This window comes from Pleurodeles waltl, chromosome 6, assembly GCF_031143425.1.
Source record: "Pleurodeles waltl isolate 20211129_DDA chromosome 6, aPleWal1.hap1.20221129, whole genome shotgun sequence".
Taxonomy (NCBI): domain Eukaryota; kingdom Metazoa; phylum Chordata; class Amphibia; order Caudata; family Salamandridae; genus Pleurodeles; species Pleurodeles waltl.
The window spans coordinates 99,634,645-99,706,733 of NC_090445.1; the positions used below are offsets into that span (position 1 = coordinate 99,634,645).

The 72,089-nt window shown below is 45.3% G+C and overlaps 3 protein-coding genes across 3 annotated transcripts in view; all 3 read left to right on the forward strand.

Annotated features, from left to right (window-relative positions):
* The window catches only part of LOC138301497 (telethonin-like), a 15,735-nt gene extending 8,238 nt beyond the window's left edge, over nt 1-7,497 (forward strand). Inside the window, exon 3 of the mRNA XM_069242010.1 lies at nt 4,646-7,497. Coding sequence (XP_069098111.1) covers nt 4,646-4,871 — 226 coding nt within the window. The 3' untranslated portion in view covers nt 4,872-7,497. The remainder of the gene's footprint in view (nt 1-4,645) is intronic.
* A 17,675-nt stretch (nt 7,498-25,172) lies between these two features.
* LOC138299283 (telethonin-like) lies at nt 25,173-30,274 on the forward strand. The gene is made up of 2 exons (XM_069237443.1): nt 25,173-25,552; nt 27,348-30,274. The coding sequence occupies exons 1-2, from the start codon at nt 25,404-25,406 to the stop codon at nt 27,751-27,753; spliced, it is 555 nt and encodes a 184-aa protein (XP_069093544.1). The 5' UTR covers nt 25,173-25,403; the 3' UTR covers nt 27,754-30,274.
* Nucleotides 30,275-48,147: 17,873 nt separating this feature from the next.
* Nucleotides 48,148-54,330, forward strand: LOC138299284 (telethonin-like). The gene is made up of 2 exons (XM_069237444.1): nt 48,148-48,508; nt 50,291-54,330. Exons 1-2 carry the CDS (start codon nt 48,360-48,362, stop codon nt 50,703-50,705), a joined length of 564 nt encoding a protein of 187 aa, XP_069093545.1. The 5' UTR covers nt 48,148-48,359; the 3' UTR covers nt 50,706-54,330.
* The last annotated feature ends 17,759 nt before the right edge of the window (nt 54,331-72,089 follow it).

Consider the following 72,089-nt stretch of genomic DNA (forward strand, 5'->3'; position numbering starts at 1 on the left):
ATACCATTCAATCGGTTTCTCTCTCAGTTTGGGAAAATCATCCGTAAAAGACTGAATGTCGCTTCTGTGCCATGGTACATGTATTAATTTCCCCCCTGCTGTCTCCCTCATTGGTAACATAGTTACTGTATCACTGCTCTGTGGTCTTTTCTCATTGTGCTCTGTAGCGCTGTCCCTCCTCTTTTCCTTTCTCTTTACCCACCTGCTTTCCCACTTGTCTAGACACCTCCACACTTGGGCACTCTGCAGCAATTCTCTAAGGTGTGCCTTCATGCCTGCTGACCTCATGTGTTCAAAATCTGTGGTCCCAAAATCCAACCTGTAGCTTCTGCTCAAGTGTTTCATCTTGTCTATGTCAACCCCGTTTCTGTCAGCTGCTTCCTGCAAGCTCTTATGTACCTTGTTCACTTCCTTCGTAATCCTGGGACATAGATACCTCAGCTCTTCTTCCGTGTAGGACTCTAACCTATTCACACCCATAGTCCCTTCCACCAATTCTTGTGCTTCCATGTTCAACCTGACCCTATTCATATAGTCTTCTCCTTTCCCACTGGCTGAACTTTGTGTGGAATTTAAACTGTTGAACCACTGTGTCAGCTGTTGCGCATTCACCCCCATCAGCGTAGCGTTCACATCGACTGCCATTGATGGTTGCGGCAACTTTTCAGTGTTCGATGTTAGAGGTATTATCAGTGGGGGGCTCGACCTCACCAGTGTTGACTGAGCACATATGGGACTAAACGCCATCAAGGACCCAGATCCAGTTGGCTGAGCCGCTATCGGAGTTATCCCTGGAGTGTTCTCTATGCACCTCCTTTCTGTACCATTCTGCAGTATTGATCCTTGACCGCTCATACCTAGGTTAGGCTGACTATACAGAGGTACCGGTGGACCTACAGTAATGGGTAGTGATATCGCATCTGGGTTTTGTCCATTTCCCATGTTCTGAGGCATGTTCATTCCCACTCCATGGGTCATCATTGCCGGCATGCCCATCTGACTCCCCGTCATCTGAGCATGTGCGTTTCCTCCCTGCATCTGCTTTTGAGGCATCAAAAACTGAGTTGATTCAGCTTGTGCCAATGTCTGGTTGTGACCATTCTGTCCTCCCCTTACGGTTGGATCTATAATCATTCCTGCACTGTTGTCACTGCTGTAGTACCCTGGCATCTGCGGCTGATAATTTTCTGCTGGTTTCAGCATGGGCACATCTGGATATATTCTCCTCACCTGCGGTATCTGCGGGGTGAACAATAAACTCGGGTCCTTAGATCCCCATGACGCTCCTGAACTCTGGGTTTCACTGTTCTGTACCGGTGCCGGAGGGGCAGAACTGGTACTTGGACCTTGTCCATTCTCCGCATAAGGTGGTGGACGGTCGTTCAGCAATTGCATTATTAACTCCTCATCCTCTAACTCCTCTTCTCTTCTCAACTTTTCCTCGTCCTCTCTATCCTTGGAATACTTCCTGTCCGTCTTACAGGTAGCTTTCTTACCTGTCTCCTCTTCTTCCTTAGTAATTGCGGGAAACAATTTTATCCCCTGCAATACATCTGACCTCCACACCTTTTGTGCATTATCCCACCTAGCATCCGCTAGTGTCTTTTCTACCTTTCTCATCCTGGTCTCAAACTTCTTCTGCTGTTGCTGTCTGGCCATTAGTTCCCAAATCGCTAGAGCCTCAAACTGGGCTGGCCTTGGAGGCACCTTCATGTCGTACATCGTGAATCTCAAATTCTCTAGGATCCTTACATTGAATGTCCCATGTATCGGGAACGCTACGCTCCCATGTTTCTCTGTCAACTTGTGCCATTGCTTCAGCCAAAGGCACGGAGCTACCCCCTTCTCTTCCATTACAATGTAAGCTGGTGTACCTTCGGGCGGCGTCTCCTCTCCTACGCTCGCTTTAATATAAGACTCCCCCTTCATCGCACTCCTAAATGCTTTAAAGAATTTCATTTTCTCGTCCTTTTATTTCACAAAATTTGTAATCAATAGGTGACTTTAATTCCCGGAATACTCTTCGCTTGCCTTTCCCCTTTCAATCGAGCCCCACGGACTGCGTCCAATCCGTGCGCAACCCTTCTCTGCAACCAACCTATCCCAGCGCGGCTCCTAGTGACGTCACACTCACACACACTGTGGCTGACAAAGCCTCGCGGCTAGTCCTCCTTCACTCACCTCCTCCCGTAACAACTTCTTGCATGTATCGCGAGCTACCAAAAACTAAAACAGATCTGTCGGTTTACTACAGGAAGGGTAACACAGTTGCTTCAGGACCTTAGGGACCTTTCACTAGCCTCGGCCGCTATTCCGTCTTTCTCGGTCCCCACGTTCGCAAGCAAATCTGACCTGCAGACCTACTCTCAACTTGTCAATGATCTATTCTAGTGCACTTAGAATCTTGTCAAAGCCCGAAGTCGAAGTTTCTTTCACTCCCTAACACACGTACCGACTTGTTGACCACGCCCGATCAACCTACTAAACCGCCCAGACCACAACATGGATCAACATACTCCGGAGTCTCTTGACCTCGCAGGGCCCGTCTCAACAACAACAACCACGTGGACCTTTTTATGCACAAAGCGCCACACGCACATGAAGTTCGACGACTTCCCTACTCCCACACTCGGAGCCGCACCTCTGCTATTTCTGTGAAGTTCGACGACTTCTCTACTTCTACACTCGGAGTCGCACCTCCGCTATCCTCTAAAAGAAAAAAAAAAAAAAAATCCCTCGCACCCTTTTCACACACCCTGCGGCAATAAGCTGTGCAAGCGCAAAACCCCAACTTCACTCATACCATCACTAGTACCGCCAACGCTGATTCCACACCTCCGTTCTCTCCATTCGCAAGCTCCGAGATCCCGGGAAAGTCGCAGTGGACCTAGCCCATCATCATTCTGACAATCTGTTTTACCCAGGAAAAATCTAATTCAACTTCTCGAATGGGGTCTCAAAATGCGTAACCGTTAATTCAACACCATGTACTTTAAGAGTACAAGGTCCCAAAAGACGTAACCGTCCTCTGCTACCATCTACTGATAGAGCGGTCCGTACTAGTATTTTACCGGTACTTTGGACGCTCTTTAGGCCGATGAATCTTTTGACTAAGTGGGACTCTATGTACCCTATATCGATCAATTACATCAAATCAATAATCAATAACGAACATAAGCAATACCTTGATCAACATAACACTTAACAATTAATCCAGAATACATTTTCGGCGAACCCTGACCTTTCAGTCAGGAATAACCACAACAGTTTATTCAAAGTTAGTGAATTTATTTCCCTATATTAACAAAGCTAGCATAATATAGATGTGTCTCAACACCAAATGATAAACATAAATGAACATTAATAGCTGTCCATAACGTCGAAACAGGTGCAATCTATGTAGCATTTGAATCACAAGGCATTCGATAATAGCAATACAAATCACTAATACGATAATCTGTAATTAACTAATTGCATACATTTAGTCAGCATAACAAGATCTCAAATTGCATCGTGCGACAAAAGGAATCCTCGTCTAACCTCAAATTAGCATCGGCATGTGGGACTTCATGCAAAAACAATTTAGCAACATTAATTTAGAAAAAACTCCTAACTAGGGCTCTTATCAAAATCAGCAGTTGGTTACCTAAAAGAAACACAATGCAATTTTACAATTTCCTTTCATATTTACCAATTACGATCAGCAATCAAGGAAGTCTTCGTCACACAGGTACCGTTTCTCGATCAGCATGGGACGGGGCAAAAGGGGCAGGGGTGGACGGGGCAATTGCCTCACGGCGGCAAGGTAGAACTACTACTTCATGCAAAGGGACAAATCAAAGTTAAAGTCTCTAGGGCAAGAATCATTTAAAGTCTCTTTCTCTCGATTAGAGAAAGCATCAAAGTCTCTCAAAATGGCGTCGCAGCAAAGTGGGCCATAATAGCTACGAAGTCTGCAAAATGGCGGGTATCGAGCTGGTAATAGCTCTTAATAGCGCAAAATGGCTACCTTCTTCTCGTGCACCTGGTTTTTATAGACAACAGTTCAAATCCAGTAGGGTCTTCCATTGGAGGGTTCATAGGTTAGCTTCAAATTGTCCAATCAAAAACGACAGTTCTCAAGCTTTTACTTAAGCATACATTGTCCTTGGAGATGGGTACGCAAGTTGCAACATTTTATGCCAATTAACTCACTTTCAGAGCTTCCATTGTCCGCACCTGCAGATCGACCTTGGAGTAAAGAGAAAATATGCCAGGCTGGCACGAAACCTTAAGATAAGCATGTGAACGATCTCAGTGGAAAAGTACAGCTTCAAGCAAAAATACACGTTTATTAGCACAGTGGAAAAAATACGAGCATCTAAACCGTGAGACCAGGCCACTAGGCCTAAGCCTGCGCTAAAGTAATGCTAAGCTAAAACATTTCAAACAAGCAAATCGTAGCACACGTTTGTGATTATGTTGGATTAGTGCAATTCTAGTACACCACGTTATATAAAGCACGCGTATAAATGTTGGCAAACTACTCTGAGGGCACATTTTGTCCCCGTACAATCTTTATTAGTTCGGTTAAAGTCACACATGATTATTTCACACTACGTTTACGCTCTAATAAATGTAAAACCTTCATTTTCTGCTTCATCAGTGGCAAGACTGAAAGGGTGCCAATCCCTCAGGAGCTGCGCAGAATGATGGAGTTTGAAAGGGCCTTGAGTCACCCGGGTGATGGTCTGTGCCAGGACAAGAAGATGATCTCTGAAATCACCAAGGATCTTCCCCCGGACATGCATATGCCTCTCACGGAGTTTGGAAAAGTGCCCCTTCCACGTTCCCTCTCAAGAACCTTGTCCCAGGAGGCCAGACAAGGCTAAGGGACAGGCTGGGCAGGCAGCTGGCGCACACGGACATTCAGAAGGTGCCCACCTCCTCACAGTCCCTGTCTAGACTCTTCTCTGCTAGGCCATAAAGGGTGAAAACATCCGAAGGATCCTGTGCAGACTGCCTTCATCCATCCTAACCCTCCTTTCAACCTGTTTTCTTCCTTTACCTTCCACAGCTATTCTTCTGGCTCTTCCTGACGATGCAACCACCTACATCTACGTAAACCAAAAATCCTGCATTCTGTACTGTGTCAGGTCAAACTGGAGGATGGGAAACTGCAGGGTTCATGAAACTCAACTGAGAGGGACTGATGAAAGAAACCCACTCAAACCAGGAAGGTTTCCCAAGGATTCTATTGTAAAGACATTGATGAGCTTTAGCTAGGCTCCACGCCCTCCTGGTCACATCTGTTAGTTTTTTACTGCTGTGTTTTATTGCAAAATATTGTGTCTATAGAGCTTCACAGTGTTAAAAATCAATCAAGGAAGCTGATAAAAAGTGAATCAAGGCAAAATTCCCTGGTCAGAAAAAAATAGAGGTGACTGAAGGAATGTCCAGAAAAGCAAATAAGAGAATATACAAGTGAGTGAAAGAGAGCGGAGGACAAGAAGGTGCAAACAATTACATTAATGAGAAGCACCAAGTGAGAACGAAAAGATATGAAAGGAAGCAACAAAGAGAGGAGGAATGTCCAAGACTGAGGTAGAGCAGGGAGGAACTTACAGCAACAACAAATGGTAGGAGGAGCCGCCCACCAGGTAGCTGAAGATGGAGTAAGGAAAGTGCTGCCTGGGATGGAAGGGGTCCAAGCTGAGGGAAGACTACAAGCTGGAGAGAGCCATGGAAGGATAGAGTATTACAGGGGGAGCAGGTGGGTGTATTAAAAATAAACAGAAGAGGTGCATCACAGTAGAGTAGAACAGTCAGAAGAGGAGAAGACGGTGCCACCTAGTGATACGTGAAAGTATTACACCTTGTCAGAAAATGGGTCATTGCTAAGGAAGACAGACCAATCAGAAGTGAGAAAACTAGAGATACCTGAGGAGGCTGGAAGCATAGAACATAGTTAATACAGGTGCTGTAGCACAGTAGGGCAAATTAGTGCAAAATGGAATCGCAGTGACATCTGGAGTAAAGTTAAAGCAGATAACCTGCAGCATAAACAAAACTGAGGAGACAGATGAATGGACTTTGTAGCGATTGAAAGGACCTGTGCATAAAAGGTACATAAAATAGAAGAAATGTGGAATAAAAAGACTAGGCGTAGGAGAAAGCTCCTCGAAGGTCCGGATGGTGGATGGGATAAACTGACCTGTGAGGGAGATGGGAAAACTGGGTGGGATGATACATGGAACCGTGGACGTGATTAGGTGGAACCCAACTATTCAGGGCCATAGATGGGGTGGCGGATTCTGTGCTCTACCGCGGGAGGACAGTGGGCTGGAGGGAGGTGCCAGTGTAAACAATGTTTTCCAGATGTGGAAGTGCACGCGCAGCTTGTTCTGCCTCTGGGCCTCTGATTGCTAAGTGTTGTCTTTACTCATCTCTTACTAAGCTTATCGCGCAGCACCTCAGTCCTCATCGCTGTGCATCGGTTACCCACGGGGTCTCAAATGTGCAAATTCTATGAAGTGTTGAATCTCAACAACAGCCTGCCCTACCCTGAGTTATATCTTAGAATTCGCACAATAACGAAAAACAGATCAATTACTGACACCAACACCGGTAGGTTGTTTCTAAAAATCAGCGCTTCCAACCCCAAAGTAGATTTAATAAACAGAGCAATGCTCAATAAGTTGCTGTCACATTATTATGTATTTTCTCTTATTTTGGCAAGAACTGAAGGGCAAGAAGTAATTAAAATTACTGTTTATCTGAACCGGCATTTCACCTTTAACGATGAAGAATTGAAGATATTTGTCCAATATGTTACCCCTCAGCAATCGGATGTCTGTATTGTACCTAACATGTACCCCACTAATGTAGAATAACAGAACTGTGACCAACCTGTGGTCCCCCACTAATGTAGACTATCAGAATTGTATCCATCATCTTGTACCCTAATAAAACTCTAGCTGTGGGAGCTGCTGTCTTGGCATTCTTGTCTAAAAAAGTCCCAGACGCTCCTTGAGGCAGAGTTGGTGAGATATGAAACTCTGGAAACTGGGAGTTTGTCAGCACTTTACACGAAACTGGAAGCTCATTTGTTGCATTTGCCTCTTCTGAAAAGTGGTTTTAGCTCTTAGACTTTTGCTTTTGTTTTAAAAGATGCTTTATTCAAATCTGTATATGTAGTGGCCTGTACATACTTGTTATTGGTTTAAACTGTATGGAGATGGTATATTTTGGGTATGTTTTTAATTCTCTACAGCCCTCTGCAGACAGGGCTGGGCTGCATGGATGTATAAAGTCTCTGCTGTCCAGCATCTGTAGGGATGAGGGCTCGGTCATTTGTAAAATGAATGATTAAATAAATTCGATATCTTTGTACCCAGACTCGGCTTTAGAGACAAGTTTGTAAAGACAGAGGTAGGGGAGGAAGATAAGTAAGGAATGGGGAAGTAGTTTAGGGGTTGGGGTGAGGAGAAGAGACATGGGAGGCAGAGGTGAGATAAGAAAACCCCTGTCAAGAGATTTTAGGACAAAGCGTAAGAGCAGAAGCCATAAAACACTGTAAACTACTGAGGTTGGAGAGAGTGAGTATTTTGGGCTGAAAAAGAGTGAGTCCTTGGAGCTGAAGAGAGTCAGTCTTTGGGGCTCGAGTGTGTGTCCTTGAGGCCAGAGAGTGAGTCTTTAAGGGTTGATAGCGAGTCCTTTTGGGGGATGAGATTGAGTCCTTTTGGCTGAAGAGAGTGAGTCCTTGAAGCTGCAGAAAGTGTTCACGATGCGGAAGAGAGCGAGTCCTTTGGAGCTGAATAGAGTGAGTCCTTGAGGCTGATCAGAGTGATTACTTGGGCCAGAGAGAATCTGTCTGTTGGTCATGATAAACTCAGCACTTAGAGCTGGGGAGCTGGGGAGCTGGAGGGAGAGAGTGAGTCCTCGGGGTTGAAGAGAGTGATGAGAGTGAGTCTTTGAGGCTGGAGAGAGCACGTCATTGGGGCCATAGAGAGTTAGTCATTTTAGGCTGAAGGAAATTAGTTTTTTGGGGCATGAAGAGAGTTAGTACTTGATGCTGAAAAGTGTGCCTTTGAAGTCTGAAAGTGAAGCCCATATTTATACTTTTTTGGCGTCGCATTTGCGTCATTTTTTGACGCAAAATCGGCACAAACTTACAAAATACAAATGTATTTTGTAAGTTTGCGACGATTTTGCATCAAAAAGCGGCGCAAATGCAGCGCTAAAAAAGTATAAATATGGGCCTCAGTCTTTAAGGGTGAAGAGTGAATGCTTATGGCGGATGGAAGTGAGTCCTTTGGGCTGGAGAGAGTGTGTTCTTAGGGCTGCAGAGAGAGAGAGAGTTCTTGAAGCAGAATAGATTAAGGCCCAGATTTAGGAAGGGCCTATTTCCATTCTAACAACACATTAGCGTCATGGGCAAAAATGCTGCACCAGATTTACAAAGTGGTGCAATCCATGCATTGTGCCACTTTGTAGCCCTGTGCAACCCTTTGCGCAATTTTGTTACGCTAATCCTAGGGGGGACACTAAGGGGCACAAGAAAAGTGACACTGCACTAGGGTCAGCGCTACTTTTCATAAATATGACCCCAAGTCCTTTGGGGCTGGAGAGAGTGGGTCCTTAAACCTGAATAGCTAGTCCTTAGGGTGAATTGCTTGAGTCCTTTGGGCTTCAAAGTCAGAGTTTTTGGGGTTGCAGAGAGATATTTTTTCAGGCTGAAAACAGTAGATCCTTTTGGGATGTAAGAATGTGTACTGGAAAATGATTTTCCATCGCATGCATGACCAAGATGGCCACAGTGTTGTGAGCTGTCTTTCCTTAGCCTTACTGATGATCTCGCCGAAGGTCACAAGAACACACAGTGGCGGTCATTCTGACCCTGGCGGTCAAAGACCGCCAGGGCGGAGGACCGCGGGAGCACCGCCGACAGGCCGGCGGTGCTCCAATGGGGATTCCGACCGCGGCGGTAAAGCCGCGGTCGGACCGGCAACACTGGCGGGCTCCCGCCAGTGTACCGCCGCCCCATTGAATCCTCCAAGGCGGCGCAGCTTGCTGTGCTGCCGAGGGGATTCCGACCCCCCCTACCGCCATCCAGATCCCGGCGGTCCGACTGCCGGGATCCGGATGGCGGTAGGGGGGGTCGCGGGGCCCCTGGGGGCCCCTGCAGTGCCCATGCCACTGGCATGGGCATTGCAGGGGCCCCCGTAAGAGGGCCCCTAAATGTATTTCACTGTCTGCTGCGCAGACAGTGAAATACGCGACGGGTGCAACTGCACCCGTCGCACAGCTTCCACTCCGCCGGCTCGATTCCGAGCCGGCTTCATCGTGGAAGCCTCTTTCCCGCTGGGCTGGCGGGCGGCCTGAAGGCGACCGCCCGCCAGCCCAGCGGGAAAGTCAGAATTACCGCCGCGGTCTTTCGACCGCGGAACGGTAACCTGACGGCGGGACTTTGGCGGGCGGCCTCCGCCGCCCGCCAAGGTCAGAATGAGGGCCAGTGTGTCTCTTACCTGAAATACACTGAGAAATAGGGGAGCAGACCAAAAACCACTGACTATCTTGTCAGTGGGTGTGGAAAAGGCTGCTTTATTGAGACAGATGCACAATAACAACTCATTCCTGGGCAAACTGCCTTACAAAACTACTTCCTCACCAACAACCAGTTAACTAACCAATGCCCCACCCCTCCCCTAATGTTTCACTCGCAATAACCCACCCCATCAGTATCGCATTGTATTTGAAACTCATTTCAACCTTTCCAACTTTAACTTACCCCTCCATCCTAAGACCGCAAGTATTAACTCTAGGCAACAAAACTTCTTAACCTTGAACTTCTTGCCTACCCTCCATTTCCCCGTGTTTCCCAATGGCAATGCCACTGTAACTTCTGTAACCTCCTAGAACAGTGGTTCCCAACCTGTGATCTGGAGACCCCTTGGGGTCCACAAAGACAACTCAGGGGGTCCGTGACTGCTTAGAACGTTAAATAATATTAACAGATTAGGTCCCCAGCTTTCAGTAATGAATCAGTGGGGAGTCCCATGATTCCAATTATGATGCAGTGGGGGTTCCTGGGTTCCAGTAATAATAGAGTCGGGGTCCACAGAAGTCAAAAGGTTGGGAACCACTGTCCTAAAACATTTTCCAGGACACCACCACCCAAAAAAAGGCTGACTTTTTCTGCCCCTCACCCACTCCAGGACTTCCAGCTTATGTCCTGATATTCAGTGCCCGTGCCACTACCGCCTTCAAATTAAAAACCAGCTGACAGGGCATAGCCCCACAACAATTTGCACATAAATCCAATGCCTGCCAGCTTCCCGCTACTGTAACTTGCGAGCGCCCTTTCTCCGTCAAATCCAGTATAAACTGCACCACAGCCTCTGTTCTATGCCTCCTTGATGGCCTGCACGGCGCCCCTGATGCCAAGACTTCCAGCCAAGCCTGACTATAAGCCCTTCTAGTTGATTCAGCTAGGGAGCCTAAAACCAGTTGTACCATCCTTTGTTGCATACTGACCACAGCTCCACTGGAATGGGCATCTGCATCTGTCTGGTCCTTGAGCAGCCCACGGAATCTGTCCCACTGAAAATGAGAGAGATTATCCGTGATGTCATTTTCCACCCCAAAACATGCTGCACTTTGAATGACATGCCATGTCGCAGGCAACGGCTTTAAAACCTGCGCATCTCTTGCCGACTGTTTGTTCACTACCTGTACTTCAGCCATATTGTTAATCCAGAACAACACTCTTCGGTGCACCAACTGTGCTGCCGACAGGGCAATTGCCACTACCAAAGGGAAGAGATCAAGGAATGCAATGCTTCTTCCATCTACCTTCCAATGCTCCAGACATTTCTTCCCACAACAACAACCTTGCCAGAAAAGGAACCCATAACTCCAGCCGCATCAAAAAATTACAAACCCCATTCTAAATCATCCTGCCAGGCCAGTGGAATACCATTAAAAGAGATAATGAAACCCCCCCACATCCTGAGACCCTCTTTGACCCCAGGAGATACGTGGATGTGATGGTGTGATAGTTTACACCCTGTAAGAGCCAGGCCTAGTCTCCTACAGAATGTCCTCCCTGACCTGACCACTCTACAGTCACAATTGAGGTGACCCAACAGTACCCGCACCTCTCTCGCCTTTACCTTCTCTTTGGCCAACATGTTTACCAACAATATTTGCATGCACTCCTATTTGTCCTGAAGCAACCTCTCCTCCATCTTTTCAGCATCCAGTTCAATCCCCAAGAAAGACAACTCTGTGCCTGGGCCCACTGTTTCCTCTGTGGCAAGCAGAACCCCTAAGTCACTCATGAGCTCCTGGAATCTTACCATTGCCTGCTGGCAGTCTGCCGAGCCGGGTGCCCCCACAAACAGAAAGTCATCAAAATAATGGATCACCAGACTATGGGCATTTACCATGTAAAGAGCTATTGCAGAAAGGAACTGAAACACTCAAAGGTCGCACAAGATATAGAGCATTCAATTGGTAGGGCCTTGTCCACATACCATCAAATTCCATGCCCAAAAGCTGAAAATCATCAGGATGCACCGGAAGCAGTCGAAAAGCTGAGTTCATGTCACACTTTGCCATCAGTGCTCCTTGCCCCACTGCCACCACCAAAGGCGTGGTCACATCCACTGAGGAATAAGACACTGTAAACACTTCCTCCAGGATGAAGTCATTCACTGTCCCCTCTTCAGGCCATGACAAATGCTGAATTATTCAAAACTGCCCACTCTTTTTAGAATACCACACCAGCAGTGGAAACAATCAAGTTCTCCATTGGCCAATCCTGAAAGGGGTCTGCCATTGTCCTCTCCGCAATTTCTTTATTGAGTTTCTTTTGTACTGCCTTTTTGTGTAGCTTTGCAGAGCACAGGTTATCTACTCACCACCTCACCCGGAGGTCCTCATAACCCAATCAAAATGCCTGTCTGAAAAACTCCCTCAATATCCCTGCTTCCTCAGGCTGATCATAGAACCCCAACCAGTATTCCAGTCCGTCCAATCAAACTGCTGCACAAGCCTTTTGCCCGAAGTCCCTGTGCCCCTCTACCTCCCCGTCCCACCATTGATGAACTGGTGCTGTTTCTGCTGTGATTATGCTTCAGTATCAAGTCCTGCTTGACAGGTCTGATGATGTTTTACATTTAACTTTTGGGGTGCACTTCAAAGTGTGGAAACAGGATGCCAAAACAGTTCTTGTTTATCCATTATCTGGCTGCTTGAAAACCCTGCTTTGTCCTAGCAGACTGATGTCCAATGATTTTTTGGGGGTAACGTGGCTTCTTCAAACTGGACCATGGTGTTAGATGTGGGAGGAGACTAGTATAACCACAGTATCCTCCACAAATACACTCTTAGACCTTAGAGCCCATGTTTAATGTGACTGAAGACTTCCACCATCTTGAAAGTGCCCAACATAGGTAGGATTGGCTCCCGGAACTTTGAACCCATTAGTTAGGTCATGTCCAGGTTTCATTCCCACTCACTAGCTCATATCCTGCATAAATGTGACATCTCCAGGCAATACTTCAGAACACACATGGACCCGAGGAAGAACAAAAAATAACTGAACCTGCTGTCTGCGGATGGAGAAGAGCCCTGAAACAACTAGATCTAATCTCGCTCTCTGCCTCTTGTACCTAGGACAAAGACGTGGACTCCAAGATCATAAAGCTAACCGTCTGCTAAAGCCACAGGGACATAACAAGCTACAGGAGACCTTTTTCTGCAGCTACCCAGTTGACTAGAGGCAACTACATCTGGACTAGACCCTGCTATTTGCCCTCTGCATTACACCATGTGAGCTTTCAGTGCCTCCCCTGAGGTAAGGGAGGGCTTTAGAAGTGTACTCCTGTAGTGGATTGTTACTTAGAGGACTATTTCAGAAAGCATAATCTTTACCAGGAAGAACCTGGTTGGTGTAACCATTGCAACTAGTTTGTCACTTTCCGGTTTTTAGCATTATTCCCACTTAAAACATTAAAAATTCATGTCTCCGATTCCTCTTATTGGATTTTTTCATTTTGTGTCATTTTGTTGATAAACGTTTACTCAATTTTTCTAATTTGGTTTGGAATCCTTATTGTGATGTATTTTTACTTTACTGTTTTGGTACTGCATAAATACTTTACATGTTGCCCTAATTTAAGCCTGTCTTCTCTGTGCCACAGCAGTCAGGGGATACATTCAGGACATTAGTCCTTGAGGTGTATAATCACCCCCCCAATTAACTATCTGATATTTCTGCTCTATTACATGTGGACGAAGCACTCTTGCTGGGACATACTTGATTAGTTTAGGTATTTTGATGGCTGCATTTGATATCTTTATGGCTAATCTCCACCTAGACATCCACTGTACCTAGTCCTAGACAATGGCTTTTAGGGAAAAGAATCTTAATATGCATACCTTATCAATTAATGTAAGTTAAAAAGGTTACCAGCTTCCATTATCTAAGTGTAACTTTTGATGCCAGCCAAAGTTGGCACATTAATACTTTCCTAACGGGACATAAGTTATCACAATCAGTTGGGGTCTTATTTAATCTGATTCCATCATTAGAGAGTAAACAGATAGAACATTTTCTTAACCCAATACCCAATATCTCCCCATCACCAGCTATTGGACTGGAATATGGAGGTGCACCAAGGGTACATGGTTAAACTGAAGAGAATCGTTTCTGCAATGACTTCTCTCTACCTCCCCCAGTAGTTCCAATTATCTGTGCCACAAGGAGCTGGGTCTACCATATCTTGAGGATCTAATTAAGGTGGCCCCATAATTGCTTTGGACCTTTTTCTGGTCTAATGACCATGCCACTTTCAACTGTGACACCATTAATGATTGCTTACAATGTACTTAGCGGCACAATATACCATGGATGTCCTATGCTAAGTAGTCTTCCATCTCAACAGAGAAAAACAAACTCTTTGACAATCCCACCTCTGTACGTCAGGAGGATAAACTCCAGGTTAAGAGAACCTTTTTAGATCTGAGACAGATAGAGAGCACGCAAGACTAAACAAGCAAGGGACTGATTTAGATATTGGCGGAGAGGTTACTCTGTCACAGCGATGACGATATCCCGTCTGCGGAAATCTAAATCCCATTGAATATAATGATATTTAGATTTCGGCAGATGGGATATCCGTCACCGTTATGACAGAGTAACCCCTTCGCCAATATCATGATGTTTCAAAAGACGTTGTTGTACTTTTTGTTTTTCTGTGAGTTTTATGAGCTGTAAACTAACAGATTTTTATTACCACTCTTAAAACAAAGAAATCTTAGAAGGTGTGTACCAGCTGTTCACTTTTTACTGTGACTTAGAGACTGACTTAAATGTTGGTGGAGCGGGAACTCCCTCACCGTTACGATGGCATTCACTCCACTGCCATATTATGGTCTGCCCTTCCGATTTAGAATCAAGCAGACCATAGTTTTGACAACGGTGGAGACTATTCCATCTCCACCATTGTCAAACCTCTCTGATGGTCTGATAGAGTAAAAGCCACCTGAGTTTTGGCTGTATATCTGTCCACCTCATTTAGATGGGTGCACCTATGATTTTGAATGCCCATCATCGCCAGGAAAAACTCTTGCTCAATGCCCTCACTGTGGGAAAAAACACCTATGGTGAGGGAAGCATTGCTTTTTTGGCTCTTTGAAAAGAAATTCCAACTAAGGCATTTTCTTCAGAAAATAAAAAAACATTGCCATCATGTTGATGGAGACATCTGTCAAACCTGCAGTGCATTGATAGGAACTGATGTGACAGCTGTCCCAGTGGAAATTTCTAAATTTGGCTTGTGGCACATCTGTCATGACAATTGAGTAATTTACTCTGTTGCTCTGGTAGGGAAAGGGGCTGCTGCAACTTCATGTGAGATTAATTTATGGAACAAAGAATTCTTAATGTATTTTTAGGTATTTTAGTGTATCATTGTTTGTACTTTTAGGATCATCAAGTTAATCATCGGATTACTTTTTTGATCGATTTATTGCTTGATAATACAAAGTCATTGTCAGAAAAGAGTAAAGTACATCTCAACTGTCTAGAAGTCAATGTCTCAGACTGTAAAAACTGTAAATTTCTGTGTGTGGTATATAGCTCTAATGTTTGTCTCCCTTTCTTCAACCAATCTCTTGATTGCAAAAACTTTTTGGCTGCAATGCTGTAATTTTACTCTCCCGAGGAAAATTCTTAGTACAAATTAGGCCACTGGTGCACCAGTCCAGTCACTGAATTTCTTCAGGACAAATGCATGATGTGAGGCTTCTGTCTCTCTAACATTTTGATGTTGCAAAATAAGAAAATGTAGGGAATTAGCTTACTGATTGAGGGAGTGAAACCCTATTCAAGCTGCAACTACAATTCTTGCCATGATGAAACATAAGCAACTCCCAAATAAACCTGTGCTTAACCCTCTGGTATCCTGGCACAAAAACGGTAAGGTTTAACATAGAGGTAATGAATAGATTTTTGCAGTACCTCAAACAGTAATGAAGTAGACAATAGAAGAAACATTCCATTACAATTTAGAAAAATAAACATTAATTAAGTAAATATTTAACACCAAAACTACAAAAATCCAATCAGTAGAACCAGAGATATGAAATTTTAAAGATTATAGTAAAAACAGTGCCTAAAAACAAAAAGCACTAACTGTGGTTATCTGGTTGACCCGTACCTGGACAAAGTCACAAGTTCAGCCCAACCGTGGTGGAGCATGGGCTGGAAACAGGAACCAAGTTAGCCCCCCTGAAGAATGTACCTTAAGACCTGGCTACAGAGAGTTTCAAGATCCCACGTTGATGGTGCAGCACGCAGTGAGGTTCCAGAGAGCCATGGGCGACAATGTGAGGTCCTGTGTCAAGGATGCATTGCTCAGTGGTGGGTCTGATAGAGTCATCAATGAAGGTTGCTACATGATGTCATGCCTCATCGTTGTTGAGGGTGCCGTCGACAGAGGTTTGCAGTGTGAAGCTCTATGTCAGGGATGCATTGCTCAGTGGGGTTGCGAGGAGCTGCATGCTGTGATGACAGGTCCTGAGTTGGAGATGCGTCATGCAGATGCAGTTCCAATGCGGGGATAGGTCATGCTGCATCAGTCCTTCCCAAGAGACCGGAGCTGGCAAAGCATCTTTAGGCCTACATCCAGGGGTCCAGGACTAGGGTGGCACCACTAAGTGGGCAAGACTCACAGCAGACAGAGTCTGGGTGCTGGGTTTAAGTTGGTTGGAGCCTTTTTTTTTCCTGAGGCTCTGAGCAGAAGGCCAGCCAACCAGCCCTTGGAGTCACCCTGGAGGTCCTGGGCTCAAGATGCAGGTCCAGTCCTTGGTACTCAGACAGCAGGGCAACAGAGTAGCAGGGCGGCAGAAAAGCAGACCTTCATTCAGCACAGCAGTTCTTCTGAGTTTTCCACAGGTCCAGAGGTGTACTGAAGAATTGTGTTTGAGGGTCCATTATTTATACCTGGTGACAGCTTTGAAGTAGAAGGTTCTGGGAGGTTTCCACCCTCAGACGTGTTTGAAATATTCTATCTGGGAGCACAAAAGACTACTGTGAAACCTTTTGTGAGTGTGCAGAGGCCGAGCCTTTGTGATGTACAAGTGTGGTAGGCAACAGCTCCTCCCACTGTCAAGTCAGACATGGCCCATCCTGCCAACAGCTCTATCCCCTTTGTCTGGGAGCAATACACAAAGACCAATTGACAGCTACACCTAGTCATGTGATTCAGGACACAGGCTGCAGACACCTAATGGTTGGGACAACAAAATGTCAACTTTCTAAAAGTGGCATTTTCAGAATTGTGACTTAAAATCTGACTTTATCATTAAGGAAGTCTTTAAATTACAACTCTTTAGACACCAAACTCGATGTTCCTCAAGCTCCTAATTAAAATGTATCCCTTATTAAATGTAATAAAAAAAACAATGTTCACCTATGGTAGAGCTAGGCCTTGCAGTAGTAAAAACGTATTTTTCACTACCAGGACATCTAAAACTTAAAAGTACATGCCCTGCTGAATAAATGCACTGCACCCTTCTCTCTGGACTGTGTAGGGACTACCCTATGAGTGACTTGCAGGTACTAAAAAGGAAGGTTTAGGCCTGGCATAAGGTTTATTTTGCCACAGTGAAATGGCAGGCCTGAAACACGTTTAGAGGGTTACTTAAGTGGGTGGCACAATCAGTGCTGCAGGCACAATAATAACATTTAATTTACAGGCCATGGGTACTGGTAGTACAACTTTTCTAAGGACTTACAATTAGATTAAATGTGCCAAATGGGTGTAATCCAATTCAACCATGTTTAAAGGAAAGAGCACAAGCAAATTGGCACTGGTAGCAGTGATAAAGTGTGAAGAGTCCTGAAAGTCAACAAAAGTGGGATCAGAAAACCGGAGGGTGACGTCAAAAGGTTTGGGGATGACCCTGCAGAACACAAAAAATAATTTCTTCATTAATTAAAAGCTTGATTAGATTCCTTGGCCCAAATGGCAGTAGCTTCTTTGTGAAGTAGATTGGCAGTGGGTCTGAATGTTACAGAAAACTGATGAATGAATCTTCTGTAAAAATGCCAAAGCCTAGAGAGCTCTGCACATCTTTAACAGGGGTAGGTGTAGGTCAGTGAATTATTGCCTACATTTCCATGTAACCCATTTAATTCCATGCAGGCTAAATATATTCCCCAAACGTTTGGCAAAGAGATGGTTGTCTCTTAACCTTTGTAACAAATTTGTTTCTTGGCAATGTGCCATTTATCACTCACTTGTGTCTCTTGTTATGCCCTCTTTGGTCCTTGCTGTGTCTCCTCATAGCCTTGGTATTACTCTAGTTGTGGCTCAGTGTAGGCTTCTTGTTGTGTCTATTCGTAGGTCCTGCATTGCTCTGGTTGCCCAATTTTTGTCTCTCGGTAGAGCCTGTGTTATGCTTGCTGTGTCTCCCCATAAGCCCTGTAGTGCTCTGGCTGTATCTCCCTGTAGACCCTCTGCTATCCTTGTTGTGTGGCCCCATAGGTGCTGTAATGCCCTAGTTGTGTCTCCCTGTAGGCGCTGAGTTATCCGTATTGTGTCACGCCATAGGTCCCGTATGGCTCTACTGGTGTCTCCCTGTAGATTCTGTGTTATTCTTGCTTTGTCTCCCCATAGGCCCTGTATTGTTTTAATTGTATCTCTTGTAGGCCCTCTATTATTATAGTTGTGTCTCCCCGTACAGTCTGTAATACTCTTCTTGTGTCTGCCTATAGGCCCTGTGTTATCTTTGTTGTGTCTCCCCATAGTCCTTGTAATGCTCCAATTATGTCTCCTTGAAGGCACTTGGGCTACTCTATTTGTATTTTCCCAAAGGCTCTGTATTGCAGTAGTTGTGTCTTCCTATAGGACCTATATCGCTCTGGTGATGTCCCCCTGCAGACCCTGTGTTATCCTTGTTGTGTCGTCCCATAGGCCCCGTAATTCTCTGGTTGTTTTTCCCTGTAGGCCCTGTGTTATTATTGATGTGTTGCCCAATAAGCCCTTGTAATGCTCTCCTTAAGTCTCCTTGTGTAGGCCATATGTTATCTTTGTTATGCCTCCCCATAGCCCTTGTAATGCTCTAGTTATTTCTTCTTGTGTAGGCCATGTGTTATCTTTGTTGTGTCTTCCCATTCGGCCTGTAATACTCTTCATGTGTCTCCCTTTAGGTACTGTGTTATCTTTGCGGTGTCTCCCCATATACCTTGTAATGCTCTAGTTATGTCTCCTTGTAGGCCCCTGTGTTACTCTATTTCTGTCTCCCTGAAGGCTCTGTATTGCTCGAGTTGTGGCTCCCTGTAGGCCCTGTGATATTATTGTTGTTTCTCCCAATAAGCCCTGTAATGCTCTGGTTGTGTCTCCCTGTGTAGGCCCCGGTATTGCTCTAGTTGTGTCTCCCTGTGTAGGCCCCGGTATTACTCGATTTGTGCCTCCCTGAAGGCTTTGTATTGCTCTAGCTGTGTCTCCCAGTAGGCACCGTGGTATCCTTGCTGTGTCTCACCATAGGCCCTGTAACGCTGTAGCTGTGTCTTCCTATAGGCCTGGTGGTGTCTCCCTGTAGGCCCTGTATTATCCTTGTTGTGTCATCCCGTAGGCACTGTAATGCTCTAGTTGTGTTTCCTTGTAGACCCTGTATATATATATAGATGTCTCTACCTGCACTTTCAAGTACAACACTTCACTTTAAACCACAGCATGGCCCTGTCAACCATGACCTCCAAGATTTGAGAACTGCAGAGGAAGCAAAAGTATAGTGAGGCGTCCAACATGACACATGCGGCATTTATTTTATGTATCGATCGGTAAAGAAAAAAGGAAAAAAATATTTTGCAGTCCTTTTTCGCTTTTTTATTTTCTAATCCCACTTGAATCAGTAAATTTTAAAAAGTGCCTGCTCCATTTTGCAGAATCATTCATACAAATGATGCAGACATGCGTGTCATATAGCCTTTTTAGGTCGAGCTTAGCAGCACGCAAGCGCTGCTCTTCGACATGTTGCCATCTACTCTGTGGGATTTAACCACACCCATTTCACGCATATCACTTTCATTCATTCCTGGGCCTGCCTTTCATAATTCCTTTGATTTTGTAGGTAAATGCTTTACGTTTGTCCCGCCTTGAGGCTGCTTTATTACGCCTTGGAGACTGAACCCGCTACATGGATTATTGCACGATTGCCAGATAACTTAGTGTGGCACACTATTTTTTTCTTTTGCCTCGCTGCTTCGTGCTGCATGGCCGTACGTTGTTTGATCCTCCTCCTTGTGTTGGGCATGCCGCTGATTCTTTGTGGTGTCTGTGCACAAAGGCTGCAAGCTGGAGGGGGGGTTCTTTTTAATTTATTTAAAAGGTTCATATAGCACAAACTCAATCAGAGAAGCGCTGAAGTTTCATGTAGCGTGAACTTGATCGGAGGAGCGTTTTACATGAGGACCACTTTACAAGATTAGCAGTTGAAAAGTATAAAAACGGGAGCATTTAAAACAGAAATCCTCAAAGCGGCTCTCCAGGCACAGCGGGAGAACCAATACTAAAATATTCACTGCATTCTGGAAACTCGCACCATAATGCTTTGCGGGACATTTCTTTTTAAAAACATTTTTGCCCATAACTCAGCTTCTGGTGGCCCTACGACAATGGTTCCACTGATAAACCATTCAGCACAATGCGCTCTTTCTGTCTAGGTCATCTCTGGGTCCCCACCCTAGGTTGGAGGGACTCCATAATAGTAACCTCTTCCACAGTTCAATGTTTTTGTAAGCTCTCTTATGGCTGGAACTTTTGTTTTATTGCCGAGAATAGTTTGTGTTTTAAGGGCCTTGTTTGTAATAGTATTGCAGTATGCTTGCTAGGCCTGAATATATGTAAGGCATCATGCTTTCTAGTGGTTAAATACAGGGTTACACTGCATTGTATTCTACCATTCTGTTTTTATGTTGTGATGTTTTCTAGGGGCTGACTATATGGTCTAGAGATTTCCACAAGTAAACACGTGACTATAAAACTGGTCTTGTAATCCATCTGGTTGAAATTAACATGTGGTGATACATGACATTTATTTGATCCAAGGATAAAAGGCTTCAGAGTTAAAAACTTGAGGTGAACTGTATGAATTTGGTGTGTTACATGGGTATAAGGTGGCACTTATTTTTGTTGTCTTGTTATGTGCACTATATTAAAGGGTCTTTAATGCATGTTAGTGCATTTTGTATTTTTCTTCTTTTTTTGTTAGCTGACATTATAATATGTTTGTGTTGATTTTTTTGTGTATGGGTAGCATATATACTCTATATTTGTAACAGCTTGGATATTGGACTCCACGAATTCAAGGTTGTTTTCTTATGTGTTTTATATATAAGATATCATCCTTTATTGTGGCTTATATAAAAAAATTCAGCATTTCGTTGAACCTAAATGTCCTTCCGATGGCGGTTGTACCTATTTTGTGAATACAAGTCTGGGAACGGCCCTGATGAAGGTGGCCTCCATTTGAGGGGATCTCCGAAACGCGTGTAGGCCCTTGGTTCCTACTATGCTTATGAAGTACTGTATAGGAGTATTGTTACATTGGATTTTATAATTTTTTGTATATATGCATGTACATTTATAATTTATTATATTATAAGTATTTTGTTAAAAATTATTCCTTCTGTATATAATATTGTTGTGTGCATGTGGTATGAGTGATGTTATATATTGTTTGTTTCATAATGTATTTGAGAAGATTTAATAAAATATGGATGAAATGATTGTATTTTTTTATGTAATGAAATGTATTATTATAAAGGTTGTGCTATTATTATAGCTTTTGATTGGACATATAGCCATTAAATAATTGTTGACATTCATTATAAGGTAAATATTGTTGAAATTGTGATTCTTTGTAGTATATTTATATACCAAGTGCAATTTTAGGGTAGCTCTCATTTCTATTTCAGCTGCAGCTTTCATTTCCCTGGGTGAGCTACCATATTAGCTTCAGGGACCCTTTCTTTGTTTAGACAGTATATGGTTACATGACCATGGGGGTCATTCTGACCCCGGCGGTCTTAGACCGCCGGGGCCAGGGTCGGCGGGAGCACCGCCGACAGGCCGGCGGTGCCCCGCAGGGCATTCTGACCGCGGCGGTAAAGCCGCGGTCAGACCGGCAACACTGGCGGTCTCCCGCCAGTGTACCGCCGCCCTATTGAATCCTCCAAGGCGGCGCAGCTAGCTGCGCCGCCGAGGGGATTCCGACCCCCCCTACCGCCATCCAGTTCCCGGCGGTCCGCCCGCCGGGAACCGGATGGCGGTAGGGGGGGGTCGCGGGGCCCCTGGGGGCCCCTGCAGTGCCCATGCCACTGGCATGGGCACTGCAGGGGCCCCCGTAAGAGGGCCCCTACAAGTATTTCACTGTCTGCTTGGCAGACAGTGAAATACGCGACGGGTGCAACAGCACCCGTCGCACCTTCCCACTCCGCCGGCTCGATTACGAGCCGGCATCCTCGTGGGAAGGGAGTTTTTCCCTGGGCTGGCGGGCGGTCTTTTGGCGACCGCCCGCCAGCCCAGGGAAAAACTTAGAATACCCTCCGCGGTCTTTCGACCGCGGAGCGGTATTTCGGAGGGGGAAGTCTGGCGGGCGGCCTCCGCCGCCCGCCAGACTTAGAATGACCCCCTAAGTAACTTGGCACCTAACCTTCACCAAGTGAGGGTTAGACATATAGGTGACTTATAAGTTACTTATGTGCAGTGTAAAATTGCTGTGAAATAATGTGGACGTTATTTCACTCAGGCAGCAGTGGCAGGCCTGTGTAAGAATTGTCTGAGCTCCCTATGGGTGGCAAAATAAATGCTGCAGCCCATAGGGATCTCCTGGAACCCCAATACCCTGGGTACCTCAGTACCATATACAAGGGAATTAAATGGGTGTACCAGTGTGCCAATGAGAATTGGTAAATTTAGTCACTAGCCTGCAGTGACAAATTTGGAAAGCAGAGAGAGCATAACCACTGAGGTTCTGGTTAGCAGAGCCTCAGTGATACAGTTAGGCATCACACAGGGAACACATATAGGGCACATACTATGAGCACTGGGGTCCTGCCTAGCAGGATCCCAGTTACACAAGGGCTAAAACATACATACATACAGTAAAAATGGGGGTAACATGCCAGGCAAGATGGCACTTTCCTACACCGTCCGCCTCCAGAGGGTCCGGAGCTGCCTTCTAATGTAGCAACCATCTTTTCCGAATACCTGGAGTTACTCAGTTCTAACCTGCCTGATTGTTAGTAATCCTGTAGCCTGAGACTGCAATTATGGATACTGTTTGTTAGATCCACGAGGGAGGGGACAGACCAGCAGTGCTGCCATTCCTCTGCCTCTCAGCACCTTTCGGCACTGTTGACCACAGTGCCTTGATAGACCGGATGGACAGTGCAGTGGACGCTCAGGGGATGGCACTGGATTGGGTCAGTGGATCACTGCCACGTAGTCCTGCCGGGGTCATCTCTCTTGCCCCTCTTTTCCGTCTATACTTGCTCTCTCTGGCCGGGCTCTTTGGGGCTGTGGTCTGTGGTGTGAACTGTACTTCACTGACGCCCAGGTTGTCTTAGAACCTGATGACGATTCAAATGGCATCCATGTTGGTGTTGGTCTGCAGCTGGAGGTAGGACAAGACTTTTAGGGGGTCATTCTGACCCTGGCGGCCGGTGGCCGCCAGGGCCACCGACCACGGGAGCACCGCCAACAGGCTGGCGGTGCTCCCGAGGGCAATCTGACCGCGGCGGTTCAGCCGCGGTCAGAAATGGTAAACCGGCGGTCTCCCGCCGGTTTACCACTGCCCGTTGGAATCCTCCAAGGCGGCGCAGCTTGCTGCGCCGCCGAGGGGATTCTGACACCCCATACCGCCATCCTGTTCCTGGCGGTTCGCCCGCCAGGAACAGGATGGCGGTAGAGGGTGTCGAGGGGCCCCTGGGGGCCCCTGCAGTGCCCATGCCAATGGCATGGGCACTGCAGGGGCCCCTGTAAGAGGGCCCCGCTTGTATTTCACTGTCTGCTTAGCAGACAGTGAAATATGCGACGGGTGCAGTAGCACCCGTCGCACCTTCCCACTCCGCCGGCTCGATTACGAGCCGGCTTCATCGTGGGAAGGACGTTTTCCCCTGGGCTGGCGGGCGGCCTTTTGGAGGCCGCCCGCCAGCCCAGGGGAAACCTCAAAATACCCACTGCGGTCTTCCGACCGCGGTACGGTATTTTGGCGGCTCCCGCCGGGCGCGCGGTGACCGCGCCCGGCGGGAGTCAGAATGACCCCCCATGTTTCTTACAATGAAATTTTTATCATCGTGTCCTCTATGGGCTGTTCTGAGCATTACAATCAAGATACTACACTATTCGCTTCACCCGGAAAATCACCCTGCAATGCTTTTTGGCCATTCCTTTTACAAAACATTTTTGCTTATAACTCACCATGTGGTGTTCTAGGTCAAAAGGACCACCATAAAAATGTTCAGAGCGATGCACTCTTTCTGTCTATGTCATCTCTGGGTCCCCACACTAGGTTAGGGGACCCCAAAATGGTAACCTCTTCCACCATTCAATGTCTTATTAAGCTCTCTCATGGCTGAAACTTTTGTTTAACTGCTGGGAGTAGTTTGAGTTTTCATAGAATTACAATAGGTCTGCTAGGCCTGAAAATGTGTAAGGCACTACGTTCTCTAGAGACAATATATCTGGTTACACAGCATTATTTTCTGCCATTCTGTTTTCACGTCATTATGCCCTCTGGGGGGTGAATGTATGGTTACATGACCATGTTTCTTACAAATGTTATTTTTATAGTGGTGCCCTCTAGGGGATGTTCTGAGCATTACAGTCAAGATACTACAATATTCTCTGCATTCGGAAACTCGCCTCATAGTGCTTTGCAGGGCATTCCTTTTCCAAAACATTTTTGCCCATAACTCACTGCACGACCTGCTCTTTCTGTCTAGATCATCTCTGAATCCCCACACTAGGTTGGGAGACCCCAAAATCATAATATCAAAAAATACAATAAAGACAATATTTTCATTTTTTTTCTGTAGATAGAGGAAGGAGGTAAATGGAAGTGTTTTAGTTATATGCAGGGCCACTGGAATTATGTGGCAAAAAGGACTCAATTATGCAGCAGGTTTGACCAATTTATGTGTCAAGAAAAGTCTACTTATGCATTTCCAACAACAATAGCTCTAACTCAAGCAAATGTGAGACCTATTGCATTGCAAATGTCTGCTGTATTTGTTCTCTTTACCCATTCTGCGCAACATAACTAAAAGCCATGGGCAAAGGAAATAGGTCCCAAAAGTGATACATGCGGGCTTTGCCAATGCTTGTTTTTTTCGTAAGTTTCTCTCCAGGGCCCATATCTGGCACTATTAATACAAATGTCTACAATTTGTGTGGTGGCTGGAGTGTGGGAAGTAATGTTGGTGGTGGGTGGTGCTGGTATAAGGATTGTGCCAGTAAGGAGTGTGTTATGTCTGAATGCCTCTGTGACGTCAGCAGGGGGCTCGGTGACTCAGTGAGTGAGACTGTTGCAGTCAGAGCCTGTCATGTATCCGGGCTTCCCAGCACATGGGTGTCAGATATAGCACATTACAGGCCTGGAATAGCAGCGGCCGCCTGTATAAGAGACCGGAGGGAGGGCAGAGCAGAGACAGACAGGGCCGGTCACAGCTGAGGAGTGCTCCAAGCAGACAAACTGAGAGAGACGTACGGGACATCAGGACACAGAAAGCGACAGACTGACTGCAGTGAGACATACACGCAAGAAAAATAATAGAAACTGAGACAGACAGACACAGGTCAGATACCAGGAGCCGAAGAACAGACAGACAGACGGACTCTACAGCGATGTCGGGGCGCACTGTGGTCCTGCGGGGTGCAGGGATGCTGAGTACAGCAGAGCTGAGCTGCCAGGTGCGGGAAGAGAATAAGGCCCGGAGGGAGTGCTACACGGCGGAGTGGAGGGACCTCAGTCTGTCCAGCAGAGCTGAGAAGAGGTGAGTGAGTGTCTGAGTGAAAATGTAGCAAGAGATGGCGGAGGGTGAGCGAGGGAAGGGATGGAGTGTGATCTAGGGGGTATGAAGGGTGACTGAGGAAGGATTAGTGTGTGTTTGTCTGAATACGGGGAGTGTGGGAGGAGGTGAGTGAATTCGGAGACAGGCAGAGCAACTGAATGGGCGAGTGAGTGTCGTTCTGGGGCACAGGCAGGGCAAGTTACTGGGCGAGAGGGAGTGAGTTCAGGCTTAGTGGAAGCGTGAGTGGGAGAGTTAGTATGAGGCAGCTGTGAGTATAGACTTATGGATGAGTTAACTTATAAGGCTGCGTATGTTTGTGGGCGCGTGAGGCAGATAGACTGAGCCAAGAAGATTGAGTGAGAACAGGTCCTTGAGGGCAATGAGTGAATCAGTGAGAGAGAATGAGCAGTGTTGGACAGAACAGGATTGTACGTGAGGGTGAGTGATTGCAGATCCTAGGGATGGACATAATAATATAAATAAATAATGAGTGAGGCAGCTCCGACTGAAGGCCAGAAGGAGTGAGTGAGCTGGAGTGAGCATGGGCCGAAGGGCTGGGCCAGATGAGTGCGTGCAGATGCCTGAGTTGAGGTCTAAGGAAAGATGGGAGTGAGTGAGTGAGGGGGAAGGGAGAGCAGATCATGGGTCTGAGTGCTGTCCTAGCGATGGGCAGGATACGTGAGGGGGAGTGTTTGTATGGGTGTGGGGTGTGCGAGGGAAGTGAGAGACGTGAGTGTATGAATGATGATTGGGCCTGAATGAATAGGTTATAGAGTCAGGCAGCATGTGGACATGTGAGTACTTGTTCTTGGCATGGGCAATGGTAGGTGCAGACCTCAGATGGGCAGTGTGAGTTATAACGAGTGAGTTATTGATAGAACAGTGAGTGAGTTCATCTCCATGGTCAGCAGGGTTAATAAGTGGTGCGGAGGAAGGGTAGAGGAGTGAGAGTGACTGGCTGGAGTGTAAGTGAGTGTAAGTGTGAGTGGTCTTGTGGGTTTGCCAGAGTGATGGTGAGTACAGCTCAGGAACCGGTCAGCGTGAGTTATAGCAGCTCTGCGGTTCGTCTGGTTGAGTCACTGAAGTACTTCATGAGTGACACTGAATGAATGTGGCTTCAGACGACTGAAAGTGAGTGTTTGAGTTATTTTGACTGATGACCAGAGAGAGGATGAGCTCCCTTCCCCTGTCCCTACCCACCTGGCTGTCTTCCTAGATCTCAAGAAAGTCAGTTAATTTCCACTGGCATCTCTGTGGGGGCAAGGAGGCAGAAAGGGGTCCATGCCCTGGTACCATTCGTCCTGACCTCCCCTTGGGCCCCACCACCACAGCTGTTGGTGCCACTCCATGCCAGGTGGCAACACAGAAAAACACCAGAGACCACATCTTAGCTCACCCCTTAATATGTCCAAGTACCTTTCACTGCAGAGAAGCGTTTGATGAAATGCAGTAACCTACATATTAGCAGAAAATGTTTAAATATGATTTTCAAGAGTGCATGCATTTATATCTGCATACACATACACAAAGGCGAACGCACGCTAATTGTCGAGAGCTCATTTCTGAAAAAACATACCCCTGCAACCCAACAATATCTAATCTCATCTATGACATGCAGCATCCTTGGGCGCAGCTAGGTACCAGTTCTCTTGCAGGAGGTCCTCGACTGTTGGTTTTAATATTGGGCTATTCTTGGTCTGTGGCACGCTTCCCGCTCTTGGTGCACATAGAGATTCAGTTGTTAAGGGTCTCTGACACTTTTGCTCTCTTCCCTCAGCTGTTCCATGAGAGAATCTGATGACCATCGGAAGGAGACCTACACCAAGTATAACGAGGTCCAGTTCCTGGTGCAGAGGTCTCCCTGGAACATCATGAAGCTTGGTCGTCTCGGTGAGGTGCAGACAGAGTACCACCTACCCTACCAGCGGGCCCTGCCCTTGCCGATCCTCAAGCCTGTGGACCTGAGTGGCAAGACTGAAAGGGTGCCAACCCCTCAGGAGCTGCGCAGAATGATGGAGTTTGAAAGGGCCTTGAGTCACCCGGGTGATGGTCTGTGCCAGGACAAGAAGATGATCTCTGAAATCACCAAGGATCTTCCCTTGGTGCCTCTCATGGAGTTTGGAAAAGTGCCCCTACCACGTTCCCTCTCAAGAACCCTGTCCCAGGAGGCCAGACGAGGGTAAGGGACAGGCTGGGCAGGCAGCTGGCACACATGGACATTGAGAAGGTGCCCACCTCCCCACAGTCCCTGTCTAGACTCTTCTCTGCTAGGCCATAAAGGGTGAAAACATCTGAGGGATCCTGTGCAAACCGCCTTCATCCATCCTACTCCTTCTTTCAACCTGTTTTCTTCCTTTACCTTCCACAGCTATTCTTCTGGCTCTTCCTGGAGATGCAACCACCTACATCTACGTAAACCTAAAATCCTGCATTCTGTACTGCGTCAGGTCAAACTGGAGGATGGGAAACTGCAGGGTTCATGAAACTCAACTGAGAGGGGCTGATGAAAGAAACCCACTCAAACTAGGAAGGTCTACCAAGGCTTCTATTGTAAAGACATTGATGAGCTTTAGCTAGGCTCCACGCCCTCCTGGTCACATCTGTTAGTTTTTTACTGCTGTGTTTTATTGCAAAATATTGTGTCTATAGAGCTTCACAGTGTTAAAAAGCAATCAAGGAAACAGATTAAGCTGATAAAAAGGGAATCAAGGCAACATTCACTGGTCAGAAAAAAATAGAGGTGACTGAAGGAATGTCCATAAAAGCAAATAAGAGAATATACAACTGAGTGAAAGAGAGCGGAGGACAAGAAGGTGCAAACAATTACATTAATGAGAAGCACTAAGTGAGAACGAAAAGATATGAAAGGAAGCAACAAAGAGAAGAGGAATGTCCAAGACTGAGGTAGAGCAGGTAGGAACTTACAGCAGCAACAAATGGTAGGAGGAGCCGCCCACCAGGTAGCTGAAGACGGAGTAAGGAAAGTGCTGCCTGGGATGGAAGGGGTCGAAGCTGAGGGAAGACTACAAGCTGGAGAGAGCCATGGAAGGATAGAGTATTACAAGGGGAGCAGGTGGGTGTATTAAAAATAAACAGAAGAGGTGCATCGCACAGGAGAGTAGAATAGTCAGAAGAGGAGAAGACAGTGCCACCTGGGGGTACGTGAAAGTATTACACTTTGTGATAAAATGGGGCATTGCTAAAGAGGGTAGAACAATCAGAAGTGAGAAAACTAGTGATACCTGAGGAGGCTGGAAGCATAGAACATTGTTAATGCAGATGCTGTAGCACAGTAGGGCAAATTAGTGCAAAATGGAATCGCAGTGACATCTGGAGTAAAGTTAAAGCAGATAACCTGCAGAATAAACAAAAGTGAGGAGACAGATGAATGGGCTTTGTAGAGATTGAAAGGGCCTGTGCATAAAAGGTAAATAAATAGAAGAAATGTGGAATAAAAAGACTTGGCGTAGGAGAAAGTTCCACAAAGGTGCGGATGGTGGGTGGGATAAACTGACCTGTGAGGGAGATGGGAAAACTGGGTGGGATGATACATGGAACTGTGGTCGTGATTAGGTGGAACCCAACTATTCAGGGCCATAGATGGGGTGGCGGATTCTGTGCTCTACCGCAGGAGGACAGTGGGCTGGAGGGAGGGGCCAGTGTCAACAATGTTTTCCAGATGTGGAAGTGCACGCGCAGGTTGTTCTGCCAATGGGCCCCTGATTGCTAAGTGTTGTCTTTACTCATCTCTTACTGAGCTTATCTCGCAGCACCTCGGTCCTCATCGCTGTGCATCGGTTACCCACGGGGTCTCAGATGTGCAAATTCTATGAAGTGTTGAATCTCAACAACGGCCTACCCTACCCTGAGTTATATCTTAGAATTCGCTCAATAACGAAAAACAGATCAATTACTGACACCAACACCGGTAGGTTGTTTCTAAAAATCAGCGCTTCCAACCCCAAAGTAGATTTAATAAACTCAACAGAGCAATACTCAATAAGTTGCTCTCCCATTATTATGTATTTTCTCCTATTTTGGCAAGAACTGAAGGGCAAGAAGTAATTAAAATGACTGTTTATCTGAACAGGCGTTTGACCTTTAACGATGAAGAATTAAAGATATTTGCCCAATATGTTACCCCACAGCGATCTGTATGTATGTCTGTATTGTGCCCAATATGTACCCCACTAATGTAGAATAACAGAACTGTGCCCAACCTGTGGTACCCCACTAATGTAGACTATCAGAATTGTATCCATCATCTTGTACCCTAATAAAACTCTAGCTGTGGGAGCTGCTGTCTTGGCATTCCTTGTCTAAAGAAGTCCCAGACCCTCCTTGCGGCAGAGTTGGTGGGATATGAAACTCTGGAAACTGGGAGTTTGTCAGCACTTTACACGAAACTGGAAGCTCATTTGTTGCATTTGCCTCTTCTGAAATGTGTGTTTAGCTCTTAGACTCATGGTTTTGTTTTAAAAGATGCTTTATTCAAATCTGTATATGTGGTGGTCTGTACTTACTTGTTATTGGTTTAAACTGTATTGAGATGGTATATTTTGGGTATGTTTTTAATTCTCTACAGCCCTCTGCAGACAGGGCTGGGCTGCATGGATGTATAAAGTCTCTGCTGTCCAGCATCTGTAGGGATGAGGGCTCAGTCATTTGTAAAATGAATGATTAAATAAATTCAATCTCTTTGTACCCAGACTCTTTAGAGACAAGTTTGTAAAGACAGAGGCAGGGGAGGAAGATAAGTAAGGAATGGGGAAGTAGTTTAGGGATTTGGGGTCAGGAGAAGAGACATGGGAGGCAGAGGTGAGATGAGAAAACCCCTGTCAAGAGATTTTAGGACAAAGCGTAAGAGCAGAAGCCATAAAACACTGTAAACTACTGAGGTTGGAGAGAGTGAGTATTTTGGGCTGGAAAAGAGTGAGTCCTTGGAGCTGGAGTGTGCGTCCTTGAAGGCAGAGAGTGAGTCTTTAAGACTTGATAATGAGTCCTTGTGGGGGATGAGATTGAGTCCTTTTGGCTGAAGAGATTGAGGCGGTCATTCTGACCGCGGCGGTCGGCGGTCATTCTGACCGCGGCGGTCGGCGGTCGGCGCCCGCCAAGCGGTTCCCGCTGAAAGACCGCTCCGCGGCGGCCATTCCGGCTTTCCCGCGGTGCCAGGGGGGGGAACGGCAGAAGACCGCCGGCCGGCCCAGCGGAACAGCCCCTTCAACAATGAAGCCGGCTCGGAATGGAGCCGGCGGAGTTGAAGGGGTGCGACGGGTGCAGTGGCACCCGTCGCGATTTTCACTGTCTGCTAAGCAGACAGTGAAAATCTCTGTGGGGCCCTGTAGGGGGCCCCTGCACTGCCCATGCCAGTGGCATGGGCAGTGCAGGGGCCCCCAGGGGCCCCACGGCACCCGTTCCCGCCATCCTTCCACCGCCAGAAACAGGCTGGCGGGAAGGGGGTCGGAATCCCCATGGCAGTGCTGCAAGCAGCGCCGCCATGGCGGGTTCCCTGGGCCAGCGGGAAGCCGGCGGGAAACCGCCGGCTCCCCTTTTCCGACCGCGGCTTTACCGCCGCGGTCAGAATCACCCAGGAAGCACCGCCAGCTTGTTGGAGGTGCTTCCGCCGCACTCCGCCATGGCGGTCATGGACCGCCAAGGTCAGAATGACCCCCTGAGTCCTTGAAGCTGCAGAAAGTGTTCACGATGCGGAAAAGAGCGAGTCCTTTGGAGCTGAATAGAGTGAGTCCTTGAGGCTGATAAGAGTGATTACTTGGGCCAGAGAGAATCTGTCTGTTGGTCATGATAAACTCAGCACTTAGAGCTGGGGAGCTGGGGAGTTGGAGGGAGAGAGTGAGTCCTCGGGGTTGAAGAGAGTGATGAGAGTGAGTCTTTGAGGCTGGAGAGAGCACGTCATTGGGGCCATAGAGAGTTAGTCAATTTAGGCTGAAGGAAATTCGTTTTTTGGGGCATGAAGAGAGTTAGTACTTGGGGCTGAAAAGTGTGCCTTTGAGGTCTGAAAGTGAGGCCCATATTTATACTTTTTTAGCGCTGCATTTGCGTAATTGTTTTACGCAAAATCGGTGCAAACTTACAAAATACAAATGTATTTTGTAAGTTTGCGCCGCTTTTGCGTCAAAAAGCGGCACAAATGCGGCGCTAAAAAGTATATATATGGGCCTCAGTCTTTAAATGTGAAGAGTGAATGCTTATGGCGGATGGAAGTGAGTCCTTTGGGCTGGAGAGAGTGTGTCCTTAGGGCTGCAGAGAGAGAGAGAGTTCTTGAAGCAGAATAGATTAAGGCCCAGATTTAGGAGGGCCTAGCTCCATTCTAACAACACATTAGCGTCATGGGCAAAAATGCTGCACCAGATTTACAAAGTGGTGCAATGCATGCATTGTGCCACTTTGTAGCCCTGTGCAACCCTTTGCGCAATTTTGTTACGCTAATCCTAGGGGGGACACTAAGGGGCACAAGAAAAGTGACACTGCACTAGGGTCAGCGCTACTTTTCATAAATATGACCCCAAGTCCTTTGGGGCTGGAGAGAGTGGGTCCTTAAACCTGGATAGCTAATCCTTAGGGTGAATTGCTTGAGTCCTTTGGGCTTCAAAGTCAGAGTTTTTGGGGTTGGAGAGAGATATTTCTTCAGGCTGAAAACAGTAGATCCTTTTGGGATGTAAGAATGTGTACTGGAAAATGATTTTCCATCGCATGCATGACCAAGATGGCCACAGTGTTGTGAGCTGTCTTTCCTTAGCCTTACTGATGATCTCGCCGAAGGTCACAAGAACACACGGTGTGTCTCTTACCTAAAATACACTGAGAAATAGGAGAGCAGACCAAAAACCACTGACTATCTTGTCAGTGAGTGTGGAAAAGGCTGCTTTATTGAGACAGATGCACAATAACAACTAATTCCTGTGCAAACTGCCTTACAAAACTACTACCTCACTAACAACCAGTTAACTAACCAATGCCCCACCCCTCCCCTAATGTTTCACTCACAATAACCCACCCCATCAGTATCTCATTGTATTTGAAACTCATTTCAACCTTTCCAACTTTAACTTACCCCTCCATCCTAAGACTGCAAGTATTAACTCTAGGCAACAAGACTTCTTAACCTTGAACTTCTTGCCTACCCTCCATTTCCCTGTGTTTCCCAATGGCAATGCCACTGTAACTTCTGTAACCTCCTAGAACAGTGGTTCCCAACCTGTGATCTGGGGACCCCCGGGGGTCCACAGAGACACCTCAGGGGGTCCGTGACTGCTTAGAACATTAAATAATATTAACAGATTAAGGGCCAGATGTAGCAAACACTTTGCGAGTCGCAAACGGCGAAAATCGCCGTTTGCGAGTCGCAAATGCGTGTTTGTTATGTAGAAATGCATTTTGCGAGTCGGAACCGACTCGCAAAATGCATTTCCGAGTCGCAAATAGGAAGGGGTGTTCCCTTCCTATTTGCGAGTCGCAGTGGTATGCAATTCCATTTGCGACCGCGAATGGAGTCGCAGTTACCATCCACTTGAAGTGGATGGTAACCCACTCGCAAACGGGAAGGGGTCCCCATGGGACCCCTTCCCCTTTGTGACTGGACCCAAAAATATTTTTTCAGAGCAGGCAGTGGTCCCATGGACCACTGCCTGCCCTGAAAAAATCCGAAACAAACGGTTTCGTTTTTTTTTTTCTAAGTGCAGGTCGTTTTCCTTTAAGGAAAACGGGCTACACTTGGGAAAAAAAAACTGCTTTATTTAAAAGCAGAAACGGACATGGAGGTCTGCTGTTCCCAGCAGGCCTCCATCCCTGTGAGTGCCCAGAGTCGCTATGGGGGCGCAAATTGCGACCCACCTCATGAATATTAATGAGGTGGGTCTTTGCGACCCCATAGCGACTCGCAGAAGGTGTCTGAGACACCTTTCTGCATACCAAATTGCGACTTGCAATTTGCGAGTCGCAGGGACTCGCAAATTGCAAGTCGCAATTTGGTATATTGCTACATCTAGCCCTAGGTCCCCAGCTTTAAGTAATGAATCAGTGAGGAGTCCCATGATTCCAATTTTGATGCAGTGGGGGTTCCAGTAATAATAAAGTTGGGGTCCACAGAAGTCAAAAGGTTGGGAACCACTGTCCTAAAACATTTTCCAGGACACCGCCACCCAAAAAAAGGCTGACTTTTTCTGCCCCTCACCCACTCCAGGACTTCCAGCTTATGTCCTGATATTCAGTGCCCGTGCCACTACCGCCTTCAAATTAAAAACCGGCTGACAGGGCATAGCCCCACAACAATTTGCACATAAATCCAATGCCTGCCAGCTTCCCGCTACTGTAACTTGCGAGCGCCCTTTCTCCGTCAAATCCAGTATAAACTGCACCACAGCCTCTGTTCTATGCCTCCTTGATGGCCTGCACTGCGCCCCTGATGCCAAGACTTCCAGCCAAGCCTGACTATAAGCCCTTCTAGTTGATTCAGCTAGAGAGCCTAAAACCAGTTGTACCATCCTTTGTTGCATACTGACCACAGCTCCACTTGAATGGGCATCTGCATCTGTCTGGTTCTTGAGCAGCCCACGGAATCTCTCCCACTGAAAATGAGAGAGATTATCCGTGATGTCATTTTCCACCTCAAAACATGCTGCACTTTGAATGACATGCCATGTCGCAGGCAACGGCTTTAAAACCTGCGCATCTCTTGCCGACTGTTTGTTCACTACCTGTACTTCAGCCATATTGTTAATCCAGAACAACACTCTTCGGTGCACCAACTGTGCTGCCGACAGGGCAATTGCCACTACCAAAGGGAAGAGGTCAAGGAACGCAATGCTTCTTCCATCTACCTTCCAATGCTCCAGCCATTTCTTCCCACAACAACAACCTTGCCAGAAAAGGAACTCATAACTCCAGCTGCATCAAAAAATTGCAAACCCCATTCTAAATCATCCTCCCAGGCCAGTGGAATACCATTAAAAGAGTTAATGAAAACTCCCCCACATCCTGAGGCCCTCTTTGACCTCAGGAGATATGTGGATGTGATGGTGTGGTAGTTTACACCCTGTAAGAGGCAGGCCTAGTCTCCTACAGAATGTCCTCCCTGCCCTGACCACTCTACAGTCACAATTGAGGTGACCCAACAGTACGCGCACCTCTCTCGCCTTTACCTTCTCTTTGGCCAACATGTTTACCAACAATATTTGCATGGACTCCTATTTGTCCTGAAGAAACCTCTACTCCATCTTTTCATCATCCAGTTCAATCCCCAAGAAAGACAACTCTGTGCTTGGGCCCACTGTTTCCTCTGTGGTAAGCAGAACCCCCAAGTCACTCATGAAGTCACTCATGAGCTCCTGGAATCTTACCAATGCCTGCTGGCAGTCTGCCGAGCCGGGTGCCCCCACAAACAGAAAGTCATAAAGATTATGGGTCACCAGACTATGGGCATTTACCATGTAAAGAGCTATTGCAGAAAGGAACTGAAACACTCAAAGGTCGCACAAGATATAAAGCATCCAATTGGTAGGGCCTTGTCCACATACCATTTACCATCAAATTCCATGCCCAAAAGCTGAAAATCATCAGGATGCACCGGAAGCAGTCGAAAAGCTGAGTTCATGTCACACTTTGCCATCAGTGCTCCTTGCCCCACTGCCACCACCACAGACGTGGCCACATCCACTGAGGATTAAGACACTGTAAACACTTCCTCCAGGATGAAGTCATTCACTGTCCCCTCTTCAGGCCATGACAAATGCTGAATTATTCAAAACTGCCCGCTCTTTTTAGAATACCACACCAGCAGTGTAAACAATCAAGTTCTCCATTGGCCAATCGTGAAAGGGGTCTGCCATTGTCCTCTCCGCAATTTCTTTATTGAGTTTCTTTTGTACTGCCTTTTTGTGTAGCTTTGCAGAGCACAGGTTATCTACTCTCCTCCTCACCCGGAGGTCCTTATAACCCAATCAAAATGCCTGTCTGAAAAACTCCCTCAATATCCCTGCTTCCTCAGACTGATCATAGAACCCCAACCAGTATTCCAGTCTGTCCAATCAAACTGCTGCACAAGCCTTTTGCCCGAAGTCCCTGTGCCCCTCTACCCCCCACCCCACCATTGATGAACTGGTGCTGTTTCTGCTGTGATTCTGCTTGAATATCAAGTCCTGCTTGACAGGTCTGATGATGTTTTACATTTAACTTTTGGGGTGCACTTCAAAGTGTGGAAACAGGATGCCAAAACAGTTCTTGTGTATCCATTATCTGGCTGCTTGAAAACCCTGCTTTGTCCTACCACACAGATGTCTAATGATTTATTGGGGGTACCGTGGCTGCTTCAAACTGGACCATGGTGTTAGATGTGGGAGGAGACTAGTATAACCACAGAATCCTCCACAAATACACCCTTAGACCTTAGAGCCCACATTTAATGTGACTGAAGACTTCCACCATCTTGAAAGTGTCCAACATAGGTAGGATTGGCTCCCGGAACTTTGAACCCATTAGTTAGGTCATGTCCAGGTTTAATTCCCACTCACTAGCTCATATCAGGCATAAATGAGACATCTCCAGGCAATACTTCAGAACACACATGGACCCGAGGAAGAACAAAAAAGAACTGAACCTGCTGTCTGCAGATGGAGAAGAGCCCTGAAACAACTAGATCTAATCTCGCTCTCTGCCTCTTGTACCTAGGCCAAAGACGTGGACTCCAAGATCATAAAGCTAACTATATGCTAAAGCCACAGGGACATAACAAGCTACAGGAGACCTTTTTCTGCAGCTACCCAGTTGACTAGAGGCAACTAGATCTGGACTAGACCCTGCTATTTGCCCTCTGCCTTACACCATGTGAGCTTTCAGTGCCTCCCCTGAGGTAAGGGAGGGATTTAGAATTGTACTCCTGTAGTGGATTGTTACTTAGAGGACTATTTCAGAAAGTATAATCTTTACCAGGAAGAACCTGGTTGGTGTAACCATTGCAACTAGTTTGTCACTTTCTGTTTTTTAGCATTATTCCCACTTAAAACATAAAAAATTAATATCTCCGATTCCTCTTATTGGATTTTTTCATTTTTGTGTCATTTTGTTGATGAAAGTTTACTCTATTTTTCTAATTTGGTTTGGAATCCTTATTGTGATGTATTTTGACTTTACCATTTTGGTACTGCATAAATACTTTACATATTGCCCTAAGTTAAGTCTGTCTACTCCGTGCCGCAGCAGTCAAGGGGATAAATTCAGGACATTAGAACTTTAGCAAACTTAACCTTGTAAGACATAATGCAGCAACCCACTAAGGGTAGCTGTGTACACATCTATTAAGCTATATAACATACACTTTTAGGTAAGCATTGAATCACGGAAAATAACAACAACTTTAGTTCGAATTTTGCGTAGCCAAAGAACAGAAATAAATTATGGCAACCATTTTTTAAAGCCACCTGTTTTCACATGTTAATTCACTATATGGTTAATACATTAAATTATTATTAAAACATATTAAAAAATTCACACCCTCACAGTTATGGGCTAGACCTGTCCCAGCAATTTTGAAAGTTTACTCCGCTAAATGCCTAGCGATACCATTGTATGGTTGTGGCCTTTGCAGGTTTAAAAACTGTGGGGAAATACAAAGGGTAGAGAATGCCTTTGTAAGAAGGTTGCTTGGTCTCCCACAGTCAGTGTCCACCTTTGCTGCCCTTGAAGAACGAGGTCTGGATTACATTTCTGATAAATTGACCCTTGCCCCGGTAGTGAGTTAATTAAATCAGGCTATCATTAGTCCTTGAGGTGTATAATCACCCCGCCAATTAACTATCTGATATTTCTGCTCTATTACATGTGGACGAAGCACTCTTGCTGGGACATACTTGATTAGTTTAGGTAGTTTGATGGCTGCATTTGATATCTTTATGGCTAATGGCTAATCTCCACCTAGACATCCACTGTACCTAGTCCTAGACAATGGCTTTTAGGGAAAATAATCTTAATATGCATACCATATCAATTAATGTAAGATAAAAAGGTTACCAGCTTCCATTATTTAAGTGTAACTTTTGATGCCAGCCAAAGTTGGCACACTAATACTTCCCTAACGGGACATAAGTTATCACAATCAGTTGGGGTCTTATTTAATCTGATTCCATCATTACAGAGTAAACAGATAGAACATTTTCTTAACCCAATACCCAATATCTCCCCATCACCAGCTATTGGACTGGAATATGGGGTTGCACCAAGGTCACATGGTTAAACTGAAGAGAATCGTTTCTGCAATGACTTCTCTCTATCTCCCCCAGTAGTTCCAATTATATGTGCCACAAGGATCTTGGTCTACCTTATCTTGAGGATCTAATTAAGGTGGCCCCATAATTGCTTTGGACCTTTTTCTGGTCTAATGACCATGCCACTTTCAACTGTGACACCATTAATGATTGCTTACAATGTACTTAGCGGCACAATATACCATGGATGTCCTATGCTAAGCAGTCTTGCATCTCAACAGAGAAAAACAAACTCTTTGACAATCCCACCTCTGTATGTCAGGAGGATAAACTCCAGGTTAAGAGAACCTTTTTAGATCTGAGACAGATAGAGAGCACGCAAGACTAAACAAGCAAGGGACTGATTTAGATATTGGCGGAGAGGTTACTCTGTCACAGCGATGACGATATCCCGTCTGCGGAAATCTAAATCCCGTTGAATATAATGATATTTAGATTTCGGCAGATGGGATATCTGTCACCATTGTGACAGAGCAACCCCTTCGCCAATATCATGATGTTTCAAAAGACGTTGTTGTACTTTTTGTTTTTCTGTGAGTTTTATGAGCTGTAAACTAACAGATTTTTATTACCACTCTTAAAACAAAGAAATCTTAGAAGGTGTGTACCAGCTGTTCACTTTTTACTGTGACTTAGAGACTGAGTTAAATGTTGGTGGAGCGGGAACTTCCTCACCGTTACGATGGCATTCACTCCACTGCCATATTATGGTCTGGCCTTCCGATTTAGAATCAAGCAGACCATAGTTTTGACAACGGTGGAGACTATTCCATCTCCACCATTGTCAAACCTCTCTGATGGTCTGATAGAGTAAAAGCCACCTGAGTTTTGGCTGTATATCTGTCCACCTCATTTAGATGGGTGCACCTATGATTTTGAATGCCCATCACCGCCAGGAAAAACTCTTGCTCAATGCCCTCACTGTGGGAAAAAACACCTATGGTGAGGGAAGCATTGCTTTTTTGGCTCTTTGAAAAGAAATTCCAACTAAGGCATTTTCTTCAGAAAATAAAAAAACATTGCCATCATGTTGATGGAGTCATCTGTCAAACCTGCAGTGCATTGATAGGAACTGATGTGACAGCTGTCCCAGTGGAAATTTCTTAATTTGGCTTGTGGCACATCTGTCATGGCAATTGAGTAATTTACTCTGTTGCTCTGGTAGGGAAAGGGGCTGCTGCAACTTCATGTGAGATTCATTTATGGAACAAAGAATTCTTAATGTATTTTTAGGTATTTTAGTGTATCATTGTTTGTACTTTTAGGATCATCAAGTTAATCATCAGATTACTTTTTTGATCGATTTATTGCTTGATAATACAAAGTAATTGTCAGAAAAGAGTAAAGTACATCTCAACTGTCTAGAAGTCAATGTCTCAGACTGTAAAAACTGTAAATTTATGTGTGTGGTATATAGCTCTCATGTTTGTCTCTCTTTCTTCAACCAATCTCTTGATTGCAAAAACTTTTTTGCTGCAATGCTGTAATTTTACTCTCCTGAGGAAAATTCTTAGTACAAATTAGGCCACTGGTGCACCAGTCCAGTCACTGAATTTCTTCAGGACAAATGCATGATGTGAGGCTTCTGTCTCTCTACCATTTTGATGTTGCAAAATAAGAACATGTAGGGAATTAGCTTACTGATTGAGGGAGTGAAACCCTATTCAAGCTGCAACTACAATTCTTGCCATGATGAAACATAAGCAACTCCCAAATAAACCTGTGCTTAACCCTCTGGTATCCTGGCACAAAAATGGTCAGGTTTAACATAGAGGTAATGAATAGATTTTTGCAGTACCTCAAACAGTAATGAAGTAGACAATAAAAGAAACATTCCATTACAATTTAGAAAAATAAACATTAATTAAGTAAATATTTAACACCAAAACTACAAAAATCCAATCAGTAGAACCAGAGATATGAAATGTTAAAGATTATAGTAAAAACAGTGCCTAAAAACAAAAAGCACTAACTGTGGTTATCTGGTTGACCCGTACCTGGACAAAGTCACAAGTTCAGCCCAACCGTGGTGGAGCATGGGCTGGAAACAGGAACCAAGTTAGCCCCCCTGAAGAATGTACCTTAAGACCTGGCTACAGAGAGTTTCAAGATCCCACGTTGATGGTGCAGCACGCAGTGAGGTTCCAGAGAGCCATGGGTGACTATGTGAGGTCCTGTGTCAAGGATGCATTGCTCACTGGTGGGTCTGATAGAGTCATCGATGAAGGTTGCTACATGATGTCATGCCTCATCGTTGTTGAGGGTGCCGTCGACAGAGGTTTGCAGTGTGAAGCTCTATGTCAGGGATGCATTGCTCAGTGGGGTTGCGAGGAGCTGCATGCTGTGATGACAGGCCCTGAGTTGGAGATGCGTCATGCAGATGCAGTTCCAATGCGGGGATAGGTCATGCTGCATCAGTCCTTCCCAAGATACCGCAGCTGGCAAAGCATCTTTAGGCCTACATCCAGGGGTCCAGGACTAGGGTGGCACCACTAAGTGGGCAAGACTCACAGCAGACAGAGTCTGGGTGCTGGCTTTAAGTTGGTTGGAGCCTTTTCTTTCCCTGAGGCTCTGAGCAGAAGGCCAGCCAACCAGCCCTTGGAGTCACTCTGGAGGTCCTGGGCTCAAGATGCAGGTCCAGTCCTTGGTACAGCAGGGAAACAGAGTAGCAGGGCGGCAGAAAAGCAGACCTTCATTCAGCACAGCAGTTCTTCTGAGTTTTCCACAGGTCCAGGGGTGTACTGAAGAATTGTGTCTGAGGGTCCATTATTTATACCTGGTGACAGCTTTGAAGTAGAAGGTTCTGGGAGGTTTCCACCCTCAGACGTGTTTGAAATATTCTATCTGGGAGCACAAAAGACTACTGTGAAACCTTTTGTGACTGTGCAGAGGCCGAGCCTTTGTGATGTACAAGTGTGGTAGGTAACAGCTCCTCCCCCTGTCAAGTCAGACATGGCCCATCCTGCCAACAGCTCTATCCCCTTTGTCTGGGAGCAATACACAAAGACCAATTGACAGCTACACCTAGTCATGTGACTCAGGACACAGGCTGCAGACACCTAATGGTTGGGACAACAAAATGTCAACTTTCTAAAAGTGGCATTTTCAGAATTGTGACTTAAAATCTGACTTTATCATTAAGGAAGTCTTTAAATTACAACTCTTTAGACACCAATCTCGATGTTCCTCAAGCTCCTAATTAAAATGTATCCCTTATTAAATGTAATAAAAAAAACAATGTTCACCTATGGTAGAGCTAGGCCTTGCAGTAGTAAAAACGTATTTTTCACTACCAGGACATGTAAAACTTAAAAGTACATGCCCTGCTGAATAAATGCACTGCACCCTTCTCTCTGGACTGTGTAGGGACTACCCTATGAGTGACTTTCAGGTACTAAAAAGGAAGGTTTTGGCCTGGCATAAGGTTTATCTTGCCACAGTGAAATGGCAGGTCTGAAACACGTTTAGAGGGTTACTTAAGTGGGTGGCACAACCAGTGCTGCAGGCACAATAGTAACATTTAATTTACAGGCCATGGGTACAGGTAGTACAACTTTTCTAAGGACTTACAATTAGATTAAATGTGCCAAATGGGTGTAATCCAATTCAACCATGTTTAAAGGAAAGAGCACAAGCAAATTGGCACTGGTAGCAGTGATAAAGTGTGAAGAGTCCTGAAAGTCAACAAAAGTGGGATCAGAAAACCAGAGGGTGATGTCAAAAGGTTTGGGGATGACCCTGCAGAACACAAAAAATAATTTCTTCATTAATTAAAAGCTTGATTAGATTCCTTGGCCCAAATGGCAGTAGCTTCTTTGTGAAGTAGATTGGCAGTGGGTCTGAATGTTACAGAAAACTGATGAATGAATCTTCTGTAAAAATGCCAAAGCCTAGAAAGCTCTGCACATCTTTAACAGAGGTAGGTGTAGGTCAGTGAATTATTGCCTACATTTCCATGTAACCCATTTAATTCCATGCAGGCTAAATATATTCCCCAAACATTTGGCAAAGAGATGGTTGTCTCTTAACCTTTGTAACAAATTTGTTTCTTGGCAATGTGCCATTTATCACTCACTTGTGTCTCTTGTTATGCCCTCTTTGGTCCTTGCTGTGTCTCCTCATAACCTGGGTATTACTCTAGTTGTGGCTCAGTGTAGGCTTCTTGTTGTGTCTATCCGTAGGTCCTGCATTGCTCTGGTTGCCCAATTTTTGTCTCTCAGTAGAGCCTGTGTTATGCTTGCTGTGTCTCCCCATAAGCCCTGTAGTGCTCTGGCTGTGTCTCCCTGTGGACCCTCTGTTATCCTTGTTGTGTGGCCCCATAGGCGCTGTAATGCCTTAGTTGTGTCTCCCTGTAGGCGCTGAGTTATCCGTATTGTGTCACGCCATAGGTCCCATATGGCTCTACTGGTGTCTCCCTGTAGATTCTGTGTTATTCTTGCTTTGTCTCCCCATAGGCCCTGTATTGTTTTAATTGTATCTCCTGTAGGCCCTCTATTATTATAGTTGTGTCTCCCCGTACAGTCTGTAATACTCTTCGTGTGTCTGCCTATAGGCCCTGTGTTATCTTTGTTGTGTCTCCCCATAGTCCTTGTAATGCTCCAATTATGTCTCCTTGAAGGCACTTGGGCTACTCTATTTGTATTTTCCCAAAGGCTCTGTATTGCAGTAGTTGTGTCTTCCTATAGGACCTATATTGCTCTGGTGATGTCCCCCTGCAGACCCTGTGTTATCCTTGTTGTGTCGTCCCATAGGTCCCGTAATTCTCTGTTTTTTTTTCCCTGTAGGCCCTGTGTTATTATTGATGTGTTGCCCAATAAGCCCTTGTAATGCTCTACTTAAGTCTCCTTGTGTAGGCCATATGTTATCTTTGTTATGCCTCCCCATAGCCCTTGTAATGCTCTAGTTATTTCTTCTTGTGTAGGCCATGTGTTATCTGTGTTGTGTCTTCCCATTCGGCCTGTAATACTCTTCATGTGTCTCCCTGTGGGTACTGTGTTATCTTTGTGCTGTCTCCCCATATACCTTGTAATGCTCTAGTTATGTCTCCTTGTAGGCCCCTGTGTTACTCTATTTCTGTCTCCCTGAAAGCTCTGTATTGCTCGAGTTGTGTCTCCCTGTAGGCCCTGTGATATTATTGTTGTTTCTCCCAATAAGCCCTGTAATGCTCTGGTTGTGTCTCCCTGTGTAGGCCCCGGTATTGCTCTAGTTGTGTCTCCCTGTGTAGGCCCCGGTATTACTCGATTTGTGCCTCCCTGAAGGCTTTGTATTGCTCTAGCTGTGTCTCCCAGTAGGCACAGCGGTATCCTTGCTGTGTCTCACCATAGGCCCTGTAACTCTGTAGCTGTGTCTTCCTATAGGCCCTACATCGCTCTGGTGGTGTCTCCCTGTAGGCCCTGTATTATCCTTGTTTTGTCATCCTGTAGGCACTGTAATGCTCTAGTTGTGTTTCCTTGTAGACCCTGTAAATATATATAGATGTCTCTACCTGCACTTTCTAGTACAGCACTTCACTTTAAACCACATCATGGCCCTGTCAACCATGACCTCCAAGATTTGAGAACTGCAGAGGAAGCAAAAGTATAGTGAGGCGTCCAACATGACACATGCGGCATTTATTTTATGTATCGATCGGTAAAGAAAAAAGGAAAAAAATATTTTGCAGTCCTTTTTCGCTTTTTTATTTTCTAATCCCACTTGAATCAGTAAATTTTCAAAAGCGCCTGCTCCATTTTGCAGAATCATTCATACAAATGATGCAGACATGCGTGTCATATAGCCTTTTTAGGTCGAGCTTAGCAGCACACAAGCGCTGCTCTTCGACATGTTGCCATCTACTCTGTGGGATTTAACCACACCCCTTTCACGCATATCACTTTAATTCATTCCTGGGCCTGCCTTTCATAATTCCTTTGATTTTGTAGGTAAATGCTTTACGTTTGTCCCGCCTTGAGGCTGCTTTATTACGCCTTGGAGAGTGAACCCGCTACATGGATTATTGCACGATTGCCAGATACCTTAGTGTGGCACACTATTTTTTTCTTTTGCCTCGCTGCTTCGTGCTGCATGGCCGTACGTTGTTTGTTCCTCCTCCTTGTGTTGGGCATGCTGCTGATTCTTTGTGGTGTCTGTGAACAAAGACTGCAAGCTGGAGGGGGGTTCTTTTTCATTTATTTAAAAGGTTCATATAGCACAAACTCAATCAGAGAAGCGCTGAAGTATCATGTAGCGTGAACTTGATCGGAGGAGCGTTTTACATGAGGACCACTTTACAAGATTAATAGTTGAAAAGTATAAAAACGGGAGCATTTAAAACAGAAATCCTCAAAGCGGCTCTCCAGGCACAGCGGGAGAACCGATACTAAAATATTCACTGCATTCTGGAAACTCGCACCATAATGCTTTGCGGGACATTTCTTTTTAAAAACATTTTTGCCCATAACTCAGCTTCTGGTGGCCCTACGACAATGGTTCCACTGATAAACCATTCAGCACACTGCGCTCTTTCTGTCTAGGTCATCTCTGGGTCCCCACCCTAGGTTGGAGGGACTCCAAAATAGTAACCTCTTCCACTGTTCAATGTTTTTGTAAGCTCTCTCATGGCTGGAACTTTTGTTTTACTGCCGAGAGTAGTTTGTGTTTTAAGGGCCTTGTTTGTAATATTATTGCAGTAGGCTTGCTAGGCCTGAATATATGTAAGGCATCATGCTTTGGCTTCGGAGTTAAAAACTTGAGGTGCACTGTATGAATTTGGTGTGTTGCATGGTTATAAGGTGGCACTTATTTTTGTTGTCTTGTTATGTGCACTATATCAATGGGTCTTTAATGCATGTTAGTGCATTTTGTATTTTTCTTCTTTTTTTGTTAGCTGAAATTATAATATGTTTGTGCTGGTTTTTTTGTGTATGGGTAGCATATATACTCTATATTTGTAACAGCTTGGATATTGGACTCCACAAATTCAAGGTTGTTTTCTTATGTGTTTTATATATAAGATATCATCCTTTATTGTGGCTTATATCAAAAAATTCAGCATTTCGTTGAACCTAAATGCCCTTCCGATGTCGGTTGTACCTATTTTGTGAAAACAAGTCTGGGAACGGCCCTGATGAAGGTGGCTTCAATTTGAGGGGACCTCCGAAACGCGCGTAGGCCCTTGGTTCATACTATGCTTATGAAGTACTGTATAGGAGTATTGTTACATTGGATTTTATAATTTTTTGTATATATGCATGTACATTTATAATTTATTAGAACATTGGAAGTTGGCAGCTCCATTGAAAACAATGGAGTGCTGCGGGCTTTTACTGGCCGGTAAAAGCCCGCAGCGCCAACATTCCAATGGGCTTTGTTCACAGCAGCAGCTGTGAACAAAGCCTCACGGAGCCCGAGGGGATTCTAATCCCCCCAGGCTCCGTGAGCAATTTGTTTTTTTTAAGAGAACATTCTGTCCTGAGTGGCAGAATGTTCTAATAGCCTTAGAACCCGCCGTAGCGGGCTCTACCGGTTATTAAAGGCCCTTTCCCTTGTAAAATGCCCTCACCTTCGGCTCGGGCATTTAACTCGGGAGCGGGCCTTTAATAGCCGGTAGAGCCCGCTACGGCGGGTTCTAAGGCTATATTATATTATATGTATTTTGTTAAAAATTATTCCTTCTGTATATAATATTGTTGTGTGCATGTGGTATGAGTGATGTTATATATTGTTTGTTTCAAAATGTATTTGAGAAGATTTAATAAAATATGGATGAAATTATTGTATTTTTTTATGTAATTAAATTTAGTATTATAAAGGTTGTGCTATTATTATAGCTTTTGATTGGACATATAGCCATTAAATAATTGTTGACATTCATTATAAGGTAAATATTGTTGAAATTGTGATTCTTTGTAATATATTTATATACAAAGTGTAATTTTAGGGTAGCTCTCATTTCTATTTCAGCTGCAGCTTTCATTTCCCTGGGTGAGCTACCATATTAGCTTCAGGGACCCTTTCTTTGCTTAGACAGTATATGGTTACATGACCATGTTTCTTACAATGCTATTTTTATTATCGTGTCCTCTATAGGCTGTTCTGAGCATTACAATCAAGATACTACACTATTCGCTGCACTCAGAAAATCACCCTGCAATGCTTTTTGGCCATTCCTTTTACAAAACATTTTTGCTCATAACTCACCATGTGGTGTTCTAGGTCAAAAGGACCACCATCAAAATGTTCAGGGCGATTCACTCTTTCTGTCTATGTCATCTCTGGGTCCCCACACTAGGTTAGGGGACCCCAAAATAGTAACCTCTTCCACCATTCAATGTCTTATTAAGCTCTCTCATGGCTGAAACTTTTGTTTTACAGCTGGGAGTAGTTTGAGTTTTCATAGAATTACAATAGGTCTGCTAGGCCTGAAAATGTGTAAGGCACTACGGGCCATATTTATACTTTTTGACGCAAAACTGCGCTAACGCAGTTTTGCGTCAAAAAAATTAGCGCCGGCTAACGCCATTCTGAAGCGCCATGCGGGCGCCGTATTTATTCAATGACGTTAGCCGGCGTTAGCCGCCGGCGCTGCCTGGTGTGCGTGAAAAAAAATGACGTACACCAGGCAGCGCCAGAGTAGGGGAATATGGAGCTTGGGCGCCAAAAAATGGGGCAAGTCAGGCTGAGGCAAATTTTTCGCCTCAACCCGATTTGCGCCATTTTTTCCGACTCCCAACCCCCATTGAAATGACTCCTGTCTTAGCAAAGACAGGAGTCAAGCCCCCTTGCCCAATGGCCATGCCCAGGGGACTTCTGTCCCCTGGGCATGGTCATTGGGCATAGTGCATGTAGGGGGGCACAAATCAGGCCCCCCCTATGCCACAAAAAAATAAAATAAAAATACTTACCTGAACTTACCTTAATGTCCCTGGGATGGGTCTCTCCATCCTTGGGTGTCCTCCTGGGGTGGGCAAGGGTGGCAGGGGGTGTCCCTGGGGGCATGGGAGGGCACCTCTGGGCTCCTTCCGAGCCCACAGGTCCCTTAACGCCTGCCTTGTCCAGGCGCTAAAAAACGGCGCAAAAGCGGCTGGACGTCATTTTTTTTTACCCGCCCACTCCCGGGCGTGAATTTTGCCCGGGAGTGTATATACGGCGCACATGCCTCGGAGTCAATTTTTTAGACGGGAACGCCTACCTTGCATATCATTAACGCAAAGTAGGTGTCCACGCAAAAAAATGACGCAAACTCCATGGACTTTGGCGCCAGACGCGTCTAACGCCAAAGTATAAATATGGAGTTAGTTTTGCGTAAAAAAAAAACGACGCAATTCCGGAGCAAACAGAGTATAAATATGCCCCTACGTTCTCTAGAGACAATATATCTGGTTACACAGCATTATTTTCTGCCATTCTGTTTTCACGTCATTATGCCCTCTGGGGGGTGAATGTATGGTTACATGACCATGTTTCTTACAAATGTTATTTTTATAGTGGTGCCCTCTAGGGGATGTTCTGAGCATTACAGTCAAGATACTACAATATTCTCTGCATTCGGAAACTCGCCTCATAGTGCTTTGCAGGGCATTCCTTTTCCACAACATTTTTGCCCATAACTCACTGCACGACCTGCTCTTTCTGTCTAGATCATCTCTGAATCCCCACACTAGGTTGGGAGACCCCAAAATCATAATATCAAAAAATATAATAAAGACAAGATTTTCATTTTTTTGCTGTAGATAGAGGAAGGAGGTAAATGGAAGTGTTTTAGTTATATGCAGGGCCACTGGAATTATGTGGCAAAAAGGACTAAATTATGCGGCAGGTTTGACCAATTTATGTGTCAAGAAAAGTCCACTTATGCATTTACAACACCAATAGCTCTAACTCAAGCAAATGTGAGACCTACTGCATTGCAAATGTCTGTTTTATTTGTTCTCTTTACCCATTCTGCGCAACATAACTAAAAGCCATGGGCAAAGGAAATAGGTCCCAAAAGTGATACATGCCAATGCTTGTTTTATTCGTAAGTTTCTCTCCAGGGCTCATATGTGGCACTATTAATACAAATGTCTACAATTTGTGTGGTGGCTGGAGTGTGGGAAGTAATGTTGGTGGTGGGTGGTGCTGGTATAAGGATTGTGCCAGTAAGGAGTGTGTTATATGTGAATGCCTCTGTGACGTCAGCAGGGGGCTCGGTGACTCAGTGAGTGAGACTGTTGCGGTCAGAGGCTGTCATGTATCCGGGCTTCCCAGCACATGGGTGTCAGATATAGCACATTACAGCCCAGGCCTGGAATAGCAGCGGCCGCCTGTATAAGAGACCGGAGGGAGGGCAGAGCAGAGACAGAGAGGGCCGGTCACAGCTGAGGAGTGCTCAAAGCAGACAAACTGAGAGAGACGTACGGGACATCAGGACACAGAAAGCGACAGACCGACTGCAGTGAGACAGACACGCAAGAAAAATAATAGAAACTGAGACAGACAGACACAGGTCAGATACCAGGAGCCGAAGAACAGACAGACAGACGGACTCTACAGCGATGTCGGGGCGCACTGTGGTCCTGCGGGGTGCAGGGATGCTGAGTACAGCAGACCTGAGCTGCCAGGTGCAGGAAGAGAACAAGGCCCAGAGGGAGTGCTACACGGCGGAGTGGAGGGACCTCAGTCTGTCCAGCAGAGCTGAGAAGAGGTGAGTGAGTGCCTGAGTGAAAATGTAGCAAGAGATGGCGGAAGGTGAGCGAGGGAAGGGATGGAGTGTGATCTAGGGGGTATGAAGGGTGACTGAGGAAGGATTAGTGTGTGTTTGTCTGAATAAGAGGGAGTGTGGGGGAGGTGAGTGAATTCGGAGACAGGCAGAGCAACTGAACGGGCGAGTGAGTGTCGTTCTGGGAGACAGGCAGGGCAAGTTATTGAGTGAGAGGGAGTGAGTTCAGGCTTAGTGGAAGCGTGAGTGGGAGAGTTAGTATGAGGCAGATGTGAGTATAGACTTATGGATGAGTTAACGTGTGAGGCTGGGTATGTTTGTGGGCGCGTGAGGCAGATAGACTGAGCCAAGAAGGTTGAGTGAGAACAGGTCCTTGAGGGCAATGAGTGAATCAGTGAGAGAGAATGAGCAGTTTTGGACAGAACAGTATTGTACGTGAGGGTGAGTGATTGCAGATCCTAGGGATGGACATTATAATATAAATAAATAATGAGTGAGGCAGCTCCGACTGAAGGCCAGAAGGAGTGAGTGAGCTGGAGAGAGCATGGGCCGAAGGGCTGGGCCAGATGAGTGCGTGCAGATGCCTGAGTTGAGGTCTAAGGAAAGATGGGAGTGAGTGAGGGAGGGGGAAGGGAGAGCAAATCATGGGTCTGAGTGTTGTCCTAGCGATGGACAGGATACGTGAGGGTGAGTGTTTGTATGGGTGTGGGGTGTGCGTGGGAAGTGAGAGACGTGAGTGTATGAATGATGATTGGACCTGAATGAATAGGTTATAGAGTCAGGCAGCATGTGGACATGTGAGTACTTGTTCTTGGCATGGGCAATGGTAGGTGCAGACCTTAGATGGGCAGTGTGAGTTATAACGAGTGAGTTATTGATAGAACAGTGAGTGAGTTCATCTCCATGGTCAGCAGGGTTAGTAAGTGGTGCGGAAGACGGGTAGAGGAGTGAGAATGACTGGCTGGAGTGTAAGTGATTGTAAGTGTGAGTGGCCTTCTGGGTTCGCCAGAGTGATGGTGAGTACAGCTCAGGAACCTGTCAGCGTGAGTTAGTGCAGCTCTGCGGTTCGTCTGGTTGAGTCACTGTGGTACTTAATGAGTGACACTGAATGAATGTGGCTTCAGAAGACTGAAAGTGAGTGTTTGAGTGAACATGACTGATGACCACCTGGCTGTCTTCCTAGATCTCAAGAAAGTCAGTTAATTTCCACTGGCATCTCTGTGGGGGCAAGGAGGCAGAAAGGGGTCCATGCCCTGGTACCATTCGTCCTGTCCTACCCTTGGGCCCCACCACCACAGCTGTTGATGCCCCTCCATGCCAGGTGGCAACACAAAAAAACACCAGAGACCACATCTTAGCTCACCCCTTAATATGTCTAAGTACCTTTCACTGCAGAGAAGCGTTTGAGGAAATTCAGTAACCTACATATTAGCAGAAAATGTTTAAATATGATTTTCAACAGTGCGTGTATTTATATCTGCATACACATACACAAAGGCGAATGCACGCTAATTGTCGAGAGCTCATTTCAAAGATCGCAACCTCTCCTCTTCTGAAAAAACATACCCCTGCAACCCAACAATATCTAATCTCATCTATGACATGCAGCATCCTTGGGCGCAGCTAGGTACCAGTTCTCTTGCAGGAGGTCCTCGACTGTTGGTTTTAATATTGGGCTATTCTTGGTCTGTGGCACGCTTCCCGCTCTTGGTGCACATAGAGATTCAGTTGTTAAGGGTTTCTGACACTTTTGCTCTCTTCCCTCAGCTGTTCCATGAGAGAAGCTGATGACCATCGGAAGGAGACCTACACCAAGTGTCGCGAGGTCCAATTCCTTGTGCAGAGGTCTCCCTGGAACATCATGAAGCTTGGTCGTCTCGGTGAGGTGCAAACAGAGTACCACCTTCCATACCAGCGGGCCCTGCCCTTGCCGATCTTCAAGCCTGTGGACCTGAGTGGCAAGACTGAAAGGGTGCCAACCCCTCAGGAACTGCGCAGAATGATGGAGTTTGAAAGGGCCTTGAGTCACCCGGGTGATGGTCTGTGCCAGGACAAGAAGATGATCTCTGAAATCACCAAGGATCTTCCCCCGGTCATGCATATGCCTCTCACAGAGTTTGGAAAAGTGCCCCTACCACGTTCCCTCTCAAGAACCTTGTCCCAGGAGGCCAGACGAGGGTAAGGGACACATTGGGCAGACAAGAAGTGCTCACCTCCCCACAGTCCCTGTCTAGAGCCTTCTCCATTAGGCCATTAATGGTGAAAGCATCTGAAGTATCCTGTGCAGACTGCCTCATCCATCCTAACCCTTCTAGCAACCTGGTTTCTTCCTTTACCTTCCACAGCTACTATTCTGGAAATTCCTGGAGATGCAACCACCTACATCTACGTAAACCTAAAATTCCGCATTCTGTACTGTGTCAGGTCAAACTAAGTGGACTGGGGAACTGCAGGGTTCATGAAACTCAACTGAGAGGGTCTGATCAAGGAAGGAAACTCAAACCAGGAAGGTTTCCCAAGGCTTGTATTGTATGTCCGGGATAACTAAAGACATTGATGTGCTTTAGCTAGGCCCCCAGCCCTCCTGGTCACATCTGTTAGTTTTTTACTGCTGTGTTTTATTTAAAAATATTCTGTCCATAGAGCTTCACAGTGTTAAAATTCAATCAACCAATCAATAGATTAAGTTGATAAAAAGAGAATCAAGGCAAAATTCCCGGGTCATATAAAAATAGAGGTGACTGAAGGAATGTCCATAAGAGCAAATAAGAGAATATACAAGTGAGTGAAAGAGAGCGGAGGACAAGGAAGGTGCAAACAATTACATTAATGAGAAGCACTAAGTGAGAACGAAAAGATATGAAAGAAAGCAACAAAGAGAAGAGGAATGTTCAAGACTGAGGTAGAGCAGGTAGGAACTTACAGCAACAACAAATGGTAGGAGGAGCCGCCCACCAGGTAGCTGAAGACGGAGTAAAGAAAGTGCTGCCTGGGATGGAAGGGGTCGAAGCTGAGGGAAGACTACAGGATGGAGAGAGCCATGGAAGGATAGAGTATTACAGGGGGAGCAGGTGGGCGTGTTAAAAATAAACAGAAGCGGTGCATCGCACAGGAGAAGACCAGTCAGAGGAAGAGAAGACAGTGCCACCTGGGGGTACGTGAAAGCATTACACCTTGTCAGAAAATGGGTCATTGCTAAGGAAGGCCGACCAATCAGAAGTGAGAAAACTAGTGATACCTGAGGAGGCTGGAAGCATAGAACATAGTTAATACAGGTGCTGTAGCACAGTAGGGCAAATTAGTGCAAAATGGAATCGCAGTGACATCTGGAGTAAAGTGAAAGCAGATAACCTGCAGCATAAACAAACCTGAGGAGACAGATGAATGGGCTTTGTAGAGATTGAAAGGGCCTGTGCATAAAAGGTACATAAAATAGAAGAAATGTGGAATAAAAAATACTATATGGAGAAGAAAGCTCCACAGAGGTCCGGATGGTGAGTGGGATAAAATGACCTTGAGCGGGATGGGAGAACAGGGTGGGATGATACACAGAACTGTGGTCGTGATTAGGTGGAACCCAACTATTCAGGGCCATAGATATGGTGGCGGATTCTGTTCTTTACCGCGGGAGGAGAGTGGGCTGGCGGAAGGTGCCAGAGTAAACAATGTTTTCCTGATGTGGAAGTGCACGCGCAGGTTGTTCTGTCTCTGGGCCTCTGATTGCTAAGTGTTATCATTACTCAACTCAGTGGTACCTGTTTTTACTAAGCATATCGCGCAGCACCTCAGACCTCATCGCTGTGCATATTTATCCACTGGGTCTCAAATGTGCATATTCTATGAAGTGTTGAATCTCAACAATAGCTTGCCCTACCCTGAATTATATCTTAGAATTCGTCAAATAACGAAAAACAGGTCCATTACTGAGCCCAACATTGTTAGGTTGTTTCTAAAATTCAGCGTTTCCAACCCCAAAATAGATCTAATAAAGGCTACAGTGCAATACTCAATAATTTGTTGTCCCATGATTATGTATTGTCTCTTATTTTGATAAGAGCTGAATGGTAAAAAGTAATTTCATATAATCAGCAAGAAATTGTTTGTTTCAGTTGGTAAAATGGGCATTTTTTAACTAAACTAAAATTACTATTTATCCGAACCGGCATGTATTTACATTTTAACGATGAAGAATAAAAGATAGTTGCCCAATATTTTACCCCACAGCCATCGGATGTCTGAATTGTGGCCAACGTGTACCCCACTAATGTAGAATGCCAAGCCTGCGTCCAACTTGTGGTACCCCACTATAGTAGACTATCAGAATTGTATCCATCATCTTGTACCCTAATAAAACTCAAACTGTGAGAGCTGCTGCGTTGGCACTCCTTTCTTAAAAGGTCCCAGATCCTCCTTGAGGCAGTGTCCATGGGTCTGAGACTGGAACTCTGGACAATGGGGGTCTGTCAGCACTTTCTATACACCTGAAAGCTCATCTGTTGGATTTGTATCATTTGGAACGTGCTAAACTCTTTTGAAAATTATGGCCCATATTTATGCTTTTTTAGCTCCGCATTTGCATAATTTTTTGACGCAAAAGCGGTGCAAACTTACAAAATACAGGCCCAAATTTATACTTTTTGACGCAAATCAGCTCTAGCGCAGATTTGCGTCAAAACGTTTACCGCCGGCTAACACCATTCCAACGCGCCAGCCGGGTGCCTTATTTATGGAATGACGTTAGCCGGCGCTGCGGCCTGGTTAGCGTCAAAATAAATGACGATAACCGGGCAACGGAGGCGAAGGGAAGACTGGGGGTTGTGCGCCAAAGAATGGTGCAAGTCAGGTTACAGTCAAAAATATTGGCTCTAACCTGACTAGCGCCACTTTTTGACGCACAACCCCCATGGAAATGACTCCTGAACTTAGCAAAGACAGGAGTCATGCCCCCCTGCCCAATGGCCATGCGCTGGGGATCTCTGTCCTGTTGGCATGGCCATTGGGCAAAGTGGCATGTAGGGGGGCCCAAGTTAGATCCCCCTATGCCACTTAATAAAATAAAATATATATACTTACCTGCACTTACCTGCATTCACCATGGATGGGTCCCCCCATCCATGGGTGACCTCCAGGGGTGGGCGAGGATGGCAGGTGGTGTCCCTGGGTGCAAGGAAGGCCACCTGTGGACTGCTTCCATGGTCTCCCACCATGAAAATGAGCCCACAGGTCCCATAATGCCTGTCCTGACCCAGGCGTTAAAAAACGGCACAAATCCGGCTGGGCACCATGTTTTAAGTACCACTCCTGTGCATAATTTTGACGCCGGAGAATAAATAAGGCGCACATGCCGTAGAGTCATTTTTTGCAGGGGAACGCCTACCTTGCATGTCATTAGCGCAAGGTAGGTTTTCACGTACAAAAAATGGCACACACTATGGAGTTAAGTTTGCGCGGAATTTGTGCCAAAATAAATGACGCAAATTCAGCGCAAACAGAGTATAAATATGGGCCACAATTGTATTCTGTAAGTTTGCGCCGCTTTTGCGCCAAAAAGTGGCGCAAATGCGGCACTAAAAAGTATAAATATGGGCCTATGTTTTTGTTCACATCTGTATATGTGATGCTCCTTGCATACTTGTTATGTGTCTAAACTGTACTGAGGTGTTATGTTTTGTGTATACTTTTAAATCTGTAGTCTTCTGCAGACAGGTGATATGTAATATCCCTGTGGTCCCAGCATCTGTAGAGATGAGGCCTCAGCCATTTGTAAAATGAAAGATTAAATAAACTCTATCTCTTTGCACCCAGAATTGGCTTTAGAGACACGTTTGTATGATAAAAGCTAAGGAGAATGATAATTAAGGACTGGGAAAGTAGTTTAGGGGTGGGGGCCAGGAGAAGAGACATGGGAGGCAGAGGTGAAATGAGAAAAACCCTGTCAAGAGATTTTAGGGCAAAGAGTAGGAGCAAAAGCCATAAAACATTGTAAACTACTGAGGTCGGAGAGAGTGAGTACTTTGGGCTGGAAAACAGTGAGCCATTGGGGCTGAAGGGAAGTAGTCTTTAGGACCGGAGAGTGCGTCATTTAGGCCAGAGAGTGAGTCCTTGAGGAGAATGAGAATTAGTCCTCTTGGCTGACGAGAGAGAGTCATTGACGCTGCAGAAAAAAGTTCATAATACTAAAGAGTTGGAGCTGAAGAGAGTAAGTCCTTGAGGCTGAAGACAGTGAGTCCTTGAGACTGATGAGAGTGATTTCTTGGGGCTGGAGAGAGTGTGTCCATCAGGCTGGAGAGAGTGAGTCATATGTTCTTGAGACGATGAGTCTGTGGGTCATAATACATTGAAAACTTGGGGCTGGAGGGAATAAATCATCGAATCTGAAGAGAGTGAGACCTTGGGTCTGGAGAGAGTGAGTCACTGGGGTTGAAGAGAATAAGTCCTCAGGACTGATGAAAGTGAGTCTTTGAGGCTGGGGAGCGCACGTCATTGGAGCTGGAGAGTTAGTCTTTTTAGGCTGAAGGAAATGAGGGTCTTTTGGAATGGTAGCGCTGCTCTGTGCCACACGGAAAGAGCAGGAATGCACCATATTTATGAAAGACTGTGAATTCCTTTCCCCTGCGCTGGTGCTTTTTTGGTAGCCTAGCACCAATGCAGGCACCTTTTGATGCCTCCATTGCATGCAGGACAATCCTGAGAGAAGTTTTCCTCTTCCTTTGTGTGCTGCAGACGGCACCACACATAGAAAGAGGAAAAAACAAGGAAAAATAAAGATATTTCTCCTTGTTACAGATTTTGACACATTCCCATGTTTACAAGTCCTTGTAAATCTGGGAATGCGTCAAAACCCATGGGAGTTGTGTGGGAAAACTCACTGCAACGCCCATAAACGCCCCCTCGAAGCAGAAGACATTGATGGGTCGATTATGACTTCGGCGGACGGAAAAGACCATCCTCCAAAGTCCCGATGGTCAGGTTGCCGCCAGTGTGGCTGCCTTCCTGCGGACCCTTTAAGAGTTTCCAGCTGGATAGGCGGGAGGAAATGGTGTTTCCGCCTTCTGGCCCAGCGTGAAATGGCCTACAACACTGACGCCGGCTCATTATAGAGCCAGTAGCAATGCTGTATGTGTGGGGTGTATCAGTACCCATCGCGATGTTCACTGTCTGCCAAGTGCAGGGGGGCCCACTCCAGTTTTGTTATGCAACTGGCATGTGCATGACCAAGAAGGCTACAGCGGTGTGAGCTCTTTCATTAGCCTTACTGAAGATCACTCTGATGGTCACAAGAACACACAGAGGGCCTCAATACAACCCTGGCAGTTGTAAGACCACCAGGGTCATGGTGGGGGTCAGACTGCTGCCAATGTGGCGGTCCGACCTCCAAATTACGACCGTGGTGGTAGCGCCACGGTCGAACTGACAGACGGTTTTCCTCCATAGGAGCGACTGCCAATGCTGGTGGTCCTAATCTGCCAGGGCTGCATTGCAAGCAGCACCGCCCTGGGGATTACGATCCCCTTCTCCACCAGCGGTTACATGGCGGTAGCACCACCATGTAACATCTGGCAGAGACAGGGTGCAGCGGGCCCCAGGGGGACCCATACACTGCCCAGGCACTTGGCATGGGCAGTGCAGGGGCCCCCCTGGCCAGCCCTGTTGCAATGTTTGCAGACAGTGAACATTGCAACAGGTGCTGGTGCACCCCACGCACTACATCATTGCCGCCTGCTATATTATGAGCTGGCGTCAATGTTCTAGGCCGTTTCCTGCAGGGCCAGCGGGCAGAAACACCGTTTCCACCCGCTGACCCAGCAGGAAACTCTTAAGGGGGCCCGCGAGAAAGCGGCTGCATTGGCAGCAACCTTACCATCAGGACTTTGGCGGACGGCCTTTTCCATCCACCAAAGTCATAATCGACCCCAGAGTGTGCCCCATACCTGAACTATAATCTGCACAACACCGGCTGCTGTTTGGCAGCTATGGTTCTTGGAACGACTCCTGCAGTGTGGAAGCGAGTCTTCAAGAGGCTCTCCTCTTGGGTGCTGCGACGCTCGCTGATCTGGCATCTCAGGAAAGGGCATGGCTGTGTCTCGGCCGGTCCCTCTCCCTTCTCACTATAAACTAGCATAAAGGTTTGCCAAAACAGACCTTTTTGAGACTGCAACAGTTGTATTTGTCACCGTTAAGTGACTTTCTCTCAAAATTGCAGTTTTCATTGATTTACTACTAATTGGCACAGCTTCAGTTAATACGGAGTATTAAAGTTAATTACGTACAATTAATATTTCTTAAATCTGCAGTGTTTACTTTTATATTCATACTTACAATTACCTGCTATAACGGAGCAGTGTTTATTAGTCTTAAATATGGCGCAAGATAACAAACCAACACATAACTCCTCTAATAAATGGAAGAAAGATTCATCACCCCCATCAATTAAATATCATATCGTGGAGGCACCAGAATCCTCAATTAATTAAATACTAATGCCATAAGTCTCGACATTAAGCATATTCAAAGGGATATTGCTGCATTCTCTATCAAAGTCTCTGACGATGAGATTGAAATAAGAGATACTCAACTTAATACTGATCAACTTACTCCTCTAGCCTCAAAAATCCCTCCACTTGCCAAACAACTCCTTGATCTTGACAATATCACCTTCACATATTCAAACATCCAGAAAATATTGAAGAACAACGTTGTAGTGCTCATATAGAGTCTCTCATAACCAAACTAGTGAAAATCAACTTTCCAGAGAAATTTGAAGTGAACACAAGACATAGGGCCTGATTTAGAGATTGGCGGAGGGGCTTACTCCTTCAAAAAAGTGCTGAATATCCTGTACGATTTATTACAATCCAATTATATCCTGTGGGAATCGTAATACAATGGATGGGATAGCAGTCATATTTGTAACAGAGTAACTCGTTTGCCAAACTCTAAATCAGGCGCATAGTATTCCATCACATATGAAGCCAAATCACTCAGCCCATGACAAACCATATTAAGGTATTCCAACATCATTATCTTGTTATGATTTGGAAAGTGATCAGAGAAATACAGGGCCAGATTTAAGAAAAGTGGCGCTGCACCCAGTGCCCCTAACACCAGCATGTGTGCGCCATATCTAAGATATAGCTCACCATAGCGGTAGTTAGGGAACTAGCATCAAACATTTTGACGCTGGTTCGCAGCTTTGCAGGATTAGCGTCAGCATTTTTTACGCTAATCCTGCAAAGCTCATTGAGGCCTAATGTAAACAATGGTGTGCCTCCTTTTAACACCTGCTCTGAGCAGGAGTAAAAAGAGGTCCAAAAAATGACACAAAGAAATCTCTTAGATTATTTTGCACCATTTTTTCGGCCCCCCTAAAGGAGGAATCCCCCCTTTGCATACACTATGCCTGGCGCAGGTGTAATGTAGCGCAAAGTGTTACAAAGTGGCTTAATGCATGCATTGCTCCACTTTATAAATTTGTCTCTGCGATTTTGGCCTCGTTAGGCCACATAATTGTAAACAAAATTACAATAATGTGGCGTAAGGAGGAGCTAGGGGCTCTTAAATCTGCCCCACAGTCTTTAATGTTGGATGGTCAGAAAATCTAAATTAATCAAGGCTTTGCTAAATACACTGTTGCCCTCCCCAATTTGCTTCTCTCTGACCTTGATACAAATCACTAGGATATAAATATGATTTATTCAACCCCTTTACCATGACAATTGGGAAAGATGGTACAGCAACATCCTTCATCAATGAGACGGACCTAATTAACTTTCTTGATCACCATCATCCTAGTAACATGGGAAGAACAAGACATAGACTAACTCTAATTCTTCACGTTTAACTGTTCAGTCTTACATTGCATACCAATTTATTAGGCTGTCTTACGGTGCGGTAACTGGTGTCCATCTGGTACGGGGCCATTGTCTGTTTTATGATGTTTGTCTTGTTTGTTACTTAAAATTCTTTGTTATAAGCTACTTTCTTCCTCTTTTAGTTTGCTTCTTGGTACTTCGAAGATCCTACTTCTCCTTTTCTTCCCTTTATGTCTTCTGCTCATCAACTGAAACGTATCTCTTTACTTTAAATGTTAAAAGCTGTCCACATCCAGTCAAACGTAAGAAAAATAATATCACTCTAGGCGTAAGGCTAAGATTTGTTCGATTCAAGAAAAACATGTGAATGATAAGATTTTATGACAATGTTTAAGAGTTGGTTTAGAGGTTTTTTTTCATTACAAGCAGATAAAAAATTATGTTGCTATTCTTTTTTCTATGAATTCCTTTATAGGTTTGGAACGAACGAATCAATACTAATGGCAGGTTTCAAATGGCTGAATTACAAATTGAGAAAGTTGTATTACATTTAGTAAACTTATATGGTCCTACTGCTGTTTATTCATTTTTTTAGGTTCTAGCCTTGAAGTGCATGCGCTAGTGAATGTGTCTCGCTTGCAAGACTCTGTTGTGTACGATAAAGGGCTTGGAGTCCGCCTGTCACTCACTATTCAGCCTTATAATTCGTCACTGCAGGTCTGGCATCATTTACATTTCTCTCTGTGTAGAAAGGACCAAGCACTGATTGATTTAACTTAATCAGTGCCCGCCCGCTGCTCCAGACATGATCAAGGTACTATTTTGTTCTCTTAAACTTCTAGTGCCTTGTGAACAGAAGACGTGTGACTGGCAAAACATGCCCAGCAGGGCAAACAAAATTGCAAAGATTTATTTTTTATAGCTAACTTTATTTTATTTTGCCAAGTAATCTTTTCTCACTTTCCACTCATGTTTTCTTTTGTTTTTGCTCGTTGGCGCGCTACTCAAAAGATCATGATTATCTTGTTTGAAATATTGCAAAGCCACCATGTTTTTTTTTATTATGTGTAATTTCTGAAAATATGCTTTAACACATAGGTGGTCACTATGAACACGGCGGTAATAACCAAAACAAAACACTGACCGCCAGCGACCTCGGAACCCCGCCGGCCACACTATGAACATTTCTGTGGGCTGGCGGGTGGAAACATGGAGCCGCCGTCAATGCCTCTGTGAGGCAGATGCAATTGCACCCGTCGCGCAGATCACTGCCCGAAAATCGGGCAGTGACCTGCGCGATGGGGCTCTGCACCGAGACCCCTGCACTGCCCATGCAAAGTGCAAGGGCAGTGCAGGGGCCCCCAATGGTGCCCCGGGGCACCCCCTCTGCCAGCCTGTTCCTGGCGGGATATCCCGCTAGGAAAAGGCTGGCAGGAAATGAAACATTATCTGCAGGGTAGCGCCGCTACCCTGGCGGATAGTGTTTCAACTCACCGCCAGGCTGCCTGACGGCGGGAGCCTGGCGGTGGGTGAGGGCTGCTGTTGGCAGCCCTCACCATGTTCAGAATATGGCGGTTTGGCCCGCATGCCGGCTGGCGGCTTCAGCCGCCAATGTCGGCATGGTGGGCCAAACCGGCTTGTTCGTAATGAGGGCCATAATCATGCAGTACACCCCAAACCACCACACTCAAATCTGCTGCACTACAATCTACTCTACCTTATCCCACCCCAATCCACCCAACTCCAATCCAAACCACTCGCCCCAATCAAATCCAGTCCAACCCAATCCAATTCACCCCTCCCAATCCAATCCACCCCTCCAGTCCACTCTAACTCAATCCACCGCACTCCAGTCCAGTCTAATCAACCCCACTCCACTCCACCCCACTCCAATCCAATCCAATCCACCCCACTCTACACCAATCCAATCCACCTCACTTACTCTAATCCACCACACTCTACTCTAATCCAGCCGCTCTATCATAATCCACCCCACCCCATCCCAGTTCAATCCACTCCACTCCAATCCATCCAGACCACCCCTCTCCAATCCATCCAGCCCACCCCACCCCAATCCAATCCACCTCACCCCACTCCAATCCTATTCACCCCACTCCAATTTAATCCAATCCATCCTCTTCAATCCAATCCACCACACTCCAATCCTATCCACCCTACTCCAGTCCACTCCAATCTAGTGAATCCAATCCAATCCACCTCACTCCAATCCACCCCAACCCACTCCACCCTATAAGACCCCACCATACCCCACTCTACAATACTCTCTGCCTTTGTACCACAAAATTCTACTCCCCTGTACTCAACTCTACAACACTCTACATCATTCCATCAACTCCACTCTGACACTCCACACCACTAAATTTTAGCCATGCTGAACATCAGCCACACTGGTGTACAAAATGGCAAAACCCAATGCCAAAGCCAATAGATTTTGTATAGGCAAGACCTAATGGCTTTGCCAATGCTTGTTTAGGAAACCATTAATACAGGAATCATTACATTCGGCAATGGTCCTTTAATTCTATGGGGTGGTGTTAACCTCATAACAGATCCTCTACTGGAGAGACTTTATGCATCTAAGTCTAAACCTCCACAATTGTTTCACAGGTTTAAATAATTTGTTAACAATCCGAAATTACTGGATAGCTGAAGACTTCACTTTCCAACCAGTATTGAATTTACCTTTTTTTCAAATACTCATTTGTCCTATTCCAGGATTGGTTACCTACTAACCTGGAGAAATCTCTGCCAGTCCATTTCCTCCCCTTTGATACATCCAATTGATATTACAGACCATGCCAAGATTTATTTTCTAGTTAAAATAGAAGACCTTTTATTTCCTAAGCTGAGTACCAATATTATTTTTAAAGCTTAGCATACAATTAAACTACTTAAAGCAATCACAAAGTTTTTACCTTAATTCAGACAATGATTTCTCTAGCATTGTAAGATGGGATATGTTTAAGGTTTAAACTAGAGGCATTGCTATCTTTATTATGGCTTGTGAAAATGAATTATTTAATTCTAAAATCACCAATTTGGAAAAGTAAATTTCGAAATATGAAACGTCTTGTATTTCCTGAATACTCTAACTACAAACTGCAATTGAAAAAAATTAGATGTGAATATAATTTGGTGCTTAGTAAGCATGTAGGTCTCCAGATATCAAACAATAAAGCTAATACTGTAGGAAAGTACCATCTTCCTTGGTATGTTACCCCCATTTTTACCTATATGTCAGTATGGTTTTGCCTGTCTCACTGGGATCCTGCTGGTTAAGACCCCAGTGCTCATAGTTTATGGCCTAATGTGTGTGTCTGTATAGTGCTTGACTGTGTCACTGAGGCTCTGCTAACCAGAACCTCAGTGCTTATGCTCTCTCGGCTTTTAAATTTGTCACTGTAGGCTAGTGACTTAATTTACCAATTTCAATTGGCACACTGGACCCCCCTTATAAGTCCCTAGTATAAGGTACCCAGGTACCTAGGGCATTGGTGTTCCAGGAGATCCATATGGGCTGCAGCATTTCTTTTGCCACCCATAGGGAGCTCAGACAAGCCCTTACACAGGCCTGCCATTGCAGCCTGCGTGAAATAATGCACACATTATTTCACAGCCATTTTCACTGGACTTAAGTAACTTATAAGTCACCTATATGGCTAACCTTCACTTGCTGAAGGTTAGGTGCAAAGTTACTATGGCCCATATTTATACTTTTTTAGCGCCGCAATTGCGTCGTTTTTTTACGCAAAATCGGCGCAAACTTACAAAATAAAATTTTATTTTGTAAGTTTGCGCCGATTTTGCGTCAAAAAACGACGCAAATGCAGCGCTAAAAAAGTATAAATATGGGCCTAAGTGTGAGGGCACCAAAGGTGCCCCCACATATTTAATTGACTTCACCAAATAATTTTATTTACAGACAGACGCCTCCGATGTGGGAATAGGTGCTGTCCTGTTTTAAAAGGATGAACAAAATAATATCCATCCTACTGTCTTCATTAGCAGGAAGCACTTACCACGGGAACAATGATATCATGTTATTGAGAGAGAATGCCTGGCAATTAAATGGGCAATATAGACCCTCCAATATTATCTCCTGGGCCACCCTTTTGTGTTACATACCGATCATGCACCTCTCACCTGGTTGCCACGAAACAAGGATACCAATCCAAGACTATTGCAATGGTTTATGGAGCTTCAAACATTTACCTTTCAGGTACATCATCTACGAGGGAGCACTGCGGACTACCTGTCCAGGCATCCCATAGGTCAGGATCTCGAACAGCCCTCTCCTAGGGGGAGTGTATGTAACAGGGTTCACGCAACCCAGTTACGCTACGATGCCCCGGGACTAGAAAAACGGTACAGCGGGGGCACCATCGACAGCAAGGCAATGCCTTGCTATAACCCAGACATCCGGGTTAACAAAAGGGACGAGAAAGACAACGAAAACGTCAGACGAGAACAGGAAGATGGAGAAGAGCAGAAAGATGGAGGAGAGGAGAAAGACGGACGAGAGCAGGAAGAGGAAGACGCAGAAACCAGCGTGAGTAGAAGCGCAACTGAGACGCGCGGAGCAGAAGAAAGGGAGTTGTGGATGCTCCCTCGGGAGGAAACACCGCCGACGGTTGGAACACAAAGCCACAGCACCCGCCACGTCCCTGGAGGGACGTGGCTTACGCAGGTACGTGCCTGCTTGTGTAATCCTGCAGGGTACTGGTGGTAAGGGAGGGGGTGGAGACAAGAAGAGGGAGAATAGTATCCCTTGGAAACCTCCTCCATTTCGTTTGTTGTATGTTTTCTACGCCCCACTTCTATACTAACCTCCACTGTATTTTCCTTCACTGGATAAAGACTCCCCTTGAAACCTGACAAAAAGGGGTTGACAAACCTGGAGAACAGGTACTTGTTTTATTTATTAGTTTTTTTTCTTTCTTTTCCCTTTCACAAGAGGGGCATATCTTCACCGTGGGCATTGTTCATTATAGGCATTTGCTGGGTGTTGTTTCCCCCACCCCTGCACTCCTTAACCCCCCTTTTCACGGAAAAAGAAACGAAGACCACTTACCTTGTCCCTTGCTTTTGTTCTTGCTTCCTGGACCCGATGACGGTGTTCCATACCACGGGGAGTCAAGCCAAGAACAGAGAAGAAGCAAAGGTAAGAAACTAAGTTACCCAGAAGAAAGAGAACTGAAGAGTAGGAAGAGGAAGAGGAGAGGAAGCGGAGAGACATATAAAAAAAGGAAGAACAAAAAAGCCCTCCAGAGAATAAGTTAACAAATTTAAAACTGAAAGAACATCTAAAACCTCTAATAAAAACATTCTCAAACATTGCAGCGACTCCGTTGATATCATTAAAGTCTCCGGGCCGGCCCCAAGAACCCCCTACAGGCCCTCAGACTCAACTACCAAGCCAAGAATGCATTTACTCGAGGGGTGTCACACCACAAACCATGCCTCCCAAGAATCTACACCCCTGCTTGCCTAATGGCACTGTTGTCAACAAATGCCTTCTTATCTTCTGTTGGACATGGCAGTTCTTGGAAAGTTTTCCTAAAACTTTTTGCTTTTTGCTCCTAGTCTTTGCTGACTCCCTGTGCATGACCTTAGTACTATGGGCACTTCTCCACTGTATGGTAGTGGGAAAGTGCACATGCCCCATGTTTGGAAAGGGTGGGTATGGGCATGGTTGAGATGTTGTACCCAGGAGAACCCTTAAAAAACATTACTCCACATAACCGGGGCAGGTACGGCCCTGGCTACTAGGTGGACGTTGCATTGTGTGTGCCACCCCCTAGAAAACCCTTTTAATCATATCTTAGGTCCAACTGGACGGGCCAGCAGGGGTGCTAGTGCACCTGTGCTGAGGGTGGCAGCCTCTATGCGGGGACCAACCCGGAGCCACCCTTACCGCTCCCGTGGAGGGGCCCGAAGATGGGGCAGGTGGTAGTCACAGGGCAGGGCAGGTATACGAAGGGTACTCTTCTCTGGTAGGGAACACCCCCATGTGGGTGTCCGCTATCAAGGGGACTTGGGGGCACCCATGGGATGGGCTGGTCTCCTAGTAGTTGCCTTTGGGCCCTGGGCACTGTCCCCCATAGGTGCAAGGTGGAAGTGCGTGTGCATGTCCTCTACTGTGTAAAAGGAGGCGCTGACCAACATGGGAGGGACCAGCCATGGCAGGCCCTGGGGTGTGTTTTGTGCCAGAGGACCCTTGGAGGCAGAGAGGCTCGCCCAATAGGCAAGGGTGTGCCCACCTACACAATGTTTGTTTTATATATATATTACGTCTTGCATAGCTGGCCTCTAGGTGCCTACCTGCACCAGGGCATCATAACTATAGTGAGTCTGGTGCTAGCCCGGGTGCACATACTGGCACATGATTGGTTTTCTATACAGATATTGGTTCTGCCATCACATGCCAGGGTGTGCATACAGGGATTCGAAAATAGGGACTAAGCCTGTTAACGCAGGCCAGTATAGGCACACTTGCCCCCTTGTGGTGACTGTAACCTAAGTATCCAGCCTGCCTCTTCAGGCTTGTATGTGAGCCAGGGCACATGTGCCCAGGGGGTGCGGAACACCCATGTGTGTTCGTACTGCCCATGAGAGCTGCTCTGCCCTTAAGGTAACATGGGTGAAAAGAGTCTTATTACGTCTGGCAGCAACAGTGGATTGCGGAGGCTCACCCTCATGGTGTTTGGTATCATTGGATTCAGAATGACAAACCCCCTCTAATGGTAAAGGTGGTTTTGTTGTTAATGCCGTAGAAATGCCACTTCTAGGAAGTGGGTATTTCTAGATTCTAAAATGCTTTCTGTGTCCAGTAAATTCAGCTTCACTACTCTGAGTGCGGAGGAAGAGCACATCTGTGCATTCCCCAAGCGACAGCTATAAAACTTGGGCATCCAGAATGACAGATCCCTGCCATTTGGGGCATGAGATAGATCGATTGCAGGGAGAGGTTTCTGACTCTCGGAGCCAGAGCATGGCCCCAGTAAAGATAAAGATCTACATTCCACATCCTAGTAGTGGACGAGGAGGAAATTTAGGGGAGTACCCTCTGAACCATCCCTAGCACACTTTAGTATAACTAGGAGTACTATCCTTCAGCAAGGGAGAGTTGCATCTATGGTGATGCAGGACCGGTGCTGCTGACATCAAAGACCACCTGCAAGGGATTTACATCGTCTGCCGTTACCATCTGGAGAGCGGTGCCCTCTTCTGTACCTACAACATATGCTGAACTCCACAGGGCAGCAGCGGCGTAAGGTAAGTACTGTGTCTCAAGACCAGAATTATCTGGTGTGGAGCCTGCAAATACTGCCCTTACTTCAGGTGAGTGCCCTTTCATCGTGAGAACCACTGCACGCTGAGACGTCTTGTGGTGTGAGCGGGATCACCCATTGCGGGACCCCGCATATCCTGCTGTTGTCAAATTAGTCACATTTCTCTTGTGTGACACTCGACTGCATGCGCATTGTGTGCTGTGCCCCGTTCATAAGTTATGATCTTCAGAGGTGGGGATACAACCAGAGTTGTGCTATACACTGCCTTGTATGGTATGGATGGGACTTGCATTGAAAAGCGTGACCAGGGAGTCTGGTGCTATTAAAGTAATTGTGCACCAGACGTTGTGCCTCATTCCAGGAAGGCACGGAAACTAAGTTAATTGTGTGACCGGATGATCTAGACCGACTCAAGTCATTGAGCTCTAGACGCTGTGCCTCATTCCAGAGAGGAGAGGAATTTACGTGCTTCTTGGGAGCATCCAGGAGTGTCTGGTGCAGTTCAAGCCATCACGCACTAGACTAGACTTCTGAGGAGGTACAACCTGGGAATTGTGTTTGAAGTGATTGTATGGTCGGGGGCAATTCAGGTTATCGGGCTCCTGATGTTGTGCCTCATTTTAGTTGAGGTACAACACTGACTACATTTCACGTGGGAGTGTAACCATCTGGTGTAACTCAAGTCTTTGTGTACCAGATGCGGAGCCTCCTTGTAAAAGGGGTGTGGACTTAGTAACTCGTCATGTGCAACTGGAATTGTTGAGGGCGACCCAAGTCAAAATGCCCCTACGGTGCACCTCTGTTCCAGAGGTGCCGAAATTGGTAACTATTTTGTAATGCTGACTGTCTGGCGGGGCTGGGTGCCGTGGAGGGTAACAAACGGCCCCGTGACCCCCCCCTGTGTATTGCAGACCTCTGAGTGAACCTCCTATTGTGAGCCCAACAGTCTCCCTACTAATTGCTGCTCAATCAGCTCTTGTCTTTCCTTACCCCCTCCCATTTGGTCCCCGGGATCCTGGGCACAAGCGGTCTAGTATCCCGGGAGAAGATGATTCTATCTATGGTTTGCGGTGGGGCATGACAGTCGAAGATGGTTGGTGGGTGAAGGGTGGTTTGGGACCCAGGGTGCCAGCAAACACAGTGGCATCCACTAGCCAGATATCAGGGCACCGCATTAGGGTGCTGGGAGCACGTGCGCACGAGTGTGTGAGTGCACAAGCCGACTGATACATGTGGCACCTCCTGGTGGTGCAGAGTGGATGTGCAGGAGTGAGTGTGGAAGCAGCACCATGGTGTTGCTGGTCACTTTCTTCTCCCAGAGAATTCCTGTGGTTGGTGTTACGATTTACTAGTGCAGCCTAGACCACAGTACTATGTAGAAGTGTCACAACCCTTGTGTGTATGTATTGCTACTAGAGTTGGGAACCGGTGGGCACCCTGAATTTAAGTGTTACATCAACGTTGGCAAACTCTAGAGTGGGTCTTGACTGACAATGTTTCGCGTCGTGTGAGTGTGCAGGGAAGGGAAAGTATTGCTTTCTCACTTGTACATACTGTTGTTGTTGTTACACACAGTTGGGCTAAATATTGTGAACTCTATTGCTAAACGTGATGTATGCCCAGATTTCCAAGATACTTGTACTATGTTGACAATGTGTGTGTTGAATACAATGTTTATATACCTACATGGTGTGTGAAGTCTTATTTGTGCCGCTCAGCGTGGTTGTGGTGGGGAAGTGCTGTGCTCTTGCTTTACACATTGCCTCTGTGATAAGCCTGACTGCTCAGTGTCAAGCTACCCAAGGGTGAGGACAGACTATACATCAAGTGTAATCGCCCACCCCTGAAGGGAAAGGCAATATTCTGCCTGGCTGGGGCCTTGCCACAGCCAACCAGAACGTGCCCCCTCCAACAATTTCTCTTCATACTGTTTCTTAATCCGAGCTCCTTTGTGGAGTAGGTGATGGTAAACTGGCAGATTTCTTATCGTGTCATCCAGGGAATTCATCTTGGGGTTGTTCAATGCTAATATCAACTACCCTCAAGTTGGTGTCTGGGCCAGGTGATGAGAGTCTTTTGAATAAATGACACATTCCTGTTATTTCCCATAATTGGTGATCATCATGGTGCCTCAAAACGCCATTACAGATCATGGCCCTCATGCATACAGAGTTCTAAAAATTTTCCTCAAGTTGTCAATTCCTGGCAACCACTTTGGCCCATATTTATACTTTTTTGCGCCGCATTTGCGACATTTTTTTACGCAATTGCAGCGCTAAAAAAGTGTAAATATGGGCCTTTGCTCCTATTTGCAACTCCATCCTCTTCTTACTGGGGTAGTAGTTATATTTTTATGGGTCAACATAGGCAAGCTTGGACATCTAATACCAGTGACTTCTATTGTGGTGCAACTAGTTTTGTGTCATTGAGGGCTTGACCGAACATCAGCGAGTTTGGATGCACTGTATGGAGTAGCGTGGAGTGTTTAGGTAAATGTTAAGGAAATTGTGAACAGTCTGCACACTATTTTATTTTGTCCATCAGCTATTCTTAATATTTAGTCAGTCTTCATAAATCTCTCCACTTCTCCACTAGCCTGAGACCACCACAGCATCATCTTCTTCTGTTGGATACTGAGATGCTCTAAAATCACTAACCTGGATGGCGATCCATTGTCTTTTTTTGACAGATAGTGAGGCGCCTCAGGCAACTTATATTGGCACTCAGTTTGAACTTCCGACATAAACAATTTGTCAATTGTACAATCGCAACCATCAGCTATTTTGTACATACGCCCATTAGCACAAGAATTTATTGGCCATCTGGTAGGAGACGGAGGTCTGTGCTGAATTCGGTCGAAAGAATAGCCCATCTCTTGAGCTGCGTGCAAATATCAATTACAAAAATGCACTCTGACATAAATATTGTGTACTAAATATTGTTAAAAAATATTGCTCTATTGACTGAAGGGTTTTATTAATAATTTAAACGAGGCAATAATTTGTCAGAAGATATTTAAGCTGTGATATTCTCCATTATACCCAACTCCACTGGCTTAACATAGCTGGAATTCATTAACAGTTCTCTCCACCAGCTCGTCCACAAGTGGGAACTACATGTTCTATTTTAGTTTGGCTTAGGTCTTGGCCAGTCCCTGATGGATTTGATGTAATTTGGGATTATTATCTTGTGACTTGTCAAGACAAGACCATATTCTGTGGTGCCCAACTCATGACAAACCCTCCAAAGCTTTGACAACACGTTTTAGCTTGTAGAACTTTTATTGTGTAGTCATTCCAAGAATGTTTTCAAGGACCTGTTGCTTTCTGCATTAATTGCCATCTAAAGGCATTCATTAGTCTTTGCTGTGGCTTTGCGACATGCAACCTGTGATACAAACTGCATGTGCTCTTCACTTCTCTGGCCTGACTGTCTGCCACTACTCTTAGAGTCTCAGGATGATGGATCATGGAGTTAGCCCAATTGCTGACTCAGAAATTGCATATGAAAAATATATTTTATAGATTATATACGGTTCCCATTTTTCAATATGATGTGGGTTGTGAGGCGAGGTATCCTGAAAAAGAGGAACCAGAGGTTTACAGTCTGTTACACTTTAAATACATGTGTAAAAAGACCGAAGGAGAATGGAGATCTCGTGCCCAGTTTGCAGTATGTTTTCTCTTTTTAGATAGTACTTTGCTCACAATCACAAAGAAAGCTCAGTTGCCATGAGAGTGTTCCTGTAAAAAGACAGTCCAAAGCGAACAGGGTTAGTCTTGACCAGCAGTATAGCAAGGGTGCCCTGGGCCCCTGTGTAAACAAAGAAAATGGCCCCTTTGACTGCTGTTGGTGTAGTAAATTAGAGTATTAACAGAGTTGAATGGGCCCCTCAGGACTCTGAGCCCTAGTGCCACTGCACCTGTTGCACCAATGGTCCCTGATGTCGAGAAACATTTTCATCCATTTCTTTGGGTCGAAGTGTCTCATAAATGCCTTTGTTGCATCTGAGTCTTGGTGCTTTGAAACGTCACGTCATTTTTATTTGCCCTACCCCCACGTTGATGTAGTTTTGGTAGATTGATGAAGAGTCAGAGTGATATGTGAAACAATTTTTTTTATTTTGGAACATACTCATGCTACCTTTTTCAGGATAGAAGTTATGCAGTGTCATTTCACATGGAGTTGTTACATAATGGTCAATGGCAGTTATTAAGATATTATGCCATAGATCATGTGCCCATAAATGAACAAGGAGGGGATAGAAAGAAAAAACTCTGCCAACTGTAATCAAGACATATAATGGAGATGCAGTCTCTCACCCCCCTTGGTTTGAACTCAGATGAAGAACTGTTTGTACATTTATTATGAGAAGAGCAGAAATCGTAATAAGTTTAGATTTAGTACTGCATGAACATTAATTTCACACCAAGGGTGATGATACATTCTTTAAATAATGATTTTTAAATAGTATTGCATTTTAATGTTAAAGAAATGATCTCCATTAGAGGAGTGATGTAGATGCTTGGTGCTTCCCCTCTTCTTAGTTTTTAGTTTTTCAGTATTTTTCCTTTTTAGTTTTGATAATGATTGATGCAAATGCAGTGCATGTAAGTATTCGATTTACAGATAAGTGGGCATGATGTATAATCAATATATGACGCACACACATCATAAACATACTACTTTATTTTATTTGCAATAGTGGTTTACTAAGCTCAGAAAAGTTGATGTGACTAACAAGGAGACAAATAGGCAGAAAACGGCCACTATAGAAATGGGTGTTCTGTTGGTAATAAGGTGATGTTTTACCATTAAATACATTAGGTGGACATATCACACAAAGGAATTGCAAAATTGTGGTGATAGAGACATATTAGTTTAATGTTGTTATTGTCAACAGTGAGGAACGGGAGTGTCAATAAATGTATAAATTGTAGCACATGGTCCATTAAGAGGAAAACGTAGAATCATAAGGTATAATAATGATTGATATTTATACTTCATAGCAATAGGGTACTAATAACCATAATCGATCACACTTCGTTGACTATGACAAGTGCTCACATGTGAATCACGTGTTTGCATAAATATATTAGGTGTGGCAGTCCACAATTGCTAATCGTGAATTTGTGAAGTTATATGCCCATTTTTTGGCCGCAGGGTGCATGAGAGACATATAAATTTGGAAAAGTTCCCTTGCAGTTAGTATGTAAGCAGACATATGAGTAGAAAATAGGCTACAAATACCACAATAATATGAGAAAAAGTATATGTATTGCAAATAGACGCAGTGGGAAAACTAGAAAGTATAAATTTTGTAACACTGATTTGTACAACAATCAGGCTCTTACTTGAATATAATTGAATAAGGCACATTTTCATTACTTTTTGCACATGTTAATAGCATCTAGTAAAATGTCGAGCACAATGGTGCATGCACACTTTTTATTTGGTATATAAACACTAAAAAGGGTCTAGGAGGGCATGCTTGTGAACAAGGTTCAGGTGACTGAAACGCGTTGAGCGTTTTTTTAAATGGAAGACAGAGATTTCGAATAAAGAACAAGAATTTGCAGACACCTTGGAGTGCGGTCTGTTTCCTTGAAAAGTATAAGGAAGAAGTGACATATATATATATATATATATATATATATATATATATATATATATATATATACAAGCATGGTGCCCCACACTACAAGGTACTAGGGGTGAAGTCACTCCAAAAAAGGCTACTATGACATTGAGGTAAATAGATGATGAGTTAGAACAGTAAATCTGCATCACCCTACATATACATCTCTTGATGATATGGTGGTAGGTGATGTATGTGCAGGTCGGTTATTACTGACAAAGACACCATGCCTTACAAGTGATGACATAGAGAGCCTGGATAAAGCTGCTAAAAACAACATTTGATTGCATCAGATCCCAGTATGTACTGCTGAGATACATTCAACAAATCAGGATACTTAGCTGCAAAGAACCATTGTTGTTCACCTTCCTTCAAAGTTCAGTGAGAATGTAAAGGAAGATATTGACTGCTGGACTATTTATAAGTGGAATAATAGCGTGTGGATGGTAATAGCCTTCTTGCCTTCCCATCATTATGGTCACTTGTCTAAAACTTAGACATATAATTGTAGGGGAGCCAAAACCCTCCTACGTTAATACAACCTATCACTTACTACATGCTGCCATGTATCCCAACTCACACACTTAAACCTAATGCTATCCCCATCACTACCACTACCTTATCCATCACGTCTCCTTAACCCTAGAACTAACACACAATGTCAGCCTCACCTTGTCCATAACTATCCTCCTTAACCATAACTGTAACCTAAGCATCTCACTAATTCTTATGCTAAACTTTAAGTTAACCCTCACACTAACACATAACACTTACCCTTACCATAAAGCTAAACCTAACCCTTT

What these genes read in the sequence shown, in the direction of transcription:
- LOC138299283 (XM_069237443.1), top strand. Translation starts at nt 25,404, where the DNA reads ATGTCGGGGCGCACTGTGGTCCTGCGGGGTGCAGGGATGCTGAGTACA. An exon ending in TCCAGCAGAGCTGAGAAGAG is followed by an intron (nt 25,553 to 27,347) that starts GTGAGTGAGTGT and finishes CTCTTCCCTCAG; the next exon opens with CTGTTCCATGAGAGAATCTG.
- LOC138299284 (XM_069237444.1), top strand. Translation starts at nt 48,360, where the DNA reads ATGTCGGGGCGCACTGTGGTCCTGCGGGGTGCAGGGATGCTGAGTACA. An exon ending in TCCAGCAGAGCTGAGAAGAG is followed by an intron (nt 48,509 to 50,290) that starts GTGAGTGAGTGC and finishes CTCTTCCCTCAG; the next exon opens with CTGTTCCATGAGAGAAGCTG.